This window comes from Suricata suricatta, chromosome 3, assembly GCF_006229205.1.
Source record: "Suricata suricatta isolate VVHF042 chromosome 3, meerkat_22Aug2017_6uvM2_HiC, whole genome shotgun sequence".
In the NCBI taxonomy this organism is placed as follows: Eukaryota; Metazoa; Chordata; class Mammalia; order Carnivora; family Herpestidae; genus Suricata; species Suricata suricatta.
Genome location: NC_043702.1, coordinates 39,271,441 through 39,334,012, shown reverse-complemented (window position 1 = coordinate 39,334,012; position 62,572 = coordinate 39,271,441). Strand labels below are relative to the sequence as shown.

The following is a 62,572-nucleotide window of genomic DNA, read 5'->3' as shown; positions in this document are numbered from 1 at the left end:
AATACAAAAAATGTATAATTCCATTCATATAAATAATCTGCAAGATAAGGGTTACCTTTGTGGTGAAATTGGGGTCAGTGATTAGATCAATTGTGGGGGTAAATAAAATGGATGATTAAACTTTGAAATAATCTATAATGTATTCTCAAATTGTAGAATTTTGTTAACATATTTTATGCTTCAAAAATTGCAAAATGAATAATTTCCTTTATTAAATTTTCCTTCATGCATGTGATCTGCTTTGATTTTGAATTTACAGAATCTTACTTGCATTTATCTTTTTAACTTATCTATTTCCTTTCACTCACAGAATTTGACTTCATATGTAATCCATTTGAAAGTAACTTGATGGATTGTTGAAACCCCTTAACATCATATTTTCTATTATACTTTATATCTTTTTATAGATTTTATTTACTTTACATTCTTATAGATTTTAAAAGCATTTCCCCATTTTAAAAATGGAAAATGAAAAAGAACTTCACTTGGGATTTTTTCAGTCTCGACGTAGCTTCTAGATGAACTCATTAAAACACACATGATTGAGAATTTTTTAGTAAGCGGTTTTGTTTTATCTAGTTTTAAAGGTGCATCAATAAAACTTTGATGGAGAAAACAACCTACCCATATATGTATGTTCTGGATAAATATCTGTATTATATATTTATCTGAACAATCACCGTACTTTATTTTTAGACCACTTCAATTCTCTATAGCTGTTCTAAATATTGCATTGAATAGTTATCATATAAATAATTTTTTCATGATTAAGGCTATGACAATGAGAACAATAATGTTCTTGGTCTGTGCTTACATTTAATTCTGTACTAAAATTGGTGCCAGAATGTAACAAAACTGATTTATCTTTTTGCTGTAATTTTAAATTGAGATGTATTAAATAGTTCTATTTGGGCTTAAACGACTCTCTGTCCATAATCAGTGCTACTGTCATACAGCCTTATAATAATAATTATAACAAATACTAGTAATAGTTAAAACTTGTATATGCTTACTTTTAACCAGGCAGAGCTCTAAAGGTTTGTCTGTCATCCCCTCCTCAGTGCCACCTCACAGCTATTGTACCCATTTTACAAATGAGGAAACTGAGGTACAGGAAAGTTAGTAACAACCTATGGCCAACAGTTTCTCAATGACTAAGCGAGATTCTCATTTAGAAAGTCACAGTGCAAAATACACAATGCTTAGCTTCTAGTCTCTCTCCAACATTTAAGGACTGGAGACAGTGGCCTTTAAGAAATAGTGTTAAAATGCCAACGCGTGGTCTGGTAGAAGAACCAATCATTTAGCAACCACCCTCCCTCATCCCCTCACTCTCAACCTTCAAGCCTGTTGGAGAATATAATTTAAATAGAGCCTTGACAGTCATAAAGACTGTGGCTTTTTTAGAATAGATCAATTTCCATGAGGCCTAACAACAGTTAAAAGGCGGTTTCTAAATTGCAAATGAAATGCCCACGGGTGTCTGGCACACTGACTTTTGCATGTAGGAGTCACTAAGCTCAGCACCGGGGTGGAGAACAGTTAGATTCAAGGACATATTACAGAATGTAGCAGTCCAAAAGCTGGCATAGGAGGTCTATCCCCCCCTGCCTACTGAATTTCTAAGTGTTCCCCTTTCACTTGCTACTTGCTTGTTCTAACCTCTTCTGTGACTACATTGTTAGATTTTCAAAGTATCAGTGGGAGGGGGAGGCTTTTAATCTCCCTGTTAGAATTCTAAGACAGCTTATAATATATAGTAAAAGGAAATTACACTCCTTCTCAAATGGAAATTGTCTCACTATCTCCTGGGATGTGTCTTAATACTAAGATAAATGGAAGTAGTCAATTTTAAATCGAAATTAAAAAGAAGTAGTGAAATGGATATTAACATACACAGACAGACTAAAGATAGACATAACGGAGACCATATTTAACCGGTGCTTCAGCTTGCGTCAGAGAACAGGTGAATTACAAAAACACGTCCACCACGTCTACTGTAGAACAACTGCAGTGAACAGGCACTGAGGCAGGGAGAGCAAGAGGGCAAATGTGACGGAGCGCCTTCCTGCTCCCACTGTCCATGCAGATGGCCGCTCAGTCTTGGGGGTTTGGATAAAGATATACATGATGGGGGCTCCTGGGGAGGTCAGCTGGTTAAGCGTCCAACTGTGTCTCAGGCCATAATCTCCCAGTCTCTGAGTTCAAGCCCTGCATCAGGCTCTGTGCTGACAGCTCAGGTTGGAGCCTCCTTTGCATTTTGTGTCTCCTCCTCTCTTTGCCCCTCCCATGCTCATGTTCTGTCTCTTTCTGTCTCCCAATAATAAATAAAAATGTTAAAAAATTAAAAAAGATGTGCTGTATGAACTGCTGTGAAGTCCATAAGGATGTAAGAAGGTAGTAAACAATCTGCCTCTTACGGGTCCAAATCTGTCCTATGGTTATCCATTCCCCAAATTTCTCGATTCTGTCATGTGGCCTCTCTGGGTAGCCACCAAGGAAGCCTGTGAACTGTGGCAGGAGCAGCAGCACATGCTTGGCTCTACTGCAATGGGAACAATGCACAAAAACTGTTCTTGGGCCATATATACCTCCACATAGAAATGTTTGTGTTATTTATAGCATATTAAAATGGATTAAAAAGCAAAAAAAATTAAAATTAAAATAATTCCATGCACAGGCTTAACAACAATACAGAGTATATCAAGGTATTGCATGCTATGTCCCTTTGTGGTAGGAAAATAAAAGAATACTGAGGTAAACAATTGTTAATACCCAGTGGTTTGCATTTACATGGGAAATAAATCCTTCAGGTGAATTATCTAGGAAATGTAACTTATCTGTATTTTTTTATCTTATCTGTCCACACAAACGTCAGATTCTACTCTGACTTTATATTAGACAATGATAACCAATTAAAACAGATTCAACAATATTTACAACTAAGTAAGAAAATCAGCTTTTCTTCTTCCTTCTAAAGGATGAAGGAAGTGGAGGGTACAGACATAATTTTTCTTTGAAGTTTAGAAAATATGGTACAGAAAGATCACAGAACAATTATAAACAGCTAGTACATGTATAGAAGTATATTCAATCTCAGAAGTAATAAGGGATGTGCAAATGCAAAATATATTATATTTTTTGCTCAAAAGTTTGCTAACAATTATTCCAAGCAGCATATGGTAAAATGGGCACACTAATTTGGGAGGATGCAAAATATTAAAACACTTTTTGAAGAATTTGGCAGCATACATCCAATTTAAATAGACAAATCCAAGACTATAACCTAAAATAGGCATAAGTGTATGTATATAGATGCATATATATATGTGTGTGTGTGTGTGTGTGATTATTAAATTATACAATACTAATAAAATAAACTGACAAATCCTATATAGCCTTTAATAGGTGGATACTTAGAAGTATACTTTGGAAAACTAGTGTGCACTGATTCATAATAATAGGACAGATCTATATGAATTGACATGGAAAATTTGCAAGAAAATGATGTGCTACCAAAAGTAAATTTAGAACCCCATTTGGGTTCTTAAAATGCAGAATTTCATTCAGAAGCAAAATGCACGGTAGAAATCTCATTATTTTGATCATTAAACATGTATAATTGTGTATATTTGGAATAAATAGAGTTCCAGAGGAATTTGATATTATACAATGTACCCTTATATATTCATCTTCACAATGAATATAACTGTATGTGTTATTTATAGAATATTAAATTGGATTAAAAAGCAAAAATATTAGAATACAAATAATGCCATGTACACTCCTAAAAACTATATATACACATGTGTACACATATGTACATATATATTTATATATAATCATAATGAACTATTGGGTGCTTTGTCCCTTTGTGAGTCCATGAAAATAAGAGAATACTGAGGTAAAAAATGACTAATATTCAGTGCTTTGCATTTATAAGAGGGAAATAAATCCCTAGGTGAATTACCTAGGAAACAGTAACCTTCCCTATGAAACATAGTCTATTAATTTTCATCATTTTATTAAATATATACTTTAAGTGTGATATTGAAATTTATCTTTTTAATGTTTATTTATTTTTGAGAGAGAGAGATAGAGAGAGAGAAAGAGATATCATGAACAGGGGAGGGGCAGAGAGGCAGGGAGATACAGAATCGAAAGCAGGCTCCAGGCTCTGAGCTGTCAGTACAGAGCCTGATGTGGGGCTCAAACTTTCGAGCTGTGAGATCATGACCTGAGCTGATGTAGGTCCCCTAACCAACTGAGCCACCCAGGTGCCCCTGAAATTAAAAATAAATATTAAGTATGCAGATGTATAACTAAACAACCTTGTATTTCATGGCAACTTGGTCATGAGATACAATCTATTTTATGTATCAGTGGCTTTGTCTGGTTAATATTTAATTAAATATTTAGGATACTTTTCTATGTTTGAAAGTAACTGGCTAAAAATTTTAGTTTGTTAAAATGTCCTGGTTGGTTTCAAGGTCCCTCTGGTCCTATAATGCAAGTTGCCACATTTTCCATCTTTTTCTACTTTCTGTCAATGTTTGTATAAGTTTCCTATTATTTCCCTCTTAATGTCTGGTGATGTCTTCAACAAAGTTGCACTAGTCTGCAGATATCTTTGTCATAAGATATTAAATTGTATTTCTTCAGTAGATAAAGAGTTGTTCATTTTTTAATGTTATGAAGCTTTAAAAACTTTTTTTGGCATTATGTTCTTCATCTGTTTAATGTCTGTAAATGTGATAGTATTCTACGTGTTTCATTCTTCACACTGATTTGTACCTTCTTTTTAAAACCATCAATTGTGTCAATCTTTTTTAAAAAGAATTCTTCATTGAATTTCTGTTACTAAATGTTTGTTTCTGACATCATTAATCTTGCTCTTGTTATTCCTTCATTTTGTATAACTTTAATTTGCTCCATTTTCTTTTTTTTAAAGTTTATTTATTTATTTTGAGAGAGAGAGACAGGGTGTGTGCATGCATGCAGTCAAGTGGGGGAGAGGCAGAAAGAGAGAGAGGGAGAAAGAATCCTAAGCAGGCTTCACGCTCCGTCAGTGCAGAGCCTGACAGAAACCGGATTTCACAAAATCTGTGAGATCATGACTGGGTCAAAATCAAGAGTCAGATGCCTACCTGACTGTTTCCCTCAGGTGCCCTTAGTTTGCTCCATTTTCTAAAACTTGGAATAGATACAAACATCAAAAGAAAAAAAATGTTTTCAGCATTTCTTCTTCTTATGCTTAGTTATGCATTTCCCTTTTAGTATACTTTAAAAAATCAGACAAGCTTTTCTAAGCCATTCCATTACCAATATTCAATTCAAAATATTTCATGAAACCTGTTGTAATTGTTTATGAATATCTAACATTTAGGCATTTTTTGTTATGTTAGCCTTGATTTGTACCTAATTTTCACCCTGATCATAAAGTGCATTAATTTATTCTTTAGAAATGTGTTGGCTCATTGTATGTATTGTGGTAATTTCTTATATAAAATTTGAAAAGATTATTTTATAACATGGACTTGAAGGTGCAAATACCTTAGGAAAAATCTGTACCCCTGGAGAGAAAAATCAGGAAAATGGCCCTGATTGTACAAAGAATATGAGAGAAGATTCTTGTTATTGATTAACTGATTTTATGATTGATTGAATTTCTCTTTTCTCTGAATTTTGCCCTGAAAATAGCCTTGTTCATAAAGAACTTTGAACTTTAGCTGAATGCTAAAACTTAAAACTTTAAGCGATATCATTCTTTCTGGCCATAGCACCTGGTAAGAGATACTCCTCACATGAGTGAAAGTGTGGAAGAAAGCCTTGAGAGAAGGTTGCTGCAGAAGGAGGTCCCTGAGTTGGTCTGTGAATGCGCACGCACGTTGGACTCTGCCCCACACTGCACACGTGCAGAAGCAGACCAGAGGTCCACAGCAAAGGCTCTGAGAGGGGCACCAGGAGCACCGCTGAGTCTTCCATCAGCCTTGACTGGGGGATAAATGGACAAGTCCAATTAGCATCTGCAAACACTTTCCAAAGTCAATTGTTGTTGGAATCACCACCCCAGAATGATGGAACTTGCATTCAGAACCTGACCAAGTTGACTGCCTGCTAAAATGAAACCAGGGACGTTCTGCAGATGCCTTTAACAGGACCCAGAGTCTTAAAACAACTACTCGTAATGTACAGGATAACATTCCAATTCCTGGAAAGAGGCTGTAAACATATTCACCTGCTTTTCCATTGGGAAGAAAAAAAAGGAAAGAAAAGAAAACAAGGACACACACATACACACACACACACACACAAAAGCTCTGTGTGTAGCAAGAAAATTATTTGGGGGAAACTCTCAAGTGTGCACTGTGGAGCTGACCGGAAGGGTTCACAGACAGGATTTTTAGTTCTAGATTGAGGAGCAGAAAAGGGAACTCCTAAAGGTCAGAGAGAAAGTGTGGAAATCTATTCTTCTTTTCAATTTCTCCTCTTATTTTCCCTGTTGTCTCACAACTCACCACCAGAGCAATCCCTCAGTGGCAGTGACCGTTAAAAGAGCAGCATTTGCCAAAACTCAGAGAGGATATTACCCACCATTTTGTTCAGCTGTAGGTGGAGAAAACAAAAGGAAAAAGTCATGAAAGCATAAAAGTTCCTAGTGTATCTGGAAAAGACAGAAAACTCGGAATAGTGTTAAAGGTCAGACTAGTTAGAATGAAAAATAAACCTTGTATCAAGTGACCTTGTGTCTCAGGAAATGGGACTGGGACATTACTCTGTAATAACTGGAACTCTAGATGAACTCAATACATTACTAAATCAGTATTATTTTTTAATGTTTATTTTTATTTGTGACAGCGAGAGCATGTGCATGTGAGAGGGGGAAAGGCGGAGAGAGAGGGACAGAGAGAATCCCAAGCAGGCTCTGTACTTTAGTGTGGAGTTCAATGTGGGCTCAATCCCACAAACTATGAGATTATGACCTAAAATGAAATCAAGGGTGGGGCGCCTAACTGACCCAGCCATCCATGTACTCTGCTAAATCAACATTAGTGTGAACATAAAACACATGATAAAGGGCACTTAGTAGAGAAGAAAGAGTAAAATTCAGTGAAAGCTCACATGTATAAGTTTTAGTCCTATGAGAAGCAGATGCTAAGATAGGATGAAATCTGCAAGAGACTGGAAGTAAAAAATGTAGAGGATACAGTGGGAGGGAACAGGTATGAGCAGTAGAGAGTTTTGCTACTATAATAGAGGCTTGGCACGAGTAAAAGGAGAGAAGGAATGAAGGAGTGGATAGAAAGAGACTCAGACCATACTTCAGTTCTGAAAAATTCTCAAGTGATTGGTTCTAGATTTAATAAAAAGGAGGTTAGTAAGATAAATCATAATACTTGTGGATGAAATTAGCCTCAGGGTTTCAACTGGTACCACTTATTCTCTCCCTCCTGCATAATCTATTTGAAATTCTCCTTACCCTTAGCTATTAACTTTGCAGTTCCTAATAATATGACCCAAGCTATTATTACTGAAGGCTCAGAGATCTTGGTAATAATACTTAGGTCATGATGGTCTCTGGCAAACTCAACATGTCCTGGTGGCAGATTTAACTTGTAGTTACATAAAACAGTCACTGTATTTTCTGGAAAGAAGGCACCACCTTTGTGGATCGTGACCTGACCTCCAGCCATGCAGAGTCCAAATTTGCAGGGATAGAGAGCACAAGGTCTCTACTGGGTCATTGGAAAATAAGGTAAGTGGGGTCATTCTTACTTTCATCCTTGGTTCCCAGATTCATGCATTCTTCCTATTAGGGACAAAGCCCACAAAGATATATCAGATTCAGTGTCTGTACTGTGTCTGAAAATTTACATGCCATCCTTGTAGAGTACTGTCTCTGATCCAGTGCTTCTGGTGTGCTTTCAGTAGTTCATCCTAACTTTTATGAAACCAACTGCCTCTAGATGGAGCAGTAGGTTAGGAATCCGGATATTAGGCCAACTCCTACACCACCTTCACTCTATACAAGGTTCCATGACGGATGATATACTACGTGAGTTACCAGACCTGAAGATCAGGTATTCTATTATCCCCAGAAAAAATGGTAATGGCTGAAGACAGAGTATCAGGAAAAAGAAAACCCACACTGGGAATAGGTATCTCTCTCTGTGAAGATAAATAGCTGGACAATACAGGATATAAGAGGCTCAGGAGAAGCCATTTGTTAGCAAGGGGACAGTGCTCTTCACAAGGTCCTCTGTCAGTTTGGGGTCTTCATGTTTAGTAGGATAGATATTGAGAGGCAACAATAGTTATAGTAGCCTTGGTAAGTAAGAGTCCATAATACTGTGCCTATGTGTTTTCACAGTCTCTGTCACATGACCACTCTGTCACATGACCATGCCTTACAATGACAGCTCCTTGGTAGCCAATGATGAAGACTGGTTAATATCAATGGCTGAGCAGTTTGTCAAATTGGGTTTCCAATGCCTCCATCATTGTGCATGTTTTCTGGTGGGTACTAATATACGATTCAAAAATCTTCACACTTCTTCCCTATCTGTATCATTCATTATTGTGACAAGAATATTCCCTTCCACCAAGATATTTACTGGGGTATCCAGATGTAAAACTTACATGATCATTTTTTCCAGGGACTATCCCTGATGCATATTCTTTCAGAATGTGATGTTCATTTCCATCTAAGCAGTAAATAAGTCCCCAAATTTCATAAAAACACCTGTTTTCTCTAATAATTACTGATATAATTAATAATTACTCATAGGTCAGCTAGAATTCTCCAAGAATCAGTACTCAGACAGGTATAGATATATGAGAAATTTCTAGTGAAAAGGATAAAAAGAGAGAAATACCAGGCACAGAAAGGCTCCAGGCTGTACTCCAGGTCTGGTACCTCTGAAAAGAGCAAAGAAAGGCAGCTTGGGTAGAAAGAGCCTCAGACCACTGTTCACTTATAAGAACATCTTGGCCAGGTCAAAGGAGATATCCCAAGCTGTCGTGTTCCTTCACCCCGGCCCGCAGGGCGGTAAATACTGCGGGTTCTTTCCTGAGGGAAGGAGAGAGAAATAAAGCAGGAAGGGGACGCACAGAGAGTGAGGCAAGACAAGCGATTTCTGATCAAGCCCGTTTATTGAAAAAGAAATCAAACCTTTATAGGATTAGGGGGCGGGAAACTGGCCCAGGTTGGTTGCCAGGTAACAGAGTCAAATGATTATTAGAGAAAGGGGAAACCAAAACTGAAACTCTGAACACAGCATCAAAAAGAAGCGCCCAGACTTTGTCCACAATAATGGGCAGGGGAAGATTAGCACTGCATAAACCTGAATGTGGTTTGATCTTTTGTTCATTTTGGCTTTTTTCGTCTGGCTCAGTATGACTGTCTCTGAATCCCAGACCAGGAAACGCACTCTCCTAGCCTCCAGATGTAGATCTTGTTTTTCTTGGTTGCTCCCTGGAGAGCGATATCTCCTTGCCTGAGGCGGCCAAAACTCAGAGGCCCCCACCACCAAGCCAAACTCTCTCGTTGAAGAAATATTCCAGCAGTGGCACCTGCATCTGGCTCAGTCATTGGCTAGGAGTCAATTACCTGGGGAAAGCATGGCCTCAGTATTCCTAGAAATAGCAACTGGAGGCTGTCTCATCTCTAGGTCTCCTGCAGACGGTTCTCTTGAAAGACATCTAAAGTATACATCTACTTTCTATTGCCTTTGAGACTCACCATAGCATTAACCTAAATTACATATATTTGTTTTTTTAATTTATGATTTTATAGTATTTGCTTGTATTCTTTTATGTGGGTTTTCCATGTATCAAAGTAGACATAAAGATCATTGTATTGTTATAACATTGGTAGACCACATAAAGAAGTTTGTTTGTCTGTGATTCTATGAGCACATGATGTAGTATTCAGAAAAATATATAAAAGTATATAGTAAAAAGTATATAGTATTTTCCATTGAGGAACTCATGACACCATCTGAAAATGAGATTCTTTGTCAGTTCCTAGTAAAATGCTTTTTCTACTATAAATCATTACATATATCAGTAATTCTAACACTCTTAATATATAATTTATCAACTACAAAATAAGTGGAATTTAAAAGCATAATTGCTTTTTTACTAAACAGTGTAAAGAGATTTATATTGATTTCCTTTATTGATTCTACAAAGAGGTCAGGATCCTCTTTGTTTCTGTATTTCAAAAGAAGACAACATGGAGATTGCTAAGGAATGTGAGAGTTGCAATTTGAATGGAAAGCTATCACAATCACAGTCACAATCACAACTACAATAGCAAATACCACATGGATATCTATGTTTAACATTAGTTATATATACATATACATGTATGTATATGTATATATAATCACTGAAAGTGTAAGTTGACAAGTTCTAGAGAAAGACATTAGAGCAAAATCAAGAAAGTACTACCTTGATGTTGTTTGTATCCAGATTTTTGGCTGCTGGTGATCTAGGCTGGATTTGAAAACTTAAACATAACTAAAACATGTGTCTAAAACTAACTCCACTTCAACTGCAAGAAAATTATCCTTTCCTCCCAGGTCTCTACAAGTGTTTGCTAACTCTCTAATTATTACTGTTTTCCTCATGAAGAGAGCCAAAAAAAAAAAAAAAGTGAACTCAAAGAAAGGTGCACTGAAGGAAACATCCAGAGAGAACACTTCTTCTTAACCCACCAACAACAGAGGTATGTACCATAAGATTCTTTGCCCTATTATTATATTCTTGTTTTTTCAACATGCACATTACAAAAAGCCTCATAAAATACCTAGGAATGAATCTAACCAAATGGGTCAAAAATCTATGCACTGAAAACTATAGAAAGCTTCTAAAAGAAATTGAAGATGATACACACACACACAAAAAACATATTCCATGCTCCTGGATAGGAAGAACAAACATTGTTAAAATGTTGATACTACCCAAAGCAATCTACGTATTCAATGCAATCCCTCTCAAAATAACATGAGCATTCCACACAGAGCTAAAACAAACAATCCTAAAAGCTGTATGGCACCAGAAAAGAGCCCAAATAGCTAAAGCAATCTTGAAAAAGAAAACCAAAGCAGGAGGCATCACAATCCCAGACTTCAAGCTGTATTACAAAGCTGTAATCATCAAGACAGTAAGGTACTGGCACAGAAACAGACACTCAGACCAATAGAACAGAATAGAGAACCCAGAAATAGACCCGCAAACGTATGGCCAACTAATCTTTGATGAAGCAGGAAAAAAGTATCCAATGAAATAAAGACAGTCTCTTCAGCAAGTGGTGCTGGAAAAACTGGACAATGACATGCAGAAAAATTAATCTGGACCACTTTCTTGCACCGTACACAAAAATAAACTCAAAATGGATGAAAGGCCTAAATGTGAGACAGGAAGCCATCAAAATCCTCATGGAGAAAGCAGGCAAAAACTTCTTTGACCTTGGCTGCAGCAACTTTTTACTCAACATATCTTCAGAAGCAAGGGAAACCAAAGCATAAATAAGCTGTTAGGACTTTATCAAAATAAAAAGCTTCTACACAGCAAAGGAAACAATCATCAAAACTAAAAGATAATTCACAGAATGGGGAAAGATATTTGCAAATGACACATCAAATAAAGGGTTAGTATTCAAAATCTATAAAGAACCCAAAACCCAAAAAAACAAATAATTCAGTGAGGAAATGGGCGTAAGACATGAATAGACACTTCTCCAAAGAAGACATCCATATGGCCAACCATCACACGAAAAAATGTTCAACATCACTCATCACCAGGGAAATATAAATCAAAATCACAATGATATATCAACTCACACCTGTCAGAATGGCTAATATTAACAACTCAGACAATAACAGATGTTGGTGAGGATGTGGAGAAAGAGGATCTCTTTTGCACTGCTGGTGGGAATGCAAACTGGTGCAGTCCCTTTGGAAAACAGTGTGGAGGTTTCTCAAAAAATTAAAAATTGAACTACCATACCCAGCAATTGCACTACTGGGTATTTATCTAAGGTATACAGGTATGCTGTTTTGAATGGGCACATGCACCTCAATGTGCAGCACTATCAACAATAGCCAAAAGCCCTAATGTGTATCAATGGATACATGGATAAAGGAGACAAAGAATGAAATGGAGTATTGCTCTGCAATCAAAAAGAATGAAATCTTGCCAGTTGGAACTATGTGGATAGAACTAGAGGGGATTATGCTAAGCGAAATTAGTCAGTCACAGAAAGACAAATAACATATGACTTCACTCATACAAGAACTTTAAGAAACAGAACACATGAACACAAGGGAAGGGAAGCAAAAATAATATAAAAGAAGGGAGGGGGACGAAACATATGAGACTCTTAAAAATTGAGAACAAACAGAGGGTTCTTGGAGGGGTTGTGGGAAGGAATATGGGCTAAATGGGGAATCTATTCCTGAAATCATGATTGCACTATATGCTAACTAACTTGGATGTAAATTTAAAAAAAGAAAGAAAGAAAATTTGTAAAAAAAAAAAAAAAAATTAAAAAAAACCCCCAACCAAACAGAAAAAGCCTCATAAGTGTTTCTCAGATCCAGAAGGACTTTAGAATTGATTGAGGAAATCTATTTAAAAACATATCACAAAATAGGCCACATTGAATGCTGATAATTTGAGAATGTGATATCCTATACATTAATAGTCTTTGTCCAATTGCTTGGACACTCATTGGTGATATTTGTTTGAATCAATGATTCTCTTAGGAGTCAAAAATAATGTTTCTGGGCGCCTGGGTGGCTCAGTTGGTTAAGCCTCCAACTTTGGCTCAGGTCAGATCTCATGTTCGTGGGTTTGAGCCCCGCGTCAGGCTCTGTGCTGACAGCTAGCTCAGAGCCTGGAGCCTGCTTCTGGTTCTGTGTCTCCTTCTCTCTCTGCCCCTCCCCCTCTCATGCTCTGTCTCTCTCTGTATCAAAAATAAATTTTAAAAAAACGTTAAAAAATTTAAAAAAATGTTTCTCTATTTTTTTAAGTATTCTTTTATTTATTATGTGACCTTCTGGTGTAAAGAAGTTTTCCCTACTTTCCATTTTGTCAACTCATTATATACCCTGAAATTATTTTTTTGCTATTCAATATAATTGATTACCATTATTAAAATGGTGACTTTCAAATTATGACAGATTGGCCAATAGAGTCTTAGCAGTTCAGATCCTGTGTTCTTTTGACATATGGAGAAGGATTAGAAATAAGATAAGAGTGCTATCTCCATGACTGCTTAACACTGTATTGACATTATTAACAAATTCAGTTAACAAGAGAAAGCAATTGTGGGTATATGAGCTAAAAAGGAGAATTCAAATAACCTCTATTTGCAGATTATATATTTTGAAAACAAAATACTGAATATAATTGTGTTTACAGTTAAACTTAAGAAATTAGATATAAAGTGATAAAGACTTTAAAGGGAAATATTCAAATAATAAGTAGAAGTTAGTAAATAGGAAAAGAACAGAAAAGATTGATAATACATATGCTATTTTAAGAAGATTATTAAGAATAACAAACTCTAAAATACTCTAAAATACATCCTAAGCAGTTGTGAACTTGAGCCTGATGTAAGGGTATAAGCATGGGAAATGGACTTTCTCCCTCCTCCATACTCCCGTCCTGACATTTCTTCCTCATCTCTTCCTAAGTACTCAGGAATGTATTGGGTGGGTTTGTTGTCTGCACTTGGCATTAGAGATACAGCCAAAAACTTCAGAAGTAATTGGATGAATCACAAGGATAAGAGTTTCTAAAGAAAATTAATAAAAGGCCCAATGAGATACTCAGCAGGATCAAGCTACTGGGAGTCTTCATGGGGATTTTATCAAGATGTGTTTGTTTCTCTGAAGCAGAAATTGTTGCCAAATCTTGAGTGTCTTCCTCCAAACAGTTAAGTGATTGTAGATTTTACCTACAATATGGTAACTTTCAGTCTTTTTTTCATCATTCTCCATCATTTTTGTGTATTCTTTCAACTCCTTAATAGTTCCTTATTAAAAATGTTTAGAGAATTATCAGTTACACAATCCTAAGACAGGCAAGGATGACCATTAAATAATATACTGAACAAGTTTATGCCAATTACTTTTTAAAAATATGACAGATTTTAGAAAATATAAGTTTAAAAAACCGACTAAAAGAGAAATATAAAATCTGAGTGTATCAATGAACATTAAATATGAAATAAAATCTCATACCAAGAGAGCTATATTCATATTTCTTTTGAGGATGAATATATTTTGATATGAAAACTCAATGTGGAGAGGAAGTACAAGTGACTTAATTTCAAACTCATGTCACATGTAAGCATAGATGTAAAAATTTTAAATAACACATTAGCCAGTCAAATAGAACACTAAAAAATGGTGATAAAATGACTTATATCAGAATCTAGAATCAATTTAATATCTATATTATGGTAAAGATAACACTGGTGCACACACACACACACATTTAATAAAATTGTACCTTAGTCCATGTATTTAAAATGAAACAACCTTCAGCAATTTAAAAATGACAGGGGCTTCATTAAAATGATAAATATCTTCAGCAAAATGCTACAGCAAACAGCACATTTAAACATTAAGTTAAGACTCATGCTTATGGAGACAAGAACAAGACAAGTGAGGCAGCTACAATGAAAGAGAATCCATAATTGCAGGTTATATGGTTGTTTATGTAGAACCCCAAAAAATATAGAGACTAAATAATTTACTACAGATGTAGTAAGGTTCCCGGATGCAACATAAACATAATACCAATAACTGATAGCAATATTACTCCTCATAAGGAAGGATAAATCCAGATGGGAGAGGAAGCTTCCTTCCTCTCCCATTTAAACTACCTCCTCAGTTTCCAGTTGTGTCAATCACAGAGAGGATATTATCAGTACCTAAACTTTGTAGGTCTTTCTAAGAATTTCCTATTTTGGGTGGGGAAGTTTCTATTTGACCTCCTTTGTAGCGCTGTTAAGGTGGGTTCCCTTTCCTGGAGTTTTCTCTATGGTACATTCTGATATGCACCTCAGCACAACTCTTTTGGGGTAATGAGATTTGGTGGAACTGTGAGTGCTTTGCTGCTTTCTCTGCCTGAAGATTTACCTAATAAAACTTCTTTTACACTTAAACTGTGGAGTTAGTGTATATCTGTGATCACACATTTTCTGCTATACAATAGCAGAAAAACATATATACATACCATGAGAAAAGCAATTTTATAAGTTATCTAGGAATAAATCTATAAAAAGTGATATGCAAAATCTCTTTGGAGAAAATGATATTCTGAAGAATAAAAATGAGACATATATAAATGGAAATGCATGAACACTAATATAAATACTTTATGAGAGTTTTTCCAAATCTATAAATCTATAAATAAATTTACCTAGAAATTAATCTAGAAATTTAAAAAAGTTCTACAATTTTCATGGATATGTTAATATACAGTATAGGAGAAAGCAAAAATATAAAAGTATAACAATGTGATTTAGAATGGTACATACATGAATTTCAGATAAGTTGTCACTTCGCGGTGAGAAAGATGCCATTAGCAAGTAGGGGATGAACTAAATGTGACTTTTTTTTTCTAACATGAGTAAAACTTGAGTTTAAAAGCCAAATACTAAGTTTTAAAAACTTGGTCATTGGTATGTGGATATTCATGATATGCTTATAAAGATCTCTATACATTTGAAATATTTTGTAATAAAATATTTAAAATATCGGTTGAGCAAAGCTCAAATTAGGACAACATTTATATCTGAGATTTAAAAATGGAAATAGAACTAAACGACTCCAGTGGCACTTTTCTATGTTTGTTTTTTTAATTTTTGTTTTACTTTTTAAGAGTAGTTTTAGCAGCAAAATTGGGGGGAAGGTATAAAGATAGCTCTTATATCCCTACCCCCACACATGCACCATCTCCTTTATTACCTTTTTTACAACTAATGAACCTACGCTGACCCGTCACCATTGCCCAAAGTCCACAGTTTACATTAGAGTTCACTATGGGTTTGACCCCATTTGACAAATGTATAATGACATATATCTACTCTGGTGATCTTTTAAATCAAGAAGAAAATGTGTTTTGTTTTGTTGTTTTCCTGATTTAAATGTCTTTATTTTTCTCTGAGGATCACAGAAGACACACTGAAAAATAAAATGATACTACATATAGCAGTACAGCAGTGAGTGAGACTATATATTTGAGATTTAAAGTAAGACAAAATAAGGAATAGAGATAGCTATGTGACTCTTGTGGCCTTATGGATATATTTCAAATAGTAAATTAAGATTTCACTGACTTAATTTCCTTGAAGACTGCCAAAGACACACTGAAAACCATGATAAATAACATTCTCAATAGGAGATACAACCTCTATTAATGGCTGTGTCATATTTTATCCTTAATGAAATCTGTGTAATTTTCTTAAAATATACTTTAAAATGTAATTTAGTTGTTAGAATTGTTAGCTTTGCATCTTACTTGTTCATTTTTTTTTAACTAAAGGGTAAAGCTTGAAGAATCTAGAGAAATACATATTTAGGGGTGCCTGGGCGGCTCAGTTGGGTTGAGCATCTGACTTCAGCTCTGGTCATGATCTCGCAGTTTATGGGTTCGAGCCCCGCATCACACTCTGTGCTGACAGCTAGCTCAGAGCCTGGAGCCTGCTTCAGATCCGGTGTCTCTCTTCCCATCCCCCACATCCACTCCGTCTCTCTCTGTCTCTCAAAAATAAATAAATGTAAAAAAAAATTTTAAGGAATGTATATTTAATAAATGATGAAAAATATCCTCAAATCTTTTCAGACTTGACAGCTACTGGAATATAGCCAGGCTGCTTGAAGTGAAGTCTGGTAAAGTACTACTCAGTACACTGAAGAAGTACAGAGACTACAAGAAAACAGTACCCAACAATGTTACTTTGTGGGGTTATTCTAAGCCTTTGCATATAGGGTGACAAAGGAAACCAAAGGAAATTTTATAAATATATAGACATGACTAAAGCCCATATAAATAAATAATAATAAATAAATAAATAATCTTATTATAAAAATTAAAATTAGGGGCGCCTGGGTGGCTCAGTCGGTTAAGCCTCTGACTTCGGCTCAGGTCAGATCTCACGTTCGTGGGTTCGAGCCCCGCGTCAGGCTCTGTGCTGACAGCTAGCTCAGAGCCTGGAGCCTGCTTCCGGTTCTGTGTCCTTCTCTCTGCCCCTTCCCCTCTCATGCTCTATCTCTCTCTGTATCAAAAATAAATAAAACATTAAAAAAATTAAAATTATCATTTAATGGAAAAAGAAACTTTCTCTTCTCAAAATTATCATTGTCAGTTGTTTTTATTTAGGTCACATTCGTAAATATAATTAAACTAGTTATGTTTTACTTTCTATTACTTAAAAGATTATTAGAGCCTGGTGACTTGGGAGCATCATGACAAGAATTATTTATTTCTACTTCAGTTTATTCCATCACAATATGCCAAACAATATTTCTTAGATCAATAAATTGATCCACCTATGCCCCCAGTAATAATGTCAAAAATAGTATTTCCTTATCATCAGTATGTTATAAAAATGAGTCAGTTTGAGGAAAATCATTTGCTTAGGTATTGATTAGCATTTTTGAAAAATCACAGAATTCTGTTTTTTACAAAAAGTTGCTTTTAAGTCGTTATTCCATGAGCTGGGATATTACCTAAGAAAGAAGAAAAAAGGTGGTGACGGAATCTGCCACATCTGTTCATATAAGACTTAGATAATCATCTTTCTAGCGGCAAATAGGTGATGACACTGCTAGGATTTGAGAAACACTGTAAATAGAAGCAACAGTAAGTTCAGTTTTATTTACTACCTTTTTTTCTTCTAATAAAAATTTAAAAGGCACTTTTTTTTTGTCTCCACATAAAAAGCTGCACGTTAGTTTACCAAAAGCAACAAGTATGCTTGTTAGAATCTTATTGTGGAGTAATGCATGGTTAAGGAGGTACACAACGGAAGAAAAATTTTTGTGTTATTGCTAAGGCAGCAAATTCGGCCTGACATTTCCACAGTACTTCCTCCAATTAAGAAGGCAGCTGTCATATTGATTGAATTGATAATCTGTTCATATGTCACCGGAAAATGAGAAGGTTCAAGTTTAGAAATTAATGTTTCCTTGGATTTTTTTAACTGACAACAAGAAAAATATTCATCTTGATTGTCTTTCTGGCTGTGCAGAGTTAGTCTTGTTTCTGTAGGTCTAAATTATTAATACTGGTATAGGGCAGGGGGCTTTAAAAAACAAAATAAAAATAAGGATTATTTATCGTCTGTCTTCTTCCCTCTCTACAAAAAAGAAGTTTAAAAAGAGGACAGCACTGTGATATAAAATAAATAAATCTGGATTTTATGGCCTATGTCTATTCTGAATATGTACACTCAAATGTTACAAGCAGGTTCATGGCATTTAAACACAATATTCTGTTCTAGTAAATAATGTGATTCTGACATTTTTCTTGATGCTATCAATTTCCCCACTCAAATTTTATCAATCTACCTGACAAAAATCATGGTGTCATTGATTCCATTGTAGACTGCCTTGAACTCTTTTTTGATTCCTTGATTGATTCCAAATTCTGGTTTTGAAATCTTCCATGATTTCAGGTGAAAATTTTCTACCATTGAAGAACCTTATTCTTTGAATTAGTCCTATAGCATTGCCTGTGATTCAAGTAGATGGTAGAAGGAAACGTATACTTTCAGATTCCATGTACATATTATTGCTGTAAAATGCACATCTAATTCTGGAACTCCACTGCTGCCTAAGAGTTAGATCCTTACCCTCAATCCAGCCGAGCATCCTCTCATGGCTATTTTCAAATATGAACCCCTATAATTTTGTTTTGCTTGTTTTCAGATCGTTGCTAAAAGTTCTGAAAAGTGCCATCTACATACCGGTTGAAAAACACCACACCATTTTGTCACTGACAGTAGGGGGATCATCCTAACCTAATGTTTACAAGAAATTCATTTTCAGCCATTATTTAACTGCATGTTTTATTTTATACAAATAGTTTATAAACTCATATTTCACTTTGAATTTGTCACTGGCTTAAGAACTTATGTAAAATAAATATTTTATAAACTCAAGATATTCTGATACTTGTATAATTAAATCCATGTAAATGTTCATAATTTCTCTTTTGAAATTTTTAAATGTTTATATATTTTTGAGACAGATACAGAGACACATACAGAGTGTAAGTGGGGGAGGGGCAAAGAGACAGGGGGAGACACAGAATTCAAAGCAAGTTCCAGGCTCTGCGCCATCAGCACAGAGCTCAAGTCAGGGCCCGAACACACGAATTGCAAGGTCATGACCTGAATCTAAGGTGGATGCCCAACCCACTGAGCTACCCCAAGACCTCCATTTATGCTTAATTTCTGGATTCACAACTCTAGACAATTATTAATATAGAATTAGTGTTAAAAATTAGGCATAAAAATGTTCATTTCAGTAGCCATTTTACTTGTATGTTATAACTTATTTTTAAACATATAATAAATATAAATATATATTAAATAATTTTAGAGAGAGAGAACATGAAAGAGGAGGGGAGAGAGGCTTGAAGGACAAAGATACAGAGACAGAGACAGAGGCAGAGACACAGAGAGAGAGAGAACCTTAAGCAGGCTCCACACTCAGCACAAAGCCCAATACCGGGCTTGATCCCACAACCGTGAGATCATGACTTGTGTGTGCCAGATCAAGAGTCAGATGCTCAATTGATAGAGCCACCCAGGCACCCCTAACTTGTTATTTCTTAACCAAACTCAGTGAATATCACAGTCTAAGTAAAGGAATATAAAAGCAATCTTAGGCTCATAAGTTAAACAACAGATAAAATGAACAAATTTAGGAAAATGACAGAAATGTTTACTCTTGACACTGTTATTCAACATAGTATTGGAAGTTGTAGCCTTGGCAATCAGACAACACAAAAGAATATGAGGCATCCAAATCAGCCAGGAGAAAGTGTAACAGATCATCCTAAAATCTGTATGGAAACAAAAGCCCCCTGAATAGCTAAAGCAATTGAAAAAGAAAACCGAAGCTGGACGCATCACAATCCTGGACATCAAGCTATGTTACAAAGAAGCTGTAATCATCAAGACAGTATGGTACTGACACCAAAACAGACACTCTGATCAGTAGAACAGACCTGAATGCTCACAAACATATGACTAACTAATCTTTGACAAAGTAGGAAAGAATATCCAATGGAATAAAGAAAGTCTCTTCAGCAAAACTGGAAAACTGGGCAGCAACATGCAGAAAAATGAACCTGGACCACTTTCTTACACCATACACAACAACAAACTTAAAGCAGATGAAAGACCTAAATGTAATACAGGGAGCCAACAAAATCCTAAAGGAGAAAGCAGGCAAAAACCTCTTTGACCTCGGCTGCAGCAACTTCTTACTCAAGACATCGTCAGAGGCAAGAGAAACCAAAGGATAAATGAACTATTGGGACTTCATCAAAACACAAAGTTCTGCACAGTAAAGGAAACAATCAGCAAAACTAAAAGGCAACCGACGGAATGGGAGAAGATATTCACAAATGGCGTATCAGATAAAGGGTTAGTATTCAAAATTTATAAAGAATTTATCAAACTTAACACCCCCCAAAAAAATAGTCCAGTGAGGAAATGGGCAAAAGACATGAATAGACACTTCTCCAAAGAAGACATCCATATGGCAAACAGACACACGAAAATATGTTCAACATCACTCATCATCAGGGAAATACAAATGAAAAGCACAGTGAGATACCACCTCATACCTGTCAGAATGACTAACATTAACACATCAGGCAACAACAGATGTTGGTGACGATGTGGAAAAAGAGGATCTCTTTTGCACTACTGGTAGGAATGCAAACTGGTGCTGCCACTCTGTAAAAGAGCATGGAGATTCCTCAAAAAATTAAAATTAGAAATACGCTATGACCCAGCAATTGCACTACTAGGTATTTACCCAAGGGATACAGGTGTGCTGTTTCGAAGGAGCACATGCACCTCAATGTTTATAGCAGTGCTACTGAAAATAGCCAAAGTATGGAAAGAGTCCAAATGTCCATTGTTGAATGAAGGGATAAAGAAGATGTGGTATACCATATATATACATATATATATATGTATACACATATATGTTTATGCGAAGTGAAGTTAGTCAGAAAAAGATAAATATATGACTTCACTCATATGAGGAATTTAAGATACTAAACAGATGAACATAAGGAATGGGAAGCAAAAATAATATAAAAATAAGGAGAGGGATAAAACATAAGAGATTCTTAAATATAGAGAACAAACGGAGGATTACTGGAGCGGTTATGGGAGGGGGGATGGGCAAAATGGGTAAGGGGCATTATGGAATATACTCCTGAAATCATTGCTTTTTTGTTTTTTAATAATTTTTTTAACATTTATTTATTTATTTTTGAGAGACCAAGAGAGACATATCATGAGCAGGGGAGGGGCAGGGAGAGAGGGACACACAGAATCGGAAGCAGGCTCCAGGCTCTGAGCTATATGAGATCATGACCTGGGTCAACGTCAGACACTCAACTAACTGAGCCACTGAGGTGCACTATATGCTAACTAACTTGAAAATAAATTAAACAATGAATACATTTAAAAAATAAATAATGGATTAGAATAACAAATTTCTAAATGTTTTCTTAAAAAAACGCAAACAAGTAAAACTCAACCAATTTTAAAGAGACAACTGAATAAACCTATACTTGTTAAAATAATCTATTTTAAAATTTCAAAAGTTCTCAGGTACCTGGGTGGCTCAGTCAGATAAGTTTCTAACTTCATCTCAGGTCATGATCTCATAGCTTATGAGTTCAAGCCCTGTGTCAGGCTCTGTGATGACATCTCAGAGCCTGGAACCTGCTTTCAGATTCTGTGTCTCCCTCTCTCTCTCTGTGCCTCTCCTACTAGCGCTCCCTCTCTCTCTCAATCTCTCTCTCTCTCTCCAAAACAAATAAACATTAAAATTTTATAATAAAATAAAATTTCATAAGCTCTCATAAAGAAATCTCAGTTCCAGAGAGTTTCTAGATAATTCAACCAAATGTTTAAAAAATAGTTAACACTAATTTTGCACTATCTGTTCCAGGAGACAGGAAGAAAACATGGTGTCTCCCTCATATAAAGACTCTTAGGATTACAAAATCCTTACTTATAAACTTAAGAAAACATGTAGAGAGTCCATATGTTGGAAATTATAAAGTGCTGATGAAAGAATATCTAAATAAATAGAAATGTGTCATATTTGTTTATTGGAAAACATATAAGGAAAGTGTCAATTACCAGAAATTGATCTATAAACTTAAAGCTCCTACTATCAAAATTCTTGGCAGTTTTATGTTCCAGTATAACTAGATAAGTTTGCTCTAAAATCTATCATATCGGAAAAAAATGGGCCCTAGAATAGCTAAACAATTTAACAACAAAAAAGTGAAAAAATATCACTGTACTGAATATTAAGTCATTTTATATAGCGATAGTCATGTAAAAGTGCACTATTGGTAGACGGATAGAAACACAGAAAAATAGAACTGTATGGAGGACATAGAAATAAACCCTTATTAATATGCTCAATTGATTTTAGCAAAGGTATAAAAAGGATTCAGTGGAGATAGGATAGGTGTTTTGTTTTGTTTCAATAAATGGCACTGAACCAAATGGACATTCATAGGCAAAAAACAACCACAACAAACAGAAACAGAACCACATAAACCTAATACAACTTATATAAAATTGATTCAAACACAATTATGCGTTTAAATAAATGTAAAATATAAAAATATAAATCTAAGGAAAACAAAACTTTTGAGAAAATTCTTTCAGGGAGGCAGTTAAACAAGGATTATTAAATTTCACACCAAAACCATGACCAACAAAAGAAAACACTGGTAAGCTAGACCTCATGAAAATTAAAAACATTTACTTTGTAAATTTCCCATGAGAAAAGGATGAACACAAGATTCAGATTGGGAGTGAACTGTTTACAAACCACACATATGACAAAGAACTAGTACTTATAATATACAAAGAACTCTCAGAGTAAAACATGAAACAATAAAAAAATCTTATTTTAAAAAAGGCAAAGGGCATGAGCAGCCACTTTACTGAAGAGGATGTAAAATGGCAATAACAGCATGAAAAGATGTTCAAGATCAGTAGCCATTAGGGGAATCCAAACTAAAACCATCATAAGATATAGGTACAAGCCAATCAGTAGGTCTAAAATTTATTTATTTTTTTTTAAAGAAAATCTTTTTTTTTTAAATGTTTTATTAATTTTTGATACAGGAGAGACAGAGCATGAGAGGGGGAGGGTCAGAGAGAGAAGGAGACACAGAACTGGAAGCAGGCTCCAGGCTCTCAGCTAGTTGTCAGCACAGAGCCTGACGCGGGGCTCGAACCCACGAACATGAGATCTGACCTGAGCCGAAGTCGGAGGCTTAACCGACTGAGCCACCCAGGCGCCCCAGGTCTAAAATTTAAAACAAGGAATAGTAACATAAAATGATGTAGACAAACAGATCGCTTAAAGTAGGTAAAAACATTTTAATAATTTCTTATAAAATTAATCATGTAATTACAGGATCTTGATAAAGGACCTGATTCCTTGAAAGGTATCCATGTTTCCTTTTTTGAAGCCACTCTTGCAGTTTATACTTAATTACAAGGTCTGATTGCAGGTCTGTCTCTGTCATTTTACAATAGAGATATTTAGATAAGAACAATGATTTATTCGGATTTATATATTGAGTGTTTAGCGCAAGATGCGGCATCTAACAAGTATATAATAATTATCTGTTGGGAGAATTAATTTAAACAATTATATTCTTATGAAACAATGCTTTATTTTATGTGATTTTTCACTACATGGTCATGGGATTTATGGGTGCACTAGAAGAGACATCAAATTCTCTTCAAATCTATTTAATTCTCAGAATTTCCAATATTTATGGCTTGATCTTCAGTGTAGCTTCTACCCAGATGTATAATATATCTAATGGGAAGTGTACTTTAACTTATTCTGCAAAGCAATATGGAAGAAGGAATATTGGACAGTGATCCAGAAACACAAATACTCACAGTGCCACCTAATGTTTGAGCTGTTTTTCACAAATGTAAATTAGTACGTTGCATTTTATATTCTTCAGTTATTGTTGAGAACTCATTTATAACAAATTTTTCTCTTTATTTAAAAATGTCTACCTTTACTCATCAGCCAAAAACGTTGGACAAAGTTATATCTTAATAAATTCAAGATGTAATTTTCTACCATGCTGTCATATTGTTGCTGGACTTATATTAGTATTTATTGAATGCCAATCACAGCACCAACTTGTTCCCTCTATCTTAGGGTTTTCCTTACATTTAATATTTTATGTTCTGTGAAGATAATTTTACACAGAAATAACAATATTGAATTGTGTGAAAGAAAAAGAAAAACTGTATAACCTTAAGTGCCTTTCCATTTTGTTGAAGACCTCTGGATAAAATTTCATTAACTACTTTTTATATTTTCTTAACCATTTAGAAGTCAAAAGTTTTCAAATTTGCTAACCCAGTGAAAGAGCCATTCATTGTGTCACTTAACTCACATTACAAGTATTACAGCATTATGTGTCTTTTAGCTAAGTGACTTGTAGGCTGTTTAACCAAAGGCATTACTGGTGAAATTAAACTCGAAAGAGTAGGCATCAGTACAATTCTTAGAGAATAGCTTTAATTATATTTGGCATTATTAGCTCAAGCGACTAAATAGACAAGTTTCTCTGAACTATAAATATTTAAGGAAAACAAATACATGACAATTTAATAAAGCTAATTGTTTTAATTTGGTTTTCATTACCCACAATATTCGTTAACATGCTGTACTGTATTTAAGAGTCTGATACACTATTCACGATAAACTGTTATTCAGAGACAACTACAATGTAAGTTCAAGAGAAATAAATGTCTCCTTTTTAGACAAAATCTGGACATCAATTTTTATCACTATATATGGCAGAATCTTTACATATTTATAACCACTGAGACCATTCTCCCTCATTCCAACTTCCATAACCACAAAGCACTTTGTTTATAAAAAGATAGTTTATACATTTCTAAAAATTTAAGTAATTTAATAAGTTTTTCTTCTAAATCCCTCAATATTTTCTGTTTTAGGAAAGGACAGAGGAGTAGTTTGCTTTAGTTTTACTGTAGACAAAACACATACTTTTGCTTACACTTTGTATATATTTATACACATTCTGATACTAAAATCTTCATAAGCAGTTTAACTACTTCTAAATTGCTAATAAATTCTACCTAACAGGATATATTTTGAATAAAATTTTAGAGATGATTACCAACATTTGTACTCCATATTTTTCTTATTTGCCAGTGGAAGTCTGAGTCTCACTATTTCCAATGAAAAATAAATTAAATAAATTTCCCAATTGTCTTTATAGAATTTACAAAGAGCAAAAACTAGAGCTAAAACATGGGTACACATAATTTGAAAACAAATGGTCATTAAGACATTAAATTGTGTGGCAATTTAAAGCACCACAGATTATGGGACAATAATAATTTATACTCTCCAAAATGTTTATAAACTGAGAATATGTGTAGATTTTATATCCATATTAGGTGAGAGAAATTTATGTGACTAAAGAAAAGATTGAGAGAAATAATAGAAAGTGGCAAATGTAATTATAACTCTGTAAATCAAAGTATATTTAGGACCCCGTTTATATTATACTAGAATAATTTTAATATTTATTTTTTTGATGTTTATTTTTTTAATGTTTTATATATTTTTGATAAAGAGAGAGACAGAGCATGAGAGGGGGAGGGGCACAGAGAGAAGGAGACACAGAACCGGAAGCAGGCTCCAGGCTCTGAGCTAGCTGTCAGCACAGAGCCTGACGCGGGGCTCGAACCCACGAACGTGAGATTTGACCTGAGCCGAAGCCGAAGCCGGAGGCTTAACCGACTGAGCCACCCAGACGCCCCTAGAATAATTTTAATATTTAAAGGTAAGTGACTCAATAATTTCAGGGAAGTACAGTTTAAACTTCATTCTCGATGGTTTTATGTTTTTAATGAATGAGACCAGTTAGTGATATTAATATGTAAGGTCAATATGACAGTTGACTAAATTCTACCTCATTTACAGTAAAACCTGTGTATTACATGCATTTGTGCACAAATTTTAAAATGAAGATTAAAGCTGTTAAGGCAGTAGCCAAAGTTCTTATACACTGTGAACGACGAGGCTGGGACTTGAGATTCTGTCTATTTGATTCAAAGTTTATCTCTTATTTTTTAAACTTTGTTCCAAAGGTTTTCCTTCATACAGTGAGAGAATTAATACCTAATTCATCTACCATCTAAAACATCTTAGCAATCACTAAGTAGATTCTAGTCCCATAAAAGAAGGAGTGCTATTTGTAGTATTGATATTTTGGCCTCATGAATGACATTCTGCTCTAATATATACAGATGGATAAAATAAAATGTGAAAATTCATTTATTCATTAATTCTGATATGTCATTATTCTTAATTTAAATTTATTTTCTTTAAAATATTTCAAGAATCTCACAGGATAAAAGTTGCAAGATTATTTAAATTTTATTTGCTTTAACTGTATTTGTTCTTTCTACCACTGATTTTTTTCTCAGTATACGCTCTATTACTCTAATAGAGGTGAAAATAATATCAAAAAGTCTTCAAGACCTTCCATATATTACCATAAAAATTAAGTGTATGAGTAATTGCTTTTGCCACATTAAATTTTAGGTTAAATTTTAATCCAATAGTTAATTTCCAGAATGGCTAAGGAAGTTCTTAATTGATGCTACCCTTACATAGGTAACAACTCCAAATTCTGGATAGAGTTAATGTTTTTAAGGGAGAAACAAATTACCAACAACAACAAAAACAACAACACTTTGAAGTCATGGGAGAATGAACCAAAACAGAAGAAAGATTCTGAAGGAGAATAATTTTTTTTTTTGGAGAAGAATGACTTGCTTCTTTATATTCCTTTTTGACAAGTAATATATTCTTTCCTTAGTAAAGTATAAGGAAATTAAAATTTCAAGAGAACACCTAAACTCCCCTCTCTGAAGAAGTTGTGCACAGAGCTGGACAATGATTCCTCATGGATAGTGAGGGGGATACTAAGAAAGGAAAGCTCATATTTTGTGTGTAAATGCTGCCTTTAATTTTGATTACCAGCGATCCATGCATACATGGGACAACCCAATAAAAGATACAAAAGCATGACTGAGATTTTAGCTACCAAATAAAGGGGCATAGAATTTACAGTTCAAGAGCCAAACTAAGGTAATTATCTATTGAAAAGTCAACACTCAAAAAATACTTCATGACAAATTGAGTCTCCCCAATAAAACTATCAAGATATCCCAAACAAAATCTAGAATTACTTACACAAACTATTTTAATAAGTCTTAAGATGATGCATGCTCAAATTAAAAACATTTTTAAACATCCATGAAAGCTATGTTCACAAAAATAAGTAGAAATATGCTCACAAAAGCTCAACATTAAACATGTGCAGTATATTTCTATGAAAACATAAAAATACCTAATGTTAACAGAGAGACACCCCATGTTTGTGGAATGAAATATTCAATATGTTGAGATGTTAATTCTTCACCAAAATATTTATAGCTCAGTGTATTCCTAAAATCATGAAAATGAAAATATATTAATATCTAGAACAATTTTGAAAAAGAAGAATAATGTGTAATTTATATTACCTTATTTATAGGATTACAATAAAGCTATAGTAATCAAGATAGCATGACAGTGACAGGTTTGACAAATACCAATGAACAGTATAAAGAAAGACTAGAAATAAGTCCACATTTATAAAGCTTTGGCCTTTAAATAATGGTGTCAATACCACTTAATAGAGAAAGGAAAGTATTTCCAAAGTTTTCTGGAATAATTGAATAACCATAAGAAAAAATAACTTTGACTTTATCTCATACAATACTCAAAAAATTAACTTGAGGTGGATCATAAACCTAAACTAACAAAATACAGCCATAAAGAATTTAAAGAAAAAAGGTAGTAAATACTACATTAAACATATAGTATTAAGTAGTTAAGGTTTATAAAGTTAAAATTATTCAAGGATTTTCTAGAACTACTAAAATGTGAATTGTGTTTTGATGCTGATTTATTTTTTTAAACACTTCTCTATTTCCAGAGAAGTAGAGAGCAAAGGAAGGGCAGAGGGAAAACTAACAAGCAGGCTCCACACTGTCAATCCAGAGCATAACTGCGTTCAAGCTCATGAACCATGAGGTCATGAATTGAGCCAAGATCAAGAGTCAGACACTTAACTGACTAAGTCACTCAGGCACTCCTTGGTGCTGATTTATAAACTGCTCTTACTTAATATCAATGACAAATAAAGTAGGAATAAATGTATTGACATTTTTATAGCCAATATGACATTGCTAGGATATCATCCAAGATTCTCCTGGAAGACTCTTCTGGATGTTGCCAGGAATTTATCCTAGGATCTTCTAAAATCATACTAAAAAATGTGGTCTGGGCACGTGGGTGTCTCAGTCTGTTAAGCATCAGACTTTGGCTCAGGTTATTATCTCACAGTTTGTGAGTTTAAGCCCCACATCAGGTTCTGTACTTGGATCCTCTGTCCTCCTCTCTCCACCCCTCTCTCGTGCATATGTGTGCGCTCTCTCTCTCTCTCTCTCTCTCTCTCTCTCTCTCTCGCTCTCTCTCTCTCTCTCCCTCTCTCTCTCTCTCATTCTCAAAACTGAATAAATATTGAAAAAAATGTGGTCTGTGGATGGGTGCTGATTCACAAACCTTCTTTTTTTTAACTGTTCCATGACAATATAACCCTAGATATTGAAAGTAAACGTATAAAAATTTGCCATCAATTTTGCACTGCCAGGACATGTACTGGTGTACAGACCAGGTCAGGTGTGGAATTTTCATGGCAAGTGAAACATGGGACAACCAGCATGCTAATTAGAAGCAGTAATATATGTGTGTATATATATATATATATGTGTGTGTGTGTGTGTGTGTGTGTATATATATACATGGAGAGAGAGAGAGATAGTCATGTCATTTGCAAACACTGAAACTTTCTTAGCAATTTGGATACCTTTTATTCCTTTTTCCTACTCTAATTGCTGTGGCTAGGACTTCCATTATTCTTTGAATTAAAATGATAAGAGTAAACACCCTTGTCTTATTCCTTATCTTAGGGGAAAAGCTCTGCTTTTCACCATTATGTATGATGCTGTCTGTGGGTTTTTCATGCATCAAAAGAACAAGACTGTTAAAATGCCCATACTATCTGAAGCAATCCACAGATTTAATGCAATTTCTATTAAATTACCAACAAAATTTTCACAGAACTAGAATACAAAATTCTAAATTTGTGTGGACAAAGAACCAAAGCAATCTTGAAAAGGAAAAACAAAGCTGGAGGCATCACAGTTCCAGATTTCAAGACACACTACAAAGCTACAGTAATCAAAACAGTATGGTATTGGCACAAAATAGACATATAGATGAATAAAACAGAATACAAAGACCAGAAACAAATCTATGATTATATCACAAATTAATCTTTGAAAAAGGAGGCAAGGATATGCAATGGGAAAAGTCTCTTCAACAAATGGTGTTGGGAAATCCAGACAGCTACACACAAAAAGAATAGAACTAGACCATTTTCTTAAACCATACACAAGAAAACAACTGAAAACGAATTAAAAACCTAAACATGAGACCTGTAAGCATAAAAATCCCAGAATAGAGCATAGGCAGTAATTTCTCTCACATTGGCCATAAAATTTTTGTACATATGTTCCCTGACATATTTATATTTGTAGCATACTTATTTATGAGAGATTGAGTTCTATAATAATCATATCCAAGATTATTTAATTTCACTACTAATGATTCTACTACCATTCTCTTTTATTTTCTGAGAAGAAATGTTTAAACATATCCAATAAATAACTGGCTGGTGAGTAAATATTTTCAATGTCAAGTGTCAAAATTATAGCTGGTAATACAATATAGGTGATATAGATACAGGCATATTAAAACATACTATGAATGATACACAGCTTATGTGCAAATCTTTCATATATTCATTGTGAAGATAAAGATTCCCAATAACCATTCTCTGCCCAGTGTGTGTCTATGATATTGTGGAGATCTGTCTTTATTACGTTTTTGACACAAGAATAGGATATATGACATTCCTTAAAGCTCTTGCTTAAAAGACTTCAGTTTATATCACAAACCTTTGTAAATTCAGCTTCTCAGCAGAAGAAGCAATGTACAGTAGCTTAGTAAAAAATATAAATACCCATTTATCCCTGATTCAGCATCTCAAAGCCAATCCTGGGATATTCCTTGCATTTATGGAGCTTCAGTCTGCATTATGATGTTGCATTAAGCTGTCGCAATTTCATATGTCCTTTTCTTATTTTAAGCGTTTGGCTTTGCCTATACATGTTGCTGTATACTCAGATGAGTGGTTATAGTTGTAGGTCAAATGAGAAAATAAGAATTTCAGAAAAGAGAAAAAACGTAGAATAGAGTTTTTAAAAATGAACTGTGTCTTTCAGTATTTGGAAAATAATAAATGTTAAGATACTGGGATAAAAAATGAGCTTACTGGTTTCATTAGCCAATTATATTTGGCTGCAAATCAAATTCCCATGATTATAATATAATCCTCTGTTGGCATTCATTATAAAATTCTGTAAGTCTCTCACCGGACTAAAATTCTTTTTCAGAATCAAATATCATAAGAAGATATACATATTTTCCTCTGAAATGATATTATAAACTACTGCTGTATGCTATGAATTGAAATTTTGTGTCCCATCCCTCCAAATTCATATATGGAAGTTCTAACCTCCAGGTGGTTGTGTTCGAACTAAAGAAAAAATTAAGACAAAATGAGCTTTAAAGGTGAGTCCCTGACCCCATTGGATTAGTGTCCTTATAATAAAACACACCAGAAAGCTCTTTCTCCCTTCATGTCACAAAGAGGAGATCATGGGAAAATACAGCAAGTTGGCAACCACCTACAGTCACAAGAAGATGCCTAAGAAATTATGTAACTTGCTGGTACTTCGATCTTGAACTTCTCAGCTTCCAATACTGTGAGAAATAAGTATCTGTGATTTCAGCCACCCAGTCTATGGTATTTGTTATAGCACTTCAAGCTAACTAGCATACCATATCTGCCAGAAATAGTAGTTTACCTGTCCTAATATTTAGTGTATTTAGTGTGGTTTTTTTTAAGTATTTAGGTTAAAATTTAGCAAGAAATTTTATACAAGCTACGACACTGGAATCCAGAAATAGTTGTATTATGAAGGTGAAGGTTTTTACTTTAACAAATATTATATTCCTTGACAACCTAAATTGACATATCTGCAGAATTGTGCTCTGAGCACTGGGGTGAAAGGATTTGGTTACAAAGGCTCCTGCTTTCACGGCTTATCCTGGGATTTATGTACCAGGGTTGTGACTTCACAGGCCATAATGGCATGGGTAGCAAGTCCATCGATGGGGAGAAATTGGATAATGAGAAATTCATCCTGAAACACACAGGTCATAGCCTCCTGTCCATGGTGAATGCTGGACCAAACATAAACAGTTCCCAGTTTTTCATCTGCACCACCAAGATTGAGTGGTTGGATGGCAAGCCCGTGCTGTTTGACAAGGTAAAGGAGGACATGAACATCATGGAAGCCATGGAAGCTTTGGGTCCAGGAACGGCAAGACAAGCAAGAAAATCACCATTGCCGACTATGGGCAAGTCTAATAAATTTGACTTGTGTTTTATCTTAACTGCCATACCAATCCTTCTGTAGCCTGGGAGAGCACCCCGCTGCCCCCAGCTGCTCAAAATTTCCTATAGTCTTTGTGTTCCCACTGCTGTTCCATGGTCCCATGTTTTCTTTTCTCTCCTCCAAGTGTAGCTGGATTGCAGTTAAGTTTATAATTATGAACTAAAAACCAAACAACAAAAATAATAATAATAAAATATTAAAAAAAGAAAAGAGAAATGACAACGGATCCCACTAAAATACAAGAGATTATGAGTGAATATGATGAAAAATTATATGTCAACAAAATGGACAGCACAGGATAAGTGGATAAATTCCTAGAAACATATAAACTCCCAAAACTGAATCCAGAAGAAATAGAAAATTTTAACAGACCAATTACCAGTAATGAAATTAAATCCCTAATCAAAAAACTCCCAACAAACAAAAGTCCAGGGCCAGATGGCCCGAAAGATGAAGTCTACCAAATATTTTAAAAAGAATAAATACCTATTCTTCTCAAACTATTTCAAAAAATAGGAGAAATAAGTATCCACAATCATTCTATGAGGTCAATATTACTCTGATACCAAAACCAAAAAAAGCACTACAGGAAAAAAAAAAAAAAAGAAAGAAAGAAAGAGAACTAGAGGAAAATATCTCTGAAAAATAAATCCAAAAATTCTCAACAAAATATTAGCAAATGAAATCTAACAATTGTTTACAAGAATAATTCACCAGAATTAAGTGGAATTTATTCCTGAGACGCAAGCTTGGCTCAATATTCACACATCAATCAACATGATACATCAGATCAAGAGAAAGGGTAAAAACGATGTGGTCATTTCAACTGAAGCAGAAAAAGCATTTGTTCATTCATCCATCGTCATAAAAAAACCCTCAACAAAGTACAGGGAATATATCTCAACATAATAAAGGCCATACATAAAAACTCACAGCTAAAATTTTACTTAATGGTGAAAAAGCGAGAGCTTACACTAAGATCAGGAATAAGACAAGAAGGTCCACTTACACCACTTTTATTCAACATAGTACTGGAAGTCCTAGACACATTAATCAGATAAGAATAAAAGGAATAAAAAGCACCCAAATTGGTTAAGTGAAGTAAAATTTTCACTATTTGCAGGTGACATGATACTATATACAGAAAACCTTCAAGACTCCACCAAAACACTACAAGAACTGATAAATGAATTCAGGAAGGTTGCAGGATACAAAATCAATACACAGAAATATACTGCATTTCTATACACCAATAATGATGTAGCAGAAAGAAAAAAAATTTAAAAACCCATTTATGATTGCACCACATAACATACATACATACATACGGATAAACTTACCCAAATAAGTGAAAGATTTATACTCTGAAAACTATCTAACACTGATAAAAGATTGAAGTTAGACACAGACAGATGAAAAGATATTCCATGCTCATGGATTGGGAGAATGAATATTGTTAAAATGTCCAATTACCCAAGGAAATCTATAGAATTAATGCCACATATGTAAACACAAACCCCTGAATAACCAAGCGATCTTAGGTAGAGAACCATCATCCCAAATTTCAAGATCTACTATAAAGCTGTAGTAATCAAAATGGTGTAGTACAGGTACAAAATAGAAACACAGATCAATAGAACAGAATAGAAAGCTCAGAAAACAAGCCATCTTGAGTGGTAGAGATGATATGGAATTTTTTTTTTTTCTCAATACTGGTCTTTGTGGTGAGAATGGACATTCTTAACTTGTTCTTGAGATTAACAAGAATTCTTTAAAGGTTCGTTCTGTTTTGTTTTCTAGTTCTGGGTATTGATTTCAGGTTTACATCGTTCACAAGTTACAGAAGTCCTTATGCATTTTTGTCAAAAATATGTTTTAAATTGAATTAATAGCCTTTTTATCATCCAGAAAGATAATTGTGATTTTTTAACTTTAAAAGTGATTTGACTGTAATTTTAATTTTTCTTAATCTTTGCCTTCCCCCTCGCCCCAGTTTAAATAATCTTACATTTTGGTATCACGGTATACTCTCTACATAAAAGGGGTTAGACATATTTTTTTCTTATACCTTGGTTATTAAGTGGCAATGGAAATATATGGTATTTGAAGGTTTGATAGATGACTCCTATACATTTTTTTTTGTGGCGGTAATTTTTGAAGTACAGTTTCTTAAAATATTTTTACCACATCTTCTATGTAACTGGTAGGTTTTAATTGTCTATTTCTACTGGGGTCAGTTTTGATAAGCTGCATTTTGCTAGACAGTATAGAGTTAACCTATGTTCTAAGTCTTATTTTTCTAAGGTAGTGTGAAGAATCGATTTTATTCAAAATACTTTGTTTTGATAGTTTTTCCTCCTTTCATTGTTTATTTTGTAAATTTCTGGGTTCCCCCCCCATCAACTTATGAAAGCTAATGGTTTTTCTGTGTGACATATTCATTAGATCTACATCTATTTTGCTTTTTATATTACTAAGCTCTGTTTTAACCTGTGTTGTTTCCTGTCTTAGAAGTTCTTAAAATGATCTTTTGATTGTTTTTTCTAAGCTTTTGTACTGCATACTTCCTGTATGTACTTCTCTTTGCACGTTTATTTTCATTTTTAATTATTAAAAGCTACATGTTCCCTTAGATTTTGGAGGTAATTATCCTATTTATCCTAAGATTGTGCACTATCATTATAGTAGTTTTAACAAATACCATAATTGTATTTAAATTCTCTCTTTGACACAAAAGTTGCTTACCAGAGTTGATTGTTTTTAAGTTCCCATTAGAAAGTTTACTTTTTTCTTGTTATTTTTAAAATAAGATGAACAATGTTATTATAAAAGTTTCTATGACTTTTCCTCTCCCACTTCAGGAAACTCACATGCAGTGTTGACCTCAATTAGATCTTCTTTTGAACAATTTTATGGAATTTACTAGCAGGAGATAATGGAGGGAGTATTTACTAGAAGAGTTTTAGTAGTTTATGCCTAGGCTTCAATAATGCTTTTTGTAAATAAATTTAAAATGTATGGATTTACAGAGTTAACTGGCTGGAAAAAGGAAGTTAGTCATGGAGCTCTTTACCTACACAAATAATAAAGTATAAAAACTATGAAAACTTGCACTGGCTTAAAAGTCTGTGTCCTCCCCCCAAATTTATATGTTGAAAACTTAATCCTGATGTGATGGTTTTTGGAGGTGGGGCCTTTGGAAGATAATCAGGTCGTGAAGGTGGTACCCTTATGAATGAAATATTACTCCTATGGAAATAAATCAGGTAGCTCTCTTTCCACAGTAAAAGGATACAATGAAAAGTCTGCATTTTGCAACCTGAAAGAGGGCTCTCAGAAAATCCAACCATGATCCTGGACTTTCAGTATCCTGAACTATAAGAAATAAATGACCCAGCAATAGCATTGCTAGGGATTTACCCAAGAAATACAGAAATGCTGATCCATAGGAGTACATGTACCCCAATGTTCATAGCAGCAATGTCAACAATAGCCAAAACATGGAAAAAGCCTAAATGTCCATCACCTGATGAATGGATCAAGAAGATGTGGTATATATACACAATGGAGTATTACATGGCAGTGAGAAAGAATGAAATCTGGCCATTTGTAGGAAAGTGGATGGACCTCAAGGGTGTCATGCTAAGCGAAATAAGTCAGGCAGAGAAGGACAGATACCATATGTTTGCACTCATAGGTCTAACAGGAGAACAGGAGAAACCTAATGGAGGACCAGGGGGAGGGGAAGAGGGAAAGAGAGATGGGGATAAAAGGTTTATAAGAAAATCATTTCTATAGATCTTACATGTTTAAATCAGTTTTTCGAAAAGCCTGATCCCAGGGAAAACTTAACACAGGACCAAAGGGGAGGGGAAGGTTAAAAATAGTTAAGGAGAAGAAGGGAGGCAAACAACTACTGAAAACGAACAGGGTTGATGGGGGATGAGGCCCAGGGGGAAATTGGTGATGGGCATGAAGGAGGCACTTGTTGGGATGAGCACTGGGTGTCATATGGAAACCAACTTGACGATAACCTGTATTTAAAAAAAAATCCTGATCCTTGAAATTCAGATTGGCTGATAATAAAATATGTAACTTATACTTTTATGCTTCCTAAAAATGTTTTTCTTCTGTTGTTCAATTTTGAGCAGTGCTTTCAAAAAGTCATATGATTCGCTGAATATATTTCCTTTTTACATGACTTCATTGTTAACCTGAAGGCCTACATGGTTTTTATATTGTTTTGTTTTGTTGGTGGTATTTACTTTTCTTTTTTCTTTTTCTTTTCTTTAATTCAGCAGTTTTCTAGATTATGTTTTAGAGATATCTGCTCTTTTCTGGGTTGATTTCCCCACTTATATAGTGTATCTTTTTTATCAATATATACCTTTTTTCAGTTGATGTAGACATTATTCAATTTGAGTTATTTTAAAAATTACAATGATAACTTTGTTGCATTTAAAATTTTTTTCTTTGAATATTTCAATTAAGTTTTGCTAATGTGGAAAATTTTTCCTGGCTGTATATAATTATTTCTGAAATTTAAAAAATATTGGCTTTTTTTGTTCTTATATTCTATATTATTTTATATGTCTATTACTTCATCAACTATTCCTTGTAATTTTTATAATTAGTCTTCATCACACATAAGAACAGTGACCCGGACCTGAAAGTAATTTAAAAGGTAGAAAAATGTCTATGAACTCAATAGACTTAAATTTAAAGTTTTACTTTCAAATACTAAGTTGTTGGTAAATCATGATACATATGAGTGGTCCAAAGTAGCTCTGGAGAGCAGTTTCCCCTTCGTCTCTTGTATATAAATGGGTCAAATAACAGAAGGAATGCTTTTCAATAAGCATGTAAAGAAATAGTCATAGCAAACTTAAGTTGAAAAATTAGGTTCATAAATTTAGGAAAAGGAAGTGATTGTAAATGAAGTGGTGATAAAATGTTTATCTGCTGCCAGATAACATAGAATAATGTACAATACTGTATTCACTGGTAGGAGTACCACAGTGAAATAGAGTAAAAGGAGGGAAGGAAAGGGTTTATACCCAAAATAATATCCACTGGGTTTCTGGATAATTCTTCATCCCATTGTCATAGATCATTTTTTTTAAAAAGTAAATCCACTGAAGCATAAGGAATGATTCTAGAAACTGTTAGCATTCTTTATTATAAGGTAATTATACTACATGTTATTTTTTGGAAAAAATTAAAAAGGGAGAAATATAGCCATATTAAGGATGGAAAGTTGTCTAAGACTGGTATCCCATATTAATCTTTACCTTTCTTATCTTAAAACTTTCCAAGTCCTTCCATAGTAAAATACACAATCCATTTTTATTTAAAATTTTTAAAAAATCAATTGAATTTTTGCAGTATTTTTTTTCCTGGAGAATTACTTTAAAGAAAAATGAATAATAGCACTCATTTAAACGTTTGTACAACTTGAACATTTGTTAATTCCCACCAAGTGATTATTACTTCAATTAAACAACTATGATCTAATCCTGGTAAATTGCTCAATTTGTGCCCCTGAAAGGAAAGGCTGACGAATGCCAACACTGAAACCATCAATTTTAATTCACCTTTTTCTGAGACAAGTCTTGCTTGCCTAGGAAAGATTGGAAAACACTATGAAGGGACCAGCATTTCATCACCCAGAGAAAGATGACAGCTAAAGTCATCCAAATACACATAAGTAAACATAGAGACGGCTTAACAGCTTCACCTGAGTCAATCACGTATCCCTTAATTTTATTCAAAGAACAAAGTATCCAAAAGTAGACCTGTGGAGGAACATAAAGAGGAGGCACATATGCATTGGGCCAACTGGAAAATATTCTCAGCAGTTCATGTATGTATATTTTTCTCCATATAACTGGGACTAAGGCTTCATTTACTTGAACGTCCAAACAGTGAATGTTAACAAGTAGGCTTTATCATCAATAAGAATTTAGCTTTATAACTGTTCTCCAACATAAGTCTTCTATGTTTTAGGGGGAAATTCCAAATTACTTTAAGCTGTTAAAATGAATAAATATCTTGATAGAAACTTGTAAAAATTAAATGATGTGAGCACATAATTATATGATTGACACATAACAGGTCTTCACTCAAGGTGAGTTTCGCTCTTGCCCTACATTTTCAAGTTGAACAACTATGTGCAATACACAAAAGCAACTGCAGCAGTAACTATAAACATCACTCTAACAGTGAGCAATGAGGTACATATATATTTTTTTTAATTTTTATGTCTTTATTTTATTTTTTGAGAGAGAGAGACAGACAGAGCATGAGCAGGTAAAGGGCAGAGAGAGAGAGGGAGACAGAGAATCGGAAGCAGGCTCCAGACTCTGAGCGTCAGCACAGAGCCTGATGTGGGGCTTGAACCCACGGACTAAGAGATCATGACCTGAGCCGAAGTCAGATGCTTAACTGACTGAGCCACCCAGGCGCCCTGAGGTACATACTTTTAATGCCATGTTCTAGATAGCAGGATAAGAAAATAAAACTTTTCTTTCTGAATATATGTTTGTATCCTGTTAAATTTTGTCTTTTGATAGTATTCTGTATGTATTTTAATGTCTAATAATATCTTTAACTTAGTAGGTAATCACATATAATTCATGAGTAAACGTATGTACACTGTGTTTGCTAATATTTTACTAGTATGTGAATAAATGTTTGGGATCACTCATTTAGACAGGATAGGTAACCTAATCTCTGTTAGTGTTTGTGAGGTTCTGCACGGATGTACATCACAGAATCAACTGTAACTAATTGCCAAATTTCTTTGTGTTAAAAGTACTTTATAAATGACTGAGAAAACCATTCTTGAGAAGGAAAAAAAAAAACATAAAGAATACACACACACCCACACCCACACTCATCCACACACACCAAAATAGTTCTGCCAGAATATTATTAATCCTGACAAAGAAGAATCAGACTAGATTGTTCACTGGCTGGAATAAGAGTCATGATCTGAACAATAGTAAACCTGTTCACAGCGAGCATTTTCCCACTCAATCTGTTTGGCATATAAATTCAATATAGCAAGGAAAATTAGTAAATTGCAGGCAAATGTTTACAGATCATCCAATATCCACACTGGACCCCCCCTTTCTCACATCAAATCCTATTTAACAAATTATTATTGAATTTCACTTTGGTGAGGTGGCCTTCAGGAATATTTTTCTTTTTTCAGTAAAAAACAATAAACAAACAAAAAAAAACTACTGCATTAAAATAGAAAATTCTATACATTTTTTTCATGTCTTTATTTTATTTTGAGAGACAGGGACAGAGAATGAGCAGGAGGAGGGGCAGAGAGAGAGGGAGACACAGACTCGGAAGCAGGGTCCAGGCTCTGAGCTGTCAGCACAGAGCCCGATGTGGGACTCAAACCCAAGGACTGTGAGATCATGACCTGAGCTGAAGTCGGATGCTTAACTGATTGAGCCATCCAGGCGCCCCAGGAAATACTACAAAAGTTAAAAAATAGTTCTGTTAATATTATCCCCTCGATTTCTTTTCAGAGAAATATATGGAGCTAGCAATGATCTCTTCTGTATTTGATGATATATCAAATATTTACATCAAAGATATACCAATATATCTAAATAAAATAAAATAGAAACAGCGCATATCCTTGAGATTTATGTAAGTTCAACATCATCATAACAGAAAATATGATCACTGATCAAGGAAAACATATTAATGCAGCAAGTACATTTTCTTGCATTATCTCTAGAGGTAAAAATAATCTTTTCTTTTATTCAATGTGTTCAATGCCGTTTGGATTTCAACAAACACAAATGTACATATTCTATTTTTCTATGTTCCACAGGCTATTTTTGGTGCTCTTCGAAACTTTTTATTCTATCAATTATAGGTCCCGCAGCATAGGTAGATGTCTTTGTCTTAAGAAAGTCTATGTTTTGGGATGCCAGAATGGCTCATTTGGTTAAGTGTCTGACCTCTGCTCAGGTCATGATTTCGTGGTTCCTCAGTTTGAACCCAGCTTTGGGCTCCATGCTGACAGCTCAGAACTGGAGTCTGCTTCAGATTCTGTGTCTTTCTGTCCTGTGCTCTGTCACTCCTTGCCTCTCAAAAATAAGTAAAAAGAAAAAAGAAAAATTTTAAATTGGAGCTTGTAAATATCTCCTTTTTTTCTGGGCCTGATTATTATTTTCTTTCCTAAATTGGTCTTTTTTCCTTCATTTTTCTCTAGTGATTCTATTCTAATTAAGTCATTTTTCCATATAAGTCTTATAAATATTTCAAAGTTGGGGTGCCTGGGTGGCTCAGTCTGTTAAGCATCAACTCTTGATTTTGGCTCAGGTCATGATCTCAGGGTTTGTGGGTCTGAACCTCACATTGGGTTCTATGCTGATGGCATAAAGCCTGCTTGGTATTCTCTCTTTCTCCCTCTCTTTCTGCCTATCCCCACTAGTGCTGTCTCTCTCAAATAAATAAACATTAAAAAATATATACAAAGTAGGAAAACATGCCCGCTCAATTCTGTTTTAATGTGTATATATAGAAAAATTAATATATCTATGTTTTCTGAGTAAAACATCTTATTGAACCTTTTCCAGTCAGATGTCACAGACAATATTTGATATTTCTTGATAATGGAATTGCATTATGAGCACACTTAATTCTATTTCTAAATAGCAAATTCAAATTAAATATTATCTCAAACACAAAAATTTCTTGTTAGTACTCAAATGTAAATCTTAAAAGGAAGTAAAAACAGCTCTTTTGCTATAATTGGGATCAGCGTTCTGTTTCCGTTTGTATTAATACAGACACTATAAATGAAATAATGCAGTCTTAAGCACTCATTTGTACGCAAAGATAAAAAACAATTTGTATGCACACACTACCCTCCTTTATGGGAGAGATTTCTTAAGGAGTAGAGTTCAAAGCAATTTCCAATTAACTTTTTGTTACAAAAAAAGTGAAACTCACGCTTTTTCTGCATATTAAGACAATATCTTGCTCATCTGAAGCTGAGGTGCTGCACTGATGAAAAACTACTAAGACACAAAGTAAAATTTGAACTTTTTTTTTTTAAAGAACAGCGTGTAAAAGAAATTCCATTTTGATTTATTTAGCAATGAGTAATCTTTTTATGAAGCAATTCCCCTTTTTACCTAACAATGGAAACATGAGAAAACTAATATATGGTAAATACTAGAGAGTTAATATATAATATTATTAGGTGATATTTTACACTGTCTTTAAGTATGAGTGGGAAAAATTAATATTTAAAGGACAGAATAAATTTTTGCTGTTCTTGAAAAATTTTATAGTCGATTTAATTAGGTGTCATTGTTTTATACTTCCACAATGACTTAAATATGTCCTTCAGTGACACACTACCTTCTTAATTATTGATTTAATTGCTACCAGACTGTAAGGTCTACAAGACTAAATACTTTTTTACTTTTCATTTACAATGGCCCAATGAATTTGGTATGTTTTAATTCTTAATCACAATGCATACTGCCCCTAGTTAGGTCAGGGGTTATATGTATCCTGTCTATTGTTATAAGTGTCTAGTATATCTGTTTGACTATTACATCACTCTCTAAAATAATACAAAATATAGTTCAGATAAAAATAGTCATCAATTACTTTATCCTATTGTTAGGATAAGCACAGTATCCTATTATTAATACCATTAACATTTAACTATCAAGTTAATTAAAACCATAATTATTTAATTATAAAATTAATATATATTATATTATATATAATATAATCAATACCATTATTTAATATCATTTACCCTTTTTACAAAAATACTCTACTAGAACTTAATTTATCATATAGCTTTTAAACATATAAAGCAATTGCTTTTTTTTTCCTTTGTTGAGTTTAAACTCCAAGCTTTGCACCAGGAATAAAAAAAGACATACAAAAGAATTTTAAGTTCAGTCTCACTTTTTAACAGAGTTGATCGAGTTTAGGTACCAGGATAAAGCTGTGTGACAGAAAAGGATGTGTTATAAGACTACTGAGTTTTTAAAGGAAGTATGATGTTTTATGAAAAATAAAAACCACCAACCAAAAAACCAAAAAACAATATGGAAGGAACTCTGACAAAACAGGTGTCCTTCGGATTGAGTTGTTTTCTTTAATTTTCTGTGACACCTGAGCTGTTTCCTTATGCCCCTTTGCTATTTGCAGCTACAGTGATTATAAACACAAATGGCTTAATCATGAGTACTGGCTAAACTCCCAGAAGTCCAAGTTCACCTTAAGCCACTCTAACCTAGACATGAGGTATTAGGCAGTTCAGTTAAAGACCTGGGAACAATATTTATTCAGATGTATGGGCTGTTGCCCCATTGGCATTTATCAATGTTCTTCTCTAAACAAGATTTTCCTGGCAATGGCAACTAAATAACAAATATATGAACAAAAACCTCTATAAAAACCAGAATATTAAGGAAGTTCATATGTAAAACTGAGTTACATTTTTGTCTTAGACTACTCTAAAAAATCAATTAGACGAGTTTTATCTCAATTTAGATAACTTTCTCCATGCTATTTCATTTTTTATAGCAACAAGAATTATAGAAATGTAACTTTTTTTAGGGAAGGTACTTTGGGAAAGATAGGAAGAATTCAATATGTGAAAGTGTGTCAGTTGAGTTTGTCTCCTGCAGCTTTCCACACCTATGATAGTGTTTTTCCTCTTACTCCCAATAGTTAGTGTGGTCATGACTGATATAATTTGAGCAATTTTAGGAAATATTTCCATGTCCCACAAAATATTTTTCCTGAAATTTTTTTATCCCCGAAATTCATAAGGATTTATTTAGATTCATAACTAGCACAGATGTCTAGTGGCTTGCCATCAATTATTAAGTGAATAAATTAGGCAATATTGAGGTAACATGTTACTATACTATTGATTATTAACTCAATTCAAAAGACTTCATCAGATACCTATGAGAAGAAAATGTATATCAAACTATCATGATTTGCTGGGAGGGGGAAATTAGAGTTAAAGAGACAGCAACACTAGAATAATCAAGGGAATAGGAAGTCTTCAAGGGCTTCAAGTCTTCAAGCCCTTCAGTGAAAGGGCTGATATTCTCAAAAGTAAAGAAAGGAGTTTAAAAATCAATAAACTAGTACTAAGATAAATTTAGATACTTCAAAATTTTAATTTAAGCTAATATTTACCATCACAAGTGTTTGGAGACCACATTCTATTAAAAAGAATCCCCAAAATTTCAGCTCAACACTATATTTCAGGAAAATTCATGGTAGAAAAGTAATTTGATAGATACTGAAAATGGAGAATTCTAAGAGTACCACTAAAATCCAGGTCTCTGCATATATTTTGTCTAAACTAAATCTGCTCTGGAATAATCATTCCTGGGAATTTCTAGGCCTAGAATGGAAATTTAAGGCCATTTCGTGTAGCTTGTGGACACAATAATATGAAGAACCTTCTCCAAAGTTACCCATAAAGGATTTTGAGGTAATCTATTGGCTTTATCACTTTATATTCTTGCAAGTGGCAACAAAAATTCTTAAAAAATAAAAGTAAAATTTTTAAAAAGAATAAAATTACTCTATATCTATCATCCACTTACCAGTGTCTGTTAATGAAAAGATATCTATCCAATGCTGAGCAACAAATTACTCCCAAACTTAGCATTTGAAAACAGTAAGTATTTATTATATCATGTCAAGAATTCTCACATAGAATAAATTAACTGAGTGCTTCTAGCTTAAGAACTCATAAAACTGCAGCCATGCTGTCAGCTGGGGCCATAGTCTTATCTGAAAGATCAATTGGGGAGGACCCACTTCTAAATGTGTTAGAGGCCGTTAGTTAGTTTCTAACAGGGGAAATCATGGCCAGCTACTGGGAAAGTTAGAGACCTGTCCTGGTAGTACTCCAAAATAACCTCAAAAAACAAAACAAAAAAAAACAACACAAGAAGCCTGATGAAACCAGATAGGCGTAAGTTGGTAAGTATCATGACACAAAACTCCTGATCAAATAGGAAAGAAAAAGCATGCAACACTGCCTTCAAGAAATCCCTGCCTCATGTGATGGATATTCTACCCCTTAATTAACAACTCTCAATAAAACAAACTCAAGGCATGCAACTCTCTCTTGAGTTCACCCACTCTCACATTTCAAGAGTATAATTTCACATTAATAAACTTTCCTGTTTGTACTGTTCATCTCTTGTGTTGTGTCTGTCTATGAATTTTTTCTCATGATAAGACCAAGAACTTACGGGGATGTCTTATAGATGGGCCAGTTTGAGGCTTCAGGGTCTGAGGTCTCCCTAGTCCATGTAGCAATAAACTCACTAAGATGGCAACTGGTAGGTCTTAGGTCCTCTCTGGCTACTGGCTGTAGACATCAATTCTTTATCATCTTTGTCTCTCCCTAGGGTTGCACATAACATGGCAGTTTACTTCCCCAAAAACATGGAACTCAGGAAAGAACTGAGAAAGAAGTCTCTCAAGGCAGAAGTAGTAGTCCTTTGTATAACCTAACCTGAGAATTAACATCCCATAACATCTGCAATATTCTATTCATTATAAATGAGTTAATAAACCCAGGTCTATACTGCACTCAAAAGAAAGGAATGACAGAAGGGCATAAATATCAGAAAATGAGGATACTGAGGGCTGTCTTACAGTCTGCCTGCCATACTCACACATGGTGCCACAAGTGAACTGCTACGCTAGTATAAATCATACTTTTGTTGCATGGGTTTTTATGTTTAAAGACTTAAGGAGGTGAAAAACAAATAGGGATTTTTAAAGGAAAAGAAAAACTGCCTTGAGGGTCTAGAAATATTCTCACTTTTTCCTGCTCATTTCTAGGCTTCCTTGAGAAACTCTGCACGTGTGAAGAGTGAGACATACGGCAATCAGAGCATTTTATCATAGCTTTCAGAAAGAAATTACCTCTAAATTATGCAAATTGCTTTAATCAACTGGATAAATATGAGTATGAACAAAACCTAAAGTGTTGTTGAAAATTTACTGATATGCATGCTATCATATTCATCATTCATATTGTTAGTAAGCAGCCTGTGAGGGCCCCAGGAAAATATGGGTTTCCTGTTTCAATATCTGTACTCTGGTATTTATCTATGCTTTGTTGTTTTATCATTGTTATTGTCAGTCAATTGGACAACATAATACATAAAGTTATGAAAAAATAAGTGGGTATAATGTTGACTGATTATGTAAAAAAAAAAAGTAGTGTGATAGTTTTTATAGTGTTTCAGTTTTGAAATTGACCTTTCAGGGTTTTTTTTAATGTTTAAAACAGAAGCATACACATTTTATAAAAAGGAAAAACAAAAAAATTGACTCTAAAACATAAATCTAAATATTGGTAAAAGACATACTTTTGAAATGGTGAAAATATACTGACTGAAGACAGAGAAAAATATTGTTTAGTCTCATGATTTTACAAAATAACCATTGAATTTTGAAAGAATTTTATGCTTAGTTTTAGTCATTGTTATCTCCAATTGAACAAGAAAGTGAAGTTCTCAAGAGTAAGATTGCAAAAATGTTATTTATGAAATATCCTCCCTCCCATTTTACAGATCGTGTTTTATCCAAAAATGTATCCTGAAATAATGGTTCATTCTAACATCTATTTTTAAATATCCCCTCTCATACAGCTAACTATATTTCTATGAGAGAAATTTTAATTTTTTTCTGAATTTCGCATGTTGATCATCTCCAATTTTTTTTATCCGAAAGCTAATGTTCTTACACAAAAAACCTTTTATTTTATACAAAATTTGCTTTATACAAGAAAACAAAATTCCTACAAGTATATATTTTCTTCTAAAACTCAAAATTTACAAATCTTTAGTTATTTTTCATGGAGACTATTTCACAATTGATTTTCTTTTCATATCTAATTACCCACAGCACATCGCTAAAATTGACATGCTTTAAATATCCACAGGGAAACATAATATTCAATAAGGACTTTGAAGTTTATAAGGTTTGCACACATTCTTGGCCCTGAAAGAGAATTCTAAATGCATTTAGAATTCTAATAGATGTAGTCTTGTATAATGTTAGCATGCCGACAATATTTTCCATGTTGCAATAATGAGGAGATAGGATGAATATAGGGTCAAGAGGTAGAACTAAGACTCAAGAAGAAAAGTGAGGCTGGAGAGGATTTATTAATTGCTTTCAGGCACTGATGTGGCTGGTTTAAAAATCACGTTACTTCTACCAGGGTCATGCACTTTCTACAGGCAAATTTATTTCTCCTTTGGCCAAAGCTTTCAAATATGTGTGTCTCATGAAGTACCCATCATATGCTGCTACTGCAACATATGTATTACACAGACTGACAATATATTCAGAGTTAAGGCCCTTATTCAGCAAATTTTACCCAGATCTCAGCACTGTATAAATTACCTCTGCTTCTGAAAATTATTAGTATTGGCCCGAATTCTTGGGAATGTGTCCTTTATATATTTTTGATAAAGTATTCAAGTTGAGAATAGTCTTTTCTTTCCTAACTAGTACATGGTTTAAATTGAGTATTTCCATTACTAATATAATAAAGCAAATAATAATGTAGATACCATTTTTAAAATCAACCTTTTATATTAAACTTGAAACACCAAAATAGGTTTTTTTTTCTCTTTCTGAAACTTTATCACACATAATGTGATAATTTAGAAGGAGAATAAATAACAATGTAAGATGAAAAGAGAAATAAACTTATAAAGCAGAATTTATAAAATACTGCATACTTTCAGTGGGTTCATGGGTACAACGTATTTTCTGTTAAAGATTAATTTGAATTTTGAATAATTTAAAAACTGAATCTGAGAAGACATGATAAAAATAAAGTTGTTGACTTACTCATTCCGTAATCTGCAATTACCTAGCAGTATTTAGCAAGTGCTTCCTATTTTTCTGTGTCCTTTGAAACGGACTGGGAGAATGAGTGTCTATAGGCTTATGAGATAAAAAACCAATCAAGGTTTTTTGTGACCTAAGACACATCCTGAATTTGGAGACAAGCCTCATGGGACTCTAAGAAACTAGAACTATCTTCTCCAAGACATACCCCACTCTGGTCTTAGTCTTAAGCCCTGAAGTGAAGCCTAGGATCCTAAGAGTTCCCTCAATCGTTTCAAGACTGTGGGTTTGGTTTCTACTGGGTGGGGTATTGAGCCCACACCTTACTTGTTTGACAATAATTTCATGATTACAATTGCATGAAATCTGGATTGGACTGATTTCTAAGTAATGAGTCCAACAGGCTAATATGGCATATTTTCATCTGCAATTTGAGTTAATTTCTTATATGGTTGCTGCAAGTGTTAGGTGAGATAATGCATGTTAAATGCTAAGCACAAGGACTGGTAAATAGTAAATGCTCATTGCATGTTTGTTTTGATCATAAATGATAACTAAAAGAAATCATTTATGGAATATCTCTGAACATACATTGATATATATTTTAATATATGTATGCATGAAAAGCCCATATACTTAAATTCTCTAAAAAAAATCTCAACTGCATATTAAGGAAGTAATTTAACAGTTTTTGCTTTAGAAAGTTAGGAATCTTGAGGATATCTCTTGGCAAATGTGGTGCCTAATTTCACCCTCTGAAACTGAAGGCAAAGTGAGGAGCACAATTCACTTTTCCAAACCTCAGAAAACCCTGCGTGGACTGTCAGAATAACACTCCATATTTTAAGTGTATGATACACATAGTAACTTCTTTCTTTAGAGTACAGTATGAAAAGGGACAAAATCAAGAGTTACTTCAGAGTAAAGAGTTTTGACAAACACTACTTCAGCTGATATTTGAGGCCAATATTAACAGTCAAAAATCAATCCTGATCATACGCATCCTCAACACAATGTGATGGAAACAGAACTTTAAACTATGTGGTTTTCTCCTTAAAACCCATATCTCAGTCTATGTAAAAGAAAAACGTCAGATAAATTCCAATACAAAGAAGTCCTACAGTATACCTGACCAGGCAGTACACCTTAAAACTGTCAAAGTCATATTAAATAAGTCTGAGAAACTGTTGCAGCAATACGGAATCTAAAAAGACATGACATTAAATATAATGTGGTACCATGAGTGAGAACTTTGAACAGAAAAAGAAGAAAACTAAGGCAATATGAATAAATTGTGGACCTTAGGAGATATAAATATCACTTCATTAAATGTAGCAAGTATACCATGCTAACACACATTATGTTAATAATAGGGAAAACCCATTGGAGAGGCATATATGGAAATTATCTGTCCTATCTCTCAATTCATCTAATAATAAAAATAGCTTGGGATATATTCGTTACTTTTTAATCATATTGAATCAACAAGAATCAATATAATATACAATAATGAATATCAATAATGAATTTAAAATGAAATATGTGTTAAATAATATAAAGCTATTTTTCCTGATATACTGAAATATTTACCAAGGTATATTTTTCTTAATGGTTGGTGGTTACTATGAATATTCTTATTCTTAAGGGATCAATCAGCATGTATTTCACACTTTACATCCAATCACCTTTTCCCCACACGCCTACAGCATTACTGGACTAAAACGTTCATCAGTGTCCCAGGCAAGCTTAGCATTGAGAGTTGTTTCTGCAAGTTAATTAAAAAGATATTAACAATAAAATTTTATTTAATACTTTGTTAAAATTAATGACTATCTGTAATTAAAATATGATTTGCTGAAAGAATCGAAAAGGTAGCTTTAAAAGCTAATAATAAACCTAAATCTTTCCATACATAATGCAAAGGTCTGAACTGGTTTTGTCAAAGGTATAGATATAGCATGATGCTTTGTTTGTTTCACATTCACATAAAATCTGTAAGACATATCTTTCTTCTAAAAATTACCACAGTAACCTAAATATATTTTTATGAGCATCAGGACACTTTTCTGATAGTTATAGCACTCTGCAATTATTCAACTAGCTCATTCAGACTAAGAGAAGCAACTTTTAGTTTTCAAGACACAAATAACACATTTCAGTGTGCACATTTCATTTACAACAGAAGATATCACAGAAAGCAGAACAAAATTTAATTAGCAAAATTTATCACTACTGTATTAGTTTTCTAGGGCTGTCATAATAAAATATAATAAGTTGGGTATCTTAAACCACAGAAATTTATTTTCTGATGTTCTGGAGAAATCCAAGATGAAGGTGTCAGCAGGTTTACTTTTTCCTGAGACCACTCTCCTTGCCTTGTAGATGGCTGGCCTCTAAATACAGTCACCTTGGGGGATCAGGACATTATGGGAGGACACAATTAAATCATAACATGTATCATAAATGAAACCAAAAGTTTGCTACTTTACAAATTAAGGGGGCTTGTGCTTAAATATTAGTTTTCATCAAGGAACTAACTATTTCAATTTCATATTATTTTCTGTTAATATTTACTTTCTCACATATCCAATGTAAAATGCTCTTTATTCATTAAATCTCTTTACTTCTCTACCAATCTTTCTGAGCTTTTCTATCACTGTGTTTCTTATTCTAAAATGTCCATTTTTTAGAGAATATTTCATTAAAAAAGTATTTGATATTATTAAAAGGATCCACAATTTTGGATTGCAAAATTGAAACAGATCAGTTGGTCAACTTTCTGTTTTGGTCACAGTGCAATGTAACATTAGCATCATTAGCACTGTCATTAATAATGACCATGTTTCTTTTATTCTTATTCCTAACAGTTACACTTTTTTAAAGTTTTTATTTAAATTCCAGTTAGATAACATACAGTGTAATAGTAGTTTCAAGTGTACAATAGAGTGATCCAACACATCCATACAACATCCGGCGCTCACCCAGCAGGTGCTCTCATTAATCCCCATCATCCCACCTGCCTCCCCTCTGGTAACCATCAGTTTGTTCTCTATAGTAATGAGTATATTACTTGGTTTGCTTTGATCTCTTCTCTTCGCTTGTTTGTTTTATTTTTTAATTCCACATATGAGTGAAATGAAAAGGTATTTGTTTTTCTCTGACTTATTTCACTTAGCATAATACTCTCTAGATCCATCCACGTCATTGCAAATGGCAAGATTTCATTCTTTTTTATAGCTAATATTCCAGCATATCTCTCTCTCTCTATATATATATGTATATATATATGTATACATATATATACATACATATATATATATCACATCTTTATCTGTGCATCAGTCAATGAACACTTGTGGTGGGTCTATAATTATGGAAATTATATATATTATAATATCTAGATATATATAAATATTATATAGCTATTATAGATAATGTTGCTATGAATAGCAGCGTGCATGTATCCCTTTGAATTAGTTCTTTTGTACTTTGGGTCAACACCTACTAGTGCAATTACTAAATCATATTTTTAACTTTTTTGAGGAAGCTCCACCCTGTTTTCCAGAGTGGGTGCACCAGTTTGCATTTTCCACAAGGGGGTCCCTCTTCATCGAAATAAGAAGTTTCTGAACAGCAAAGAGAATAATCAAGAAAACTTAAAGACAACGTTCGGAATGGGAGAAAATGTTTGCAAGTAACATATCTGATAAGGATTAGTATCCAAAATATATAAAGGACTTATAAAACTCAATGCCAAAAAATGAATAATCCAATTAAAATGAGAAGGCATGAATTGATGTTATTCAAAAAAAGACAAACAGATGGCAAACAAACCCATGAAAAGATGCTCAGCCTCACTGATCATCAAGGAAAGACAAATCAAAACTACAATGAGGTATCACTTCACACCTATCAGAATGGCTAAAATCAACAACACAAGTAACAACAGGTGTTGGTGAGGAGGTGGAGAAGAGGGGTCACATATTCTTTGTCTCCCTACCTATGCCAAGCATTTTTCAGTATTATTTTCAAAATAGAAACTAAAAAGTAGTCAGCCTTTCCCTTGTATAGCCTGTTGAAAATTATTTTTATCATTATTATTCATAATTTAGAAAATTTTCTTTCAACTTTAGAACTTATTATTGTGTTAGTCTATGATTATAAAATTTTAGAAAACTTCTATGGGTGCTATAGTCTTAGTATTTCTGTCCCCAAAAATTTATATGTTGAAATCCTAAGGCCCCATATGATGGCATTAAGGGGTGGAATCTTTGTAAGGTGCCTAGATCATGAGAGAAAAGACCTCATGAATGAGTTGAGTACCCTTATAAAAGCCAAAGAGATTTCTCTCTCACCCCCAGCATGTGAGGACACAGTGAAGGTGCTGGCTTTGCAACAAAAAGATGGCTCTCAACAGAACCCCAATATACTGGCACCTTCTTCTTGGATTTCCCAGCACCCAAAACTGTGTGAAATAAATTTATGTTGTTTATAAGTCATGCAGTCTGTGGTATTCTGCTATAGCAGTCTGTATATCTAGATGTTTTTTTCATATATGAACTATACTGTATTTCAAATTTTTTGCGCATAAAACTTAAATTTTCTTGGAATTGACAACTCTCTTAAACTAGTTTGTCTTTGATGTTTCATTACAGGGTAGATTATTATGTCCATATGTTATGTTCATTGATGTTAGTGTTTTGTGTCAAATCAGAAACTAACTTAAATATTTTTCTAATGTTTACATATGATACAATATTCATTATTCAAATGTATCTCTTGTCTTTAGTGAATTAGTTACTTTTTAAAATATAAAAATGGTTTGTTTCAATTTGCTTCTCAAAGTCAAAATAATTCCTGTTTCTGTTTTGTTGATTTTATCACTTCTGTTTCATATTTTCCATTATATTTTTATTTGAAATTTCCTCTCACTTCTATGATAAATAAATGTGACAATGAATGAAGATGTTGCCATTTATGTATACATAAATTATAATTCTTCAATTTCTCACTTATTTTATTGAAATATTCCAAATTCTTGCCAAATTGATCTTAAAATATTTTAGCTTAATCCACATTTTGAATAAACATTTTGAATCTCATTTGAATTTTTCTCTTCCAAATCTTTAAAAATATAAGTCTGAGTCTTTAAAATGTTGCCTTATGCATATTGTAAGATTTGGAGAACTTTAAAACATGCAAACTATATCGTTACATTTACCCATTAAAAATTCAACTTCAAGTGTGTTTAAAATACTCCTACAACTGAACTGAAAATTACACATAATTATACCAAAATACCAAAGTAGTCAACAACTTCAGGAGCTGTGCATTTTCTTCGACAAGATTTAGGCAATGAGCTGTGCACAACACATATTATGCATGATTATTAAAGCTTTAAAAAGTGCATCAGACCTTTTCATCACCTTGCAAAACAGTTTATTTGTCACTTGATTGGCAGTGAATATTGTATAAAAGCAGGTTATAATCATCCAGAAATTGGTTGAATCAAGTCACATATGGTTTTTTTCTTTAATGAAAATTTAACAACCACTCAAGAGTTTTCTGTTAAATAATAGGGCACAACAATTTCCAACTGGTCAGAATTCTGTGAACAAAGTCATTTTATTCTTGATTTTTACATGCTATATCATTCATTTTGTATTTCTGACTTATTTTTATTAATTTTTCACTATTTGAGACAAATAGCCACTTATTTACATTTTACCAGTTTTCTGAATGTTCATACAAAAACTTATCTTAGCATTTCTTTAGATTAAATTTCTATTATTTTGAAAGCCATCGCTTTTGAAAAAATCTTTCACTATCAAAGTGAAAAAATAATAACTACAACAACTATTTTTTCGACTTTCAAAATAATATTGAACACTTTGTTTTATTTGTTCTTAAAAGATACTGGTATAGTGAATTACATTTAATTAATATATAAACCAAATAAGCACAACCTTCTGTGTTCTAAGGAGTCTTCATGCCTTTTGAAGCTTCCTATTACATTCATTTGGTCTGAAAAATCACCTTAAATATTATCTGTCTTATTAAAATCAGTTTACAAACTCATGACATTTTTGGAAGTGTATTTATTATTATTTTATAATGTATTTGAGAAAACATCTCTCATTCACTACAAATATTGTTTGAAGATCTAATTATGATCATTAATTTTAAGAAACAAGATATCTTTCATTATTAATCATAACAGGCCATAATGAAGGAATATGCTATTTTTCAAAGTCAATACAATTTTCAAAATGAAGCTACTTGCTAACATTTTTACATTTGCTGTTAATTATAAATTGTGCTTTTTACATTTTTTTCCTTATTTTTTTTGTTCAGTGTTGGAGAATACTCTCATATAAAATGTTAAAAACTCTGGTGTAGCTGGGTGGCTCAGTAGCTTGAGTGTCTGACACTTGACTTTGGCTCAGGTCCTGATCTCCCAGCTCATGTGATAGAGCCCCTAATTGGGCTCTACAGTGACAGCAGAAGCCTACTTGGGATTCTCTCTCTCTCCCCTGCTCTCTGTCCCTACCCCCCACTGGCACACATGGGCACTCTCTATCTCAAATAAATAAAACTTTGTTTTTAATTTCTTTTAATTATCATATGCAATATGTGTATATGTGTTTTCCTTATCTTCATATATTTAGCCTTTATAATCAATTGTGTTAAATAAAAATTTCTAACATTTTCAAAGCCTATCAGTATTAGTCTTCTTCCTTTATGCTTACATTCTTATGTCTTCTATTAATATAGTGCTCCTTTCACAGTAAAATATAAAATAAAACTCAGTCATGTGCATAAGCAATTTAAATGAACTAAAAAGCTGACACAATGCATATTTGTACATCAGCTTACTAATAAATATGTGGAGAACTTTTTTCACTGGGCAAATTGCTTCTTCAAGGGATTTTCACTATTTATTATAATCCTGTTGGTTGCTCCAGGTAGAACCCTAGATAACTTTAAGATAGAATTCATCAGATACTAAAGACCAATCTAGTATGCTAGGGTATGATATAAACCATGAGCTTCCATTGACAAACTTAATTCCTAGTTGTATACTGCTGCATATTTTTTTCATTATAAACACCAGAATATTGTTTTCTTTTGCATGAGTCCAAAAAAACTTTAAGGAATTTTTATATTATGCTATATATTACATTATTAACTATATTCCTATGAGAAGAGAAACTTTCATTGTGACCTCTACTTAAAATTTTATATGTCTGAAGACAAGAAGCATTTCCACAAAGTAGGATTTTTTTCCTCCTTCCCTACTCATATATTTTCTATACTTTGTGTGATAAGACAAGTAATATTATGAAAATACCCTATTTGGCCCTGCATATTTTTACCAGGAGTCTGGGTGAGTGTATATTGGTTCCTATATCAGGGTGCTTACAAGTAAACCAAATATACATGTAAAGTATTGGGAACAACAACAATATATCTCATGAAATAAAACTAGATATATGCAAAATCCCAATTCCTCTTAACATTCAAGTGAAGGTGACAATTTTAACCATTCATGATACAAAAAGTAACTATGGCATTAAAATGTAAAGGGATAAGTCTAACCAAGCCTTTTCATTAATTTTATAAAAATAAATGGACACATCTTTCTCTAACTTATTTCACTTAGCGTTATACTCTTTAACTCCCTCCATGTTATTGCAAATGGCAAGATTCCATTCTTTTTTATAGTTGAGTAATATTCCAGCACACACACACACACACACACACATACACACACACTCACACACACCACATCTTTATCCATTTATCAGTCCAGGGACACGGAATGTTTCTATAATTTGGCTACTCTAGTACATGTGGAATTTAAGAAACAAAACAAATGAGCAAAGGGGAAAAATGAGAAAGAGAGGCAAATCAAGAAACAGGCTCTTAACTGTAGTGAACTGTTGGTTTCCACAGGGGAGGTGGGTGTGTGATGGGTGAAAAAGGTGATGGGGATTAAGGAGTACATTGAATGAATACTGGGTTTGCATGAAATGCTGAATCATCGTATTATACACCTGAAACTAATATTACACTGTATGTTAACTAATTAGAATTTAAATAAAAACTTAAAAACATATATGAACACATGGACACATTTTTAGGTCACTAGAAGGACTGATGTGAGATACAAAAATAACTTTTAAAAAGTATATAAAAGTTAAGTTTCATTATTTTCAATATAAATTCACATGAAAAACTGTGTTGTCAAAAAATATTTTGTGCTGAGAAATCAAACATTGTAAAATGTTAGGAACTGAGTGGTAATCAGAAAAGACCTCTCAGAAGAGACAGTTTAACTTCTCTCTAGGTGATTAAACAGTGTCATCAGTGACTAATACATATGGAAGAACATTCATTTCTTATGGAATCAGTAATGCAAACGCCACAGAGTGTCTTCAGAATCTAAAGAAGTCTAGAGAGACTTGGAGGGAGAGAAGAGAGTAAAGATGAGATCAGAGTGATAGACATAGGTTGGAATATGTCAGCCTCGATGAGCCACACAGAAGAGTTAAGGAAAGGAAGACAGAAGTGACAGAGTCAGGGAGCTGACGGGCTTTACAACACGGTGGTAGTATGATTAGACCACAGAATCTCACCTACTTTTAAAGTTCCTAATTTCCTAATTTAGTTCTTCAGTTGGAGTCATGAATAGAATGTAAATTAAGAATTATAAATCAAGTTGAATGTACAACATACAATGTAATTTTGCTGTCAATATTGCTACAGTAAATGCTTGCCAATTTTTTAAATCACTTAAGCATTTTATTTGCTTAAAGTATTGATGTACTCCAAATCTATATTTATGTAATCTCAGCCCCAATGTTTGAGAAAAGTGAAAAATGAATAATAAGATTAAATGTTCAAAAGCTAATTCTTAAAATGTTTAAAAGGAATTTCCAAATTAAATTGGAAAAGAAAATTACATAAGAGGAGATAAATAATATAACTTCTATGCTTTTCATTGCACTAATGTTATATTCTCCAAAGTAATCAATATGATAAACCCAAAATCTAATACAATTTTATCAATGAATTAATTACTCACTAGGTAAATGACAAGTGAACAGACACATGAAACAAGTGAAGGAATGACAGATGAGGATAACTGGGAAAGGTGTCCTGGACAGAGGGAAGAGCATGTATAAAATACCTATTCTCATGTTAACATGATGTATCACATTGATGGATTTGCGAATATTGAACCAGCCCTGTAACCCAGGAATGAATCCCATTTGGTCATAATGGATAATTCTTTTCATATGCTGTTGAATTCGATTTGCTAGTATCTTGTTGAGTATTTTTGCATTGGTATTCATTAAGGACATTGGCCTGCAGTTTTCTTTTTTTTTGGGTCTCTGTCTGGCTTAGTAATCAAAGTGATATGTGCTTCGTAAAATGAGTCCAGAAGTCATCCTTCCATTTCTATTTTTTGGAATAACTTGAGAAGGATCGGTGTTAACTCTGCTTTAAATGTCTGGTAGAATTCTCTTGGGAATCCATCCAGCCCTGGGCTTTTATTCATTGGGAGATTTTTGATAACTGATTCGATTTTTTCACTGGTTACAGATGTTTTCAGATTTTCTATCTCTTCCCGTTTGAATTTTGGTAGTGCATGTGTGTTTAGGAATGTGTCCATTTCTTCTAGATTGTCCAGTTTGTTGGCATATAATTTTTCATAGTAATCTCTGATGATTGCTTGTATTTCTGAGGGATTAGTTGTAATAGATCCATTTTCTTTCATGATTTTGTCTGTCTGGGTATTCTCTCTTTTCTTTCTAAGGAGCCTAGCTAGAGGTTTATCAATTTTGTTTATTATTTCAAAAAACCAACTCTGTTTTTTGAGTTTGTGCCTTGTCTAGTTTGTTGACATAGGCCTGGACTGCAATTGCAGCAATTTCCTCCTCAACATATCCCCAAAGGCAAGGAAATCAAGAACAAAAATGAACTGTTGGGACTTCATCATATAAAAAGCTTCTGCAATGCAAAGGAAACAATCAAAAAAACCAACAGGCAACTGACAAATGGGAAAAGATAGTGGCAAAAGGCATATCAGATGAAGGGCTAGTATCCAAAATCTACAAGGAACTCACTAAACTCCATACCCGAAAAACAAATAATCCAAGGAAGAAATGGGCAGAAGACTTGAACAGACACTACTCCAAAGCAGATACCCAGATGGCCAATAGGCACATGAAACGATGCTCAGCATCATTCATCATCAGAGAAATACAAATGAAAACCACACTGAGATACCACCTCACACCAGTCAGAGTGGCTAAAATGAATAAATCAATAGACTATAGATGCTGGCGAGGGTGTGGAGAGATGGGCACCCTCCTACACTGTTGGTGGGAATGTAAACTGGTGCAGCCTCTCTGGAAAACAGTGTGGGGAGGTTCCTCAAAAAATTAACAATAGAACTCCCCTATGACCCAGCAATAGCACTGCTGGGGATCTACCCAAGGGACACAGAAGGGCTGATGCATAGGGGCACATGTACCTCAATGTTCATAGCAGCACTATCAACAATAGCCAAATCATGGAAAGAGCCTAAATGTTCATCAACTGATAATGGATCAAGAAAATGTGGTGGTGTATATATATATACACACACATACACACACATCATGGAGTACTACATGGCAATGAGAAAATATGGCCATTTGTAGCAAAATGGATGAACCTAGAGGGAAGCATACTAAGTGAAATAAGTCAGGCAGAGAAGGAAAGATACCATATTCTTTCACTCATAGGTCTAGTAGGAGAAGCCTAATAGGGGACTATGGGAAGGGGAAAGCGGGGGAAAGATTTGGGGAAAGGGAGTGAGGCAAATCATGAGAGACTTCTGAATGCTGAGCACAAACTGAGGGCTGAGGAGGGAGGGGGGAAGGGGAAGGGAGTGATTGTCATGGAGGGCGGCACTGGCAAGGAGGAACACTGGGTGTTATATGAAAACCAACTTAGTAATAAACTATTTAAACAAAAAAAAAAAAAACCTAAGGTAGAAACCACTTAACATGTTTAAGGAATTATTGAGAACCGTGTGTAATAATTTAGGAGGAAATAAAGCCATGAAATGAGCTCAAGGGGATCACTGGAAATAGTACCATTGGAGAATGCATACAAATACTCTACTACATTTATATATCAGGACTAATCTGAGGGTTATGTCATATTTGTTTTTTTGGGCTATTTTAAGGGTATTAGTTCTTACTTCAAGAGAAGTGTGAGGCCACTGAAGATTTTCAGCAAAGAATCAAATATGTCTTGACTTACATTTTAAAAGGGTAACTCTGGGTCGGGGGGGCTGAAAATGGCTGTAATGAAAGTTATCTAAAGTAATTTATTTACAAGGGAGCCTGGGTGGCTCAGTAGGCTAAGCATCTGACTCTTGATTTGGGCCCATGTAATGATCTCATAATTTAGGAGTTTGAGCCCCACATGTAGCTCTGTGCTGATACCATGGAGTCTGCCTGGTATGCTGTCTCCCTCTCTCTCTGCCAATCTCCTGGTTAATCTCGATATCTCTATCAAAATAAATAAAAATTAAATTTAAAAAATTAAATAACTTATGTATATGATAGGAAAAATATTCCTTAAAGGAAGAAAATCCAGCACCCAAAAATATAAAAATTACAATATAACCTTTCAATAAGAAATTACTAAATATAATAAAAAATTAGGAAACAGTAAGCCATTTTGGCAATGTCTTAAAAAATAAAACATACACTTACAATATAACTTAGCTAAATGTCTCCTAGATGTTTAACTAAAAGAAATTAAAAATTCATATATACAAAAATCCTTTGCTTAAAAGTTCATGCTGACTTTTTAAAATCTCCACAGTCTGGAGAAAAACAATCTCAATGTTATTTACCTAAGGGATGGATAAAGCTATTGTGGTATAGCCACACATGATCTACTCTACAGACATTTTTTTTAAATGAATAAACTACAGATGCATTCAACAGGATACACACGACAACTTAGATGAATCTCAATGCAATAAATAAGTGGGAGTAGCCAGACTCAAGTGGCTAGACACAATGAGATATTCTGAAATAGCCAATAGTATTGGGACAGACAACAAATCAGTGATTTCCAGGGTCTGGAATGAGGAGGAACAGCAGCCTATAGAATATATGGAGGAATATTCCAGGGCAACAGAACTGTTAAACATTTTGATTTTGTTGGTGGTCATATGACTTGATGGATCTGTAAAAAAAAAAAAAACTAAATAATAAAAGGAGAGACTAATACTTTGTGTAATGTGCACCATGAAAAAAGAGATGAGAAAATGTGAAAAACTTCATACAGCACTTCAGGAAAATGAACAAATACTTGAAAAAACACAAACTTATAATCTTACTCAAATAAAGGCAACATGAAGAATCATATCTATTAAAGGAACTATAACCATGCAGAGAAAATTAAAAAGAAACCAGGGGATAACTGATAAATGAAGAAGTATATCATATCAATAGATGGAAAATTCAAACATAAGGAATACAATTTCCCTAAGCTGAACTAAATATATTGCAATTATAAATAATCTTCCAACATTGCTCTTCATGGAACCTAATAAATCTGAATGCATATGGAAGACCACGTGGCAAAATTAAACAATACTCTAAAATCATAAGACAGTGAAAATTGTTCTTTCACTCAGTATATTATATTAAAAATTGGACAGGTTAAGAGTAGAAAAATAGAACAATGGAATGGAATTCAGAGAACTTTAGGGGAATTAACATTTTACCTCTATCCTCCTAATTTTTTTTCTTTTTCTGTTAGGCCTGAGAACTAAACCAACATAAGACAGACTAACAGAAGAAGAGTGTATAGAATTATAGATTTTATGTGACATGTGAGCCTTCATAAAGAAAGAAGATCCAAAGAAATGGCAAAACATATATGCTTTTTATATTACATTGAACAAAGAGAAGCAATCGTGGAAAAGTTACTAAACTAGGGAGAGGCCAGAGGAAGGTACGATTATTTTAACAAAGTCTATTTGCATAAAATTCTCTTGACTTTGACTGCCTGTGAAGAAGGAGAGCATCTTTCACATGGGAGTTTTTAATATCCTGTTTTCAAGAAAAAAAAGGAGATACAAGAAACACCCTTCATGCAACTGCTGTTTTTCAAGTGTATTTAGCTCAAAATAACCCTAATGTCAAAATGGCAGATTTTGGAATTGCATACTCTACCACCCCTGAGAACAAACTATTGATGTATACAGCTATGAAAACTTGCTTTATGAGAAAAATGAAGTTAGAATACCAGGTAAATGTGGAAACAATAAAATTTAGAAAAATGCTGATTTTCTAACAATTCAAAAGTAATATTTAGTCATTATCTTATGACCTATAGACCTATACAAACATTTCTAGTCAAATAGTTGAATATTAACATCAAAATCTCAGAGTGATGGTTTCTTAAATACAATACAAAACCCATAAACCATTTTTGACCCAAACTAAATGTTGAGATTCCAGATAATCAAACACACACACACACACACACACACACACACACACACACACACCCTGAATAGACAAGCTACAACTTGGGCAAACATAGAATGCTTAAAGTTGGTTAACAGTTAATATCCTGAAATTATAAAGAACTCCTGAAAATAATCAAAATATATACAAATCCATGAAGATAAAATAAGGATAAAGTAAAATGTATGCTCAATAATTTCTAGGAAAGAAAAAAATGGGGCAGTAAAGTCCCCAAAAAAGTAATGAACCTTATTAGTAACCACTGAGATAGAAAATAAAAACATAAGAAAATGTTATTTAATATTAATCAATTGTCCAAAAAATTTTAAAGTCATAATATCAAGTTTTGATGAAGATATAAAGCAACAGGATATTTTACAGAAGTCTAGATGGAGTATAAACTATATAACAATCTAGCAATCTTATTCCTAAGTGTGAATTCCAGAAACCTCTTACACGTAAACTCTTATAATACATGACAAGTTCACCTATGTACACAGCAGCACTGTTTGTAAGAGTAGAAACCAGAAATCCACGATTGTTTTAAAATGTTGTAATATAATCACTTAATGAAACACTCTGGCAGTAAAATTAAGAAGTGATAGCTACAGGTGTTAACACGGATGAATTCCTTTAAAATACAAATATTGTGCCAAAGTAAACTAAAACAAAATAAATGGCAATGTGTAAAAAATATACATATAATATGGGAGAGTTTATATGCAGTTCAAAATTTTCAAGAGCCAAAAACTAAAACGTTTTGGATGCAATTCAATAAAACCATGAAGTTTGGGAGGGGAAAAAAGAGTAGTGGTAAACTATGTATTTGATGGAGGAGTTCAAATATATCAGTAGGTATTCTATTAAGCTATTTTGTAGACACTTATTTCTGTTATTGTTAATAACTATCTGGAAACTACAATTTCACATGAATTAAACATCTGAAATAAAACTTTTCTTGAAATAACTATGGAGTTTCATCTTAAAATACATAATATTTGGCATAAGAAATTTTTCTTAATGATATTCATTTAGGTGTAGTGACAAAAATTGAAGTTGCTACTTGCCTTCATATCATAGAAAACAGTGTAACTTTGCAGATATGAAGATAAGTAAATGTGCTAAAATGAAAACATAAAGAAAAACATGAACTTTTACTTAATCACATAATCAAAGTACTTTGTTATTTGACAGTGCTTTTCATTAAGGCTAAACTGAGAATGCTGCAGAAGGTCACACATCTGTTCCTTGAGAATACATTTGCTACAAAAAATTTTAAAAAATAAAAAAATATAAATTTAAAAAGAAATGTGACATATAAAACAGTGAAATCATATATACACACATATATTGTATACATATATATGTATATGCATATATATATGATATATTCTGTCTCAAGTCATTATAATCCTAAAATTTTGAAGCTCCCAATTTTTGCAACATAATATTCTGGCTGAAGGCAGGATAGTCAAAAAGTGCTTAGAAATTCAGTAGTATGATTTAGAATTTGAAGTTAGTGTATTGTGAATCTTTTATTAATCATAAAGAAAAAACATTTATGCTTCACCTCTTAGAAGAGCATCACCAAATTTATCCCACAATCAAAGGGAGATATTACATGAAAGGAAAAACACCAGTAAGAAGATATATTTGCAGAATACATGAAGGCTCCACTCAGTGAGTTTGCATTTAGAACCTTTGGTCCAGTAATTTTAACAAGTTAGAACAGACGACACTAAAACAAAAACAAAACAAAGAAACAAACAACAAAAAAGCTCTCCTTTATGGATTAAATAAATTAAATATGCAATCAAAAATTTCCCCCAAAGAAATGCTAGTCATAGATGGCTCTATCAGTGAATTCTACCAAATATTTAAAGATGAAATGATATAAATTTCACATATAGTCTTTTAACTTATCTATTTATTTATTTATTTATTTTTATTTTTTTAGAATATAACACTATTTTTAACATATGCAATTATTTTCCATCATTTACAATACAGTAGTTACAATGACACTCCAAACAGAAAAGCAAAGTAAAAAATCAAAACACCAGCTTCTATTTCATGTAATTAGACTTATACAGAA

The 62,572-nt window shown here is 33.6% G+C and overlaps 1 pseudogene; it reads left to right on the top strand.

The window, feature by feature from the left end:
- Window positions 1-31,610: 31,610 nt before the first annotated feature.
- On the top strand, window positions 31,611-31,986 carry LOC115286430 (annotated as a pseudogene).
- The last annotated feature ends 30,586 nt before the right edge of the window (window positions 31,987-62,572 follow it).